Raw genomic sequence first — 72,089 nt, forward strand, 5'->3', positions numbered from 1 at the left:
CGAATTCTCACTGATATATGTCTCAAGTATCTAATACAGACCTTGGCACAAACAAAACAAAACAAAAAACAACGAGGAATCAATTTTATGAAACTACAAGGTCAACAGTTCATTTAAATATTTTGTATTCAAATATTTAACTTCAAGATATTTTCCCACCATAATAGGCAATGTTTTATAATCTCAAAAGTTACCGAAGAGACTCACAGGGTAGTTAAAAGTTTAAATCTCTAATTAGGCAATTTGAAGTTTATCTTAAATTTGGATTTATGTGCATGGATAAAGCCTCCCAGAATTAAAAATACTCATTTTGCCAGTCTGCATAGACACTGTCAACATTGTCTGGGACCAATTTAAAATACTTTTGAGTATTAATAGGTACATTGTTACATCAGAAGACATAGACACAACTCCAAAGTTGGATAAAGGTGTGAGATGGGCTAAAGCTTTCCTAATTTTGGAGACATTCTTTTTTTAAAGATTAGAGAGAGAGAGAACAAGTAAGCAGGGGAGAGGGGCAGGGGCAGAGGGAGAGTTAGTTCCAAGCAGACTTCCAGCTAAACATGGAGCCCGACACAGGGCTCGATCTCATGACCCTGAGATCATGACCTGAGCTGAAACCAAGAGTCAGCCACTTAACTGAGCCAACCAGACGCCCTAAAGACATTTTTTAAGGAAAAGAATTAGGTATAAGTCTAGAAGGGGGGTGATGCAAGCGAGGAGCCCTGAAATTTGAACATTTCTTTTTTTTTTGAGATTTTATTATTAAGTCCTCGCCACATCCAACATAGGGCTCGAACTCACAACCCCGAGATCAAGAATTGCATGCTCCACCGACCAAGCCAGTCAGGCACCTTGCAGATTGGACTCTTGAAGGAGTTTCAAATGCAAGTGCTTCGGCACAGAGCAGGCAAACACAACTTAAGATATTCCCAAAGAACTTTGCATCCAGCTTGCTCCTCTCCATATTAGGTCCTCAGCTAATCTCTGTTAGAGACTGCTGACTGGCCTCTGACCCATCTCGCCCCAGAAAAGAAGTTCTAATGACAAGTCTAAACAAGAATGACACACAATCCCAATAAGGTCTTATCATTTTAATTGACTTTAATGATTATTGCTCATCAGCAAGGATTAATATTGCATTCATTAAAAATCATTCAATACAAAATAAACTTGTTCCTCCCGAGTTGCTCTCCACACGCTCCCTCTGATGCCAGAGATTTTCCCACAGTGTCCTTTGTTACATGGCTTGACAGAGATGGAGCCCTTACCTATTATTCCTATGGACACAATAAAAGATTGGGAGCAGGGGGCAGGCCACAGGGCAGCAGGACCTAGGCCCCTTGCCTCCAGCAGAGCTGATGCGATGGATACCACTATTGGCCAGGTTACTGCCCCTAAAGGATGGGGTGTTCTGATTGGCTGGTTCAATGCCCTGGGAAAAAGGGCTTGGGCCGTTAACATCTACAGAGAAGAAAGCATGGTCACACTGAAAAGGAGTGGGAAGGGCCTGGGTAGTGGAGAACCAGGAGAGGAAAAGGAAAAACGTTTTGGCAAAACTCTGCTAGAAGGCTGCAGAGTGAAAGCTTTCCTTTCTTATATGACTGTTTTTAATGTCTGTCTCTGATCAATGGCAACAGAGAAATGAACATTGCTCGTACCTAGCACTAATGCCTGACCCAACTTGGAAGGATCATTAGCTAGAACAAGTTGAAGGTTTCGAATCCTGGATAATTATATAAAGCTCATGAGCATAAAGCTCATCGGACCATGCAGAGATGCTGGTAAGCCGGGTGCATGGCATGGGAATACACCTCTCCAATCTCTGAGGGCCTCTCGAGGGATTCTTTCTGAGCATGAGCCAGGACACACTGATTACCCTCTCTGTGCACAAACTGCTCTTTAAGATCTTGGTTCATAAACCTTTTGTGACATGCGTCGATCACCACTTCTGCAACACTAACGTTATGCAGGGGCCTCAAGTCCCAGACCAGTTACACGGAACTACGTTTCCCTCACCCTGGCCCAATTTATCCTTCTCCCATCCACATCTACCTCCTTTTAAATATTTTAGGTTGCAGAAGCACAGCTGACCAGAAATTTACTCTTAAAGTATAAATCCTAAAGATAGAGCTCAGCGTTTCAGGCTGAGCGATGGCTCAAGAAATTCGCCTTCAGCACAAGCTGTATGGGGCCCCAGTTCACTGATGCTCTAAGACTACGGGCTAGAGACAGAGGGACTTCGCAGAGGTGGAGGCCAGCATTCTGCAGACTCAACTCTGCACGCTCAGCTCCGAAGGTTCAAAGGAGAAACTGGTGAACAACTAATCACCCAAGCAGTTCCTCAGTGTTAACGCTAAACATTTTTCTTACTTTTTTTTTCTTTTTTTTGTACGATGGAGATTGATGCTAGGGGACAAAATTCAACTTAATAGACTGCAGTCTGGTTAAAGACCTGAAAAACGAGGAGGTCTGGTGGGGGTGGAGGAAGGGCTGTACTAAATCCAAGTGGACCAACTGGATCTGAACAGTACTCATCTCTGAACCAGACACACCACCTTCATACAGGAAACAGGCCTTGGAACACCTGGGGAAATGAATGTGCCTCACCTAACATCTAACCTACCTGGCTGGTAGGTACCATCCCTGCTCCTCTGATGAAGTGAAAGAGCACTGATTTCAGCAGCTAAGAAATGGGCTCTTTTAAGGCAATTTAGACATTGCAGATTGTTCAGCATAGAAGGTACCTTAGCATTTCCTCTTAATAAGGTACCCAATTAAGAATAAAGTCTCCAGAAATGGGAAAGAAAGAATCACCTTTCTGGGCCGGGAGAGTAAAATCCTTCTTTAGTGACTAGGGTGAGGAACCTTGAACCTCAGTTTCATCTAAAGAGCAATGAAGCAAGTTCCTGTGTGGTCTGCAGAACTTGGGACAATGAGATGAAAAAAACAAAAATGAAATTATTATAGAAAAAAAATCAACAGGAAAGGAATAAGAAGAAAATAAAAGTTATCTTAAAAAAGATTTAAGAGTCGTGTGGTTCATGTGGACTGGTCCTTGGTAATATGGTCCATTAGTATCTGTAAAGAAAGAGACTGGTTGGTTAGCACTTGGTTCATGAGAGAGCCAAGGGAAAAATCAGAAAGAGAGGACACTCCCCAGGGACCCTCCCTGGTCCCGGCTAGGGATCCCTACAGCCATTCCCCATGGATTCTTCTTCCCTGTGCTTCTACAGGACTTCTGACAATGCCATCTCTGGTTTCATTTCCTGCTTCCTGATAATACAAGCCAGTGGCTTTCAACCCTGACTATACATTAATCTAGGGAGCTTTTAAAAAAATAACACCAGGCCCCATGCTAGACCAACTGTTTTACAATCTCTGGAGGTGAGGCCCAAGCTTCAAAATTCTAGAAAACCCTTACTCCTCTAACATCTACTACAACTTCTCTGCCTACCTTGTTAGTCTGGAGCAGAGTTCTCATACTCTTCAAAATCAGCCACAGCACTTATGAAAGCTGGCTAGCATGCTTGGTTTAATATCAGGTAAAAGAGCTTCTCACTTGTTTTCCCCAAGTTACCTGTAATAATTGGGTTTGAATGGCCCATTTTTGTTGAGTCCCAGATACTTTGCTTGGTCATCTGTCAGCTCTGTCAGGTGGGCATCAAATGATGGCAGGTGCAAGCTGGCAACATACTCATCTAGGAAGAACACAGTGGCAGGGGAGCAGACTCTTACTTTAATCTACCTCCCAGGGCATAACCTCCTCCTGTTTTCATCCGAAGCTCTTTGAAGAGGACAGGAATAGAGTAACTCTGAAAGTATCTGTAGCTCAAAGTATTTGCTTAAAGAACCCTCAAAGTTGCCTTTCTGGCAGGAACTTTTCTCTGTACATCCAGAATGCATTTAAGAAAGCCATTTGTCAGCGTGACAAAATGGGGTGGACTCTTACCTCCTCATCCTTCTCTGGCAAAGTTTTTGGCTTTACCCAAGGCACCTTCCTGCAACAACTTCCTTAACTGAATTACAATCAAACTATGAAACAAAATAGATACCAGCAGTTCAAAAGACCTCTGTGTCAAATTAAGATTTATTTAGAATAACATCCATAAAGGCCTCAAATCTTAGGATCATGGATTTCTAAGGCAGCTGGTGCAAATTTATTACTCTTCCATAGATAAACTTCCCAGGCTTTACTTTTATAAATATGAATTAAAGGAAAAAAAAATATGAGGAAAGCCACGGGAAGAGATGAGAGGGAGAAGTCTTTCAGCTAATTAATTAAGGGGTCGGGGCTGACCAATCATAGATGGGAGGTGGGTGCCACTATTAGAAGGGAAAGAATCAGAGATGATGTATTATGCCACATGAACACAACACAGCTGTCTCCCGGAGTATCAGAAGGTTGCATATTTACAGAGGATGGATGATAAAACCAAGATTGTTTCTGTTTCTTTCATCTTGGTTGCAGGCTGTAGTCACTGGTGGTGGGAAGTTTGCTGAACTCCATGAGGCTACTTAGAATAAGAGCACCTACCCTAAACCATTGTGCTAAGCACTTTTACTCATTAGCTGTAATTCTTACTATTATTTTGCAGTGTATATAAATATCATTCTTACTTTATTGATAAAGAAACTGAAGCTCGTGGAGATTAGAGCTTGTCCTGAGGTTCAGAAACCATGAAATGCTAGGATGTGGATTAGATCTCTGACTCTAAATCCAATAATTTCAATGATAATCATTTTACTAAACCATGCAAAAGTCTGGGGAATCAATACAGGTTCCTACTGTTTCTCACTCACCCATTTTCTTAGGAAGCAGGTATACATCTTGTTTGTATCGTCCCTCAGGTGCATTATAGAGTTCTATCAGTGCCAAAGCCTAGATTGGGAAAAAGAGGGTCAGAAGACACAAAAACACTTCTTAGGGACATGAAAATAAAACTAGATATAACAGGGTCTTGGGGTAAGTACTACAGTGATATACCATGGTAGCACTACCCAGGACTTGCCCTGCAATAAACACCACCATGCATCGTAAGAGGATCTGCTGTTTTTGTTTGGTTCCTAATAAAACAGACTAAATACAACTAAACTGCAACACTACATTCTCAACTAACATAGCCATCTCAAAAAGACACAAACACTGCCTGCCTGCCTAATGACTCTTCTATACTCGAGAAAGCCCATTGTGGGGCACATGGGTGGCTTAATGGTGGAGTGTCTTCCTTCGGCTCAGGGCATGATCCCGGGGTCCTGGGATTGAGTCCCGCATCTGGCTCCCCACAGGGAGCCTGCTTCTCCCTCTGCCAATGTTTCTGCCTCTCTGTCTCTCGTGAATAAATAAATAAAACTTAAAAAAAAAAAAAAAAAAGCAAGCCTATCTTGACCACCTGTGACCTGAAACAGGTTGAAAAGAACATAGAAGGGCACACACACTCATTGAATTGTGACCCAGGCCCAGTTCCCTTAATCTCAGGGTGGGAGAAGAAGGCATTGGGTCACGTACCTGTGTTGTAGCTGTGATGGACAGGACAAAGGTGGGAACTGTGGAGCAGCTCAGATTGAGCAGACGACCCTGAAAAGGTAAGAGAGGCCTGGGATGAGTTGTGTTCCGCTCTCAGATTCCAGTGTCATACAAGTTAAGCAAATGCAGGACAGCAGTCAGTTGGTAGAGAAAGAATTACAGTTCCAGATTGGGACTCTAAGTTTTATCTTATTTTTCTGTAAGTCCATCTGAGTATGAAAAGCTGAAGAATCCGCTGTGGTCAGGAAACAGTATGTTACATGGTAAAAGGTAGTTTTTTTTTTTTTTTCGAGTGGTTCTATTTTAAGGACCAAAAAATTTAAGAAATATCACTATCCAAAGACAGAGTTGAGGGAGACAGGGGCCTAATACTTTTTTCCCCATCTCCCTGACTCTGCCATGGATCTAATTATACTGCTGGTGCTGCACTGCCAAAGCCCTCCTGCGTGTGTACCTCTGCCAGGAGGACGACGCGTTTGCCATCTGGCCAGATGACGTGGTCCACTTGAGAACGTACTCGCTCCCATGTCAGCTCTGGAGTGCGCAGGCTGGTCTGAAAGGAAGACAGCACAGTTGACTTGTGGTCATAATGGAAGAGAGGGAGAAGAGCCCTTGCAGTAAATGAATGAGAGAAACCTTACCACATCAATTTCCGTGTTGGAGTGGCCCATATTGCATACGATACAACTGTTTTTCATGCGGTCCAAATGCTCCCGTGTCACTACATTCTTATTTCCTAAGAGTAAAGGAGAGTAGCCAAAGAAAGATGCTGGGTAACAAAGGTACCAACTGGCTTCCAGTGAGAGCACGGGAAAGAAGTCTGCTGCATTCAAGGGCATGTATCCTTTGTAAGAAAGTGTACACTGTGTGACAGCTCTGTAGACTCAGTAATTTGGTTTGAGGATTAAACAGTATAAATAGCCATCAGGGAAAAAGGCTCTTAGGTCTGGAAAACATGTTAAGGTTCTGAAAGCTTATTCTGGTTCTGAGACTTTTACACTGAGCCCAGGTCTCACCTACTTTATGTGAAAGGGAGACCACATTCAAGATTTGGCCTCAGAGTGGCCAGTCCTCCATATACACTAAAGCACTGATACTTACCCGTGCAAGTTATTACGACATCAACTTGCCGGATGACTTCATTTAGCTTTACCACCCTGAACCCATCCATGCTGGAAGAAAAGGAAGGAACACGATGAGCAAAGCAAGGAGGCAGTGGGATAGAAGCTGGTCACAAAATGAGACTGCTAAATTCCCTTCTGAAGTCAGGTCCAGTGCACCTCACAAGGCTAAGTGACAAGCTGTGCTAAACTTCACACTGGCCTCTTCATATTCCCTGAGATTCTGTTCAGGAAGGGAAAATGCCAGGAAGCTCTAGGAGTGCCCTGGGGTTAAAATGGAGGGAACAGAGCCATCCTCCTAGTTTTCTCTTCCTTTGAGAGATTTCTGCAAGGAATGGTTAATATAATCAATAACTCTCAGAAACAACAAAGTACCAGGGATGAATCTAATGGTATTACCACTCTGTTCTTACCAAGCCTGCAGAGCACAGATTGGGTCGATTTCTGTGATGTAGACAATTGCTCCAAGGGCCTTGAGAGCAGCACAGCAGCCCTTTCCTACCTGCATGGCATAAGAAAGAAGTAGGGGTGTCAGGTCCATTAAGGCATGGGTACTGGGGCAGGTAGGCCCTTTGGGAGGTGGGAATTAACCTCCCCGAAATCACCAATCATCTAGTGAGCCCTGGCAGGGATGCTCCAATCCAAGCAGAGCATAAACAGATCCAGGTTATGCTGTGACCCTTAGAAAGGGGACTTAGTGGACATTCATATTTTATATCAAGTGCGGGGCCTGGGATAGTAAAAGGAATCTGGAGATAAAATAAGTGTTACCATTAGGAAAGCAAGACCAAGGAAGAGCAATTGTAACCTCTCATAGCTTATTCCAGAAAAACCTGATTAATTCTCCTTTGAGATGCATCTAACTCAGGATAGCCCAGTAGCTCAAGAGACTCCATGGGTCATGGATGACAATAAAATCTCCTTTACCTACTCTAGTTTAGACAGAATCATCTATATACCACTTTCGCATCCCACCCTTCACTCCAATACCAGGTCACTTGTGCAGCTAAAATGCTACATATTCACTTAAAGTAAGTCTCATAAAAGGTAACTTATCATGGGGGGAGGGGCGGATGATGCCAACATGCCAATCCATAAAACAGTGTGGTGAGATCTGAAAATTCAGTTGATCTATATGTCTGTATTGATAAGTCTGAATAAAGCACTTTTGCTACTGCAATAACTATCTCAAAGTATGTTTTAACCCCATATCAGTGACCGCACTGATGGCACAAATCTCCTTCACTCAACATTTCTAGTAAGTCTATGAAAAGACACACTGAGGCCCAACTATTTACCTCACCATAGCCACACACCACCACTTGTTTCCCACCAAACATCACATCTGTGGTCCTCTTCAGGCTGTGGAAAACAGATAAGGGCTCAACTTAAACATTATTAGCCCAAACACAGTCCCTTTGCACAAAAGTAAAAGTGTGAGGCAATGCCCCAGGCATAGAATGAAATGGACCCCTCTAACAAACCTTTAATGCCAAAGGAAGACCACGGGACAAGACTGGAGTGGTATCAGACTAACACTGCAACCCAACCCAAACCTGTCCCCTCTAAGTTTGAATATCTCTACATTTCAACCTACCCATCCAAAATGGACTCTCGGCAGCAGTACAAGTTATCAAACTTCTGTTTGGTAACAGAGTCATTAACATTCATGGCCGGAACACAGAGCTTCCCAGCTTTGGAGAGCTGATACAGCCTAAAGGGAGAAGAAGCCACAAAAACAAACAAACCAAAGTTAGCTGGTAAAACATAATACATGACAAAATCTGCCTAATTCTCTTCGAGTGCCATGCTGCCCTCCCAAGCTGTATTTACTGCCCAAGGATATTAGTAAAGAAGAGCATTTCCTTGTCATCCCTCACCTCTTTTCATTTTCTCTCCCATTTTGCCCCCGCCCTTTTTCTTGGAAGGGAAAAAAAAAAACCAAAAACCCTTTCAACTGAAGAAATTCACTTCTCTTCCATAAAAGGGGAAGTATTTCCTTAGACCAGCATTTTCTCAATTAAACAAAAACATCCCTACTTCTGATAAACAAAGATTATCAGTGACTCTGCTTTGGTTCCCTATGTGTGCGTGTGCAAGCATGTGCAATGTGCCCCCAACTGAGAAACACTTTTTCGGAGAGATATCTTTGAGGTTTTCCAACAAGCCAAGAATATTTTGCCAAATTTTACTTTTTGTAGTGGGTATAAGTATAGTTTTATAATAGGATTTTTTTTTCTTATTTCAAATATAAAATTATAATACATATTGAATACAGTTTTTCCAGATATATCCATTCCCTACACCTCCCAACACTGGTTGAGACTCACAGTGGAATAAGTGGGAAAGAAAAATGTGTGAACTAGAGCCTGAGGTCACTTCCTTTTAGGATCTCCTGGATTCTTCAGAAGTAAAAATGGAGTTTTATCTAATGAAGATCCTCCCATTTAGTTATAAGTCTGAAACACAGCCCTCGGGCCTAATGGAGACCAGGAGAGTTTGCTGAGGCAAGGACCCAAGGGCAGCTACTCCAGAATCTGTTACCTGTGAACACCAGTCACGCTCTCTTCCACAATGCCTCGGATCTTCTTAAACACGTTTGGATACTTCTTATAAACCCAGTGGGTTAAGTCTCCCCCATCATCCAGGATCTATAGAACAGCCAGAAGACTTCTATGGGCATTCAGGCTGCTAGAGCTGGGGGGAACTTTGAACCCACTTTCTGTACTAATAAGAGAGCCCTGTATGTTTTGGAAGAGCACTCCTCAGATCTCCTTAGAGCAGGTTTAGACAATGGAAACACAGTCAAATTTGTTGGTGTAGAATGGTTAAAAGGATTCCTAAGTTTGTTCTTGGCTATAGTGAAGAGTATTAGGCTAATCACAGACTCGTTTTAGTCTAGAGTCTTGTAATCTATGGCTCTGTGGAATGCAAAAGGAGAGCTGGGGCAGGAAGGAAAGAAACCAGAATTCCACTGCAAAGAGGTACCACATTACTTCTATTTCACTCTGCTGTGTTTGAGCCAACCTGTTCACTTTCGTCTTACCCTTCCCCCACCTTTCCATTCAGTATTCAGACCCATTCTGAATAGGTATCAAGTTCAACACTTTGGCAACAAAGTTAAGTGTATTAGAACACAACCAAAACATATTTAGGGAACCATGCTTTGAGGGAAAAAAGGAAACAAATCTATGGTCAAATTGTAGGATGAATATACATCATTACCATGTTAGCTTGCCAACCATCCATGTTCACACAGCGGTCAATACACCACCAGAAGTCATCTTCAGACTCGCCCTTCCAAGCAAACACTGCAACTCCTGTAGGGATGGAAACAAATCAGCTGATTTCTCCAATCAGTAACAAATTTAAGACATTTTTGGAACCTTAAAATGTGATTCTCTTTGGCCAATTTTATTTTTTTTAAAGATTTTATTTATTTATTCATATGAGAGAGAGAGAGAGAGAGAGAGAGGCGGGGACACAGGCAGAGGGAGAAGCAGGCCGCATGCAGGGAGCCCGATGTGGGACTTGATCCTGGGTCTCCAGGATCAGCCCTGGACTGAAGGCGGCGCTAAACCACTGAGCCACCCGGGCTGCCCTCTTTGGCCAATTTTATACTTGGAACTCAAACCTAAGGAGATAAAAGGAAATGGGAATTAAAATAAAGTTGCTCATTAGAACATTATTTATATTAGTAAGAATCTTGAAACCTAAATGTTCAACATGAGTAAAACGGTGAAGTAAAATCACGTGGCCATAAGCATTATTATAAATGATGCTTTCAAGAAGTTTTCAGTGAAATGGAAAACTACTTCTGAAAATGTTATAAAAGTATACAGAGATTTATCTCATCTCTGTAAAAGATGAATAGAACAAAGGAAAAATGCATCAAATATTATCCCTGTGGGGATCCCTGGGTGGCTCAGTGGTTAAGTGTCTGCCTTCAGCTCAGGTCGTGATCCCGGGGTCCAGGATCAAGTCCCGCATCCGACTCCCTGTGAGGAGCCTGCTTCTCCCTCTGCCTGGGTCCCTGCCTCTCTCTCTGTGTCTTTCATAAGTAAATAAATAAATAAAATCTTAAAAAAAAATATTATTCCTGTGTAGGATTATTATTATTTTGAAAACCCCTACATTTTCTGCAATGAGCACCAGAAAAGAACAAGAAAAATAAGTTACACAGTTGCTCTCTGAGGATCCCAGGGAGATGATAAGTCCTTCAAGAAACTTCACGGTGATTTTCTTCTGAACATTTTTACAATAAAAATTGTAAGCTAAACTGAACTTACAAGTGGTCCATATATTTTCAGTGCAGTATTGACCACCACCTTATCTAACCAAACTGCTAATACAGAAGGCACTTCTTACTTGTGGTCCCTCAAAAGTGATGAGCCTTCGGTGAAAAAAAAGACCAGCTGAACTCATGTGCCTCATATAGTCTGATATTCTTCCTTGTTCACTTAACCATTATAATTAGCATCTCCCACGTAATTAAGATTCTTTTCAAAGGTCATTCTTAATGGCTGTATATTTCATCAGGGATATGGACCTTCAGTTTATTACCCATTTTCTTCCTGGTGATATTCTTATTACCCTCTAGGTTTTATAGCCCCTAGACGTACATATAACCATGAAGACAATTTTTTTTTTAGAAATTTTTATTTATTCATTCATGAGAGACACAGAGAGAGGCAGAGACATAGGCAGAGGGAGAATCAGGCCCCATGAAGGGAGCCCGACGTGGGACTCGATCCCAGGACTCCAGGATCACACTCTGGACTGAAGGCAGACGCTCAACCGCTGAGCCACCCAGGGATCCCCAAAGACAGTTTTGGTATGTATATAATCTACTTAGGGGATCCCTGGGTGGCTCAGTGATTTAGTGCCTGCCTTCAGCCCAGAGCATGATCTTGGAGTCCCAGGATCGAGTCCCGCATCAGGCTCCCTGCGTGGAGCCTGCTTCTCCCTCTGCCTGTGTCTCTGCCTCTCTCTCTCTCTCTGTCTCTCATGAATAAATAAATAAAATATTTAAAAAAATCTACTTAGATAATTATTCTGAGGCAGAGTTGGTGAAAACAAGCTAAACTTACCAGCCTCAGCCAGTGCCGCAGCCACTTCATTCTGAGTAGAGTAGATGTTGCAAGCAGACCAGCGGCACTGAGCCCCCAGGGCACAGAGTGTCTCAATCAACACCTATGTAGATAACAGAGGAAGACAGGGTAAGAAAGAGGAGGGCCAGACAGAAGCGCACGGCATGTAAGAGGACAAGACCCAGCAACTCTGTAGCAACCAGTGGTGTGCCGGAAGTCACAATGTGGGGCCAGTGAAATAGAATACTGGTATCTAACTTTACCCAACAGATGTGTCCTAAAGTCTGAACATTTTCATGATAGTCAATCACATTTTTGCAGATCTAGATTTCCCTAAGTCAAGTTTGTTAAACATAGGTTATACCTGTGCACACAGAGTAGAAAACCCCATTACTGGGTAACAGGGGGTCCCACATAATAGTCTTAAGCATTTGGAAATTGGATAGCTAGGGAAGGAAAAGCAAGTAAAAAAAAAGTTTCTTTCTTCCCTCTCATCAGAAGTCCCTCTTTTTCCTCCCCACAAACTCACCGCTGTCTGGGCTGTGATGTGTGTACAGCCCACTATTTTAGCACCAGCCAAGGGCTTCTCCCCCTGAGCACGTTTCCTGAGTGAAATCAGAGCAGACATGTCTGTGAAAGAACAGAGGATTTGAGCTAGGTCTGCGCTAGCAATATTATCAGTTCCTGCCCCAGCAACATCTAGGGGTGGTCTGCATCTGTAGAGATATCACAGGATTCGGATGAAAAACTCTAAGCAAATTTCCATGATGACTGGCAGCTTCAATAGCAGACAGACAGTTGGGGAGTTGCCATCCAACCGCTTGGAAATTTCTTGCTTCCTCCACCGTTTTAGCTTTCTACACAGAGGACTGAATGGAGAATGAAGTAAATTCTCAAATCTCCTCAAAATGGAGGGAAAGTCTCATCATTCACTTGGGAGGAGAGGGAAGTGGTTATGGCATTGGCTAATGGTCTCCTATATATAATCATCAAACCAGGAAGGAAGACTTCACCCTCAGCAGAAGAGCACTTGCTGCCTAACCCCATTGTGCTGGTTTGTTTGGTTTCTGTAGTACAGAGCATGCCTTCAGTGTGAAAGCCACAAGAGTAAAGAGACCTTGTTTGGAGTAGAGAGGGTGGGGAAACCAGATTTAACTGCCAGTCACTTTTACTCTTGCTCCAGCAGAGGGTGCTTGGGACCAAAGACCAGCGAGACCCTAGGTCACCACATCCTTAGCTGAAAACCCTCCCACATTTTCTGCTTCTGGGAAATGTGGGTCCCTGAGGTTGGCAGCTATGGTAGGATCCTGCAGAACTAACCACCACATAGTGGTCCAGAACTCGCTAACTCTATAAGGAGCTCTCCGAATATGGTGTCACGGGGGAGGAAAACAGTAACTATTTTGTGTAATCACTACGTGCAGAGAACAGGAAGCAAGGAGACCAAGAACAAGTACCCTGAGGCTCGAGCTGCATGCACACACAGAGATCTGCTCATACAAGAGTCTAGAATACTGAATTGTCCAAGGTGACTTTCAAGTTAGCTTTCAAGTGTGAAGTTGTCTGTGGATCCTGATGACTAGCAAGTGGGTTGATTCTGGCCCCCACCCTCTCCCTTTCTTTACCTTGCTCTGCAATCTCAATCTCCCGGCGTCCAAATTCTGCCTGCTTGATGTTCTTCACACAGAAATTGCTGCTGCCCTTGGAGTTGGTTTGCTGTTTCTCTCGGGGGGAAACCTCATCATCAGAGCTATCTGTGTATGATGCAGCTAGAGCCAGGAGAGAAAGAAACAAGGATAGAAAAACCTCAATGGCCCCAACTCCACAAACCGCCCTCCCCCAAAGGACTCTCATTTAAGTTAAGCAAACTCAGAATTGGAGCTGCCTTTTACATCACGCTCAGCTCTACTACTTCAGAGTCTAACAGATGAATGAAATTGTTGTGGATCTTTCAGTGTTGGGGCCCCTTCATCCACCCTGTTGATGCTGTGCCATCAGTGCCTGTAATGGGAAGCTACTGATCCCACTCCTGCACTGCCTCGAGGGATCCCAGGTAACAAGGGAGCTTGGTCCCAACCTGGACTGGAACCAGACATGGCAAAAATGGAAGAATACTTTAGGGCATGGAAGGAACACCATTTCTGGAGAATACCTGTTCTCAAACTTAAGCATTTAAAGCATTCATCAGAATCATGTGGAAGGTCTGTTAAAATGCAAATGGCCAGGCCCCACCGCCAGAGCGTCCCACTCAGTAGGTCTCAGGTGGGACCCCAAAATTAGCATTTCTAACAAGTCTCCAGGTGCTGTTGATGCTGCTGTTCTGAAGACCACACACTCTGAGAACCACTAATATGGACGACAGTGCTAAGAGAATCTTGCAAGGGATTTTACACAAGGTTGTGCTGAAGGAATAGAGATGGAAAGAAACGAATCGAAAGGTGGGTGAGTAGCTCTGGCTCTACCAGTCCTGAGATCACTCAATATGTTCAACTGTAAAAAAAAAGCAGCTTCACATAAAGGCTGAAAATGTCCTTTTAGACATATGCAGGAGGACGTATAATCATCAGTCCCTGAGACTCTCAAATCACTTCCTTCCTCTCTGAATCGACAAGTATTTCTTGATCGGTCTCTGCCCGTGCATCAGGTCTCCCTGGCTGTCTTCCTCACACTAAGAGCCAACACAAATACTCTCCAAGGTTTCTTTCCCATGGGGACAATTTAACTAGATCACAAAGCTTTTTTAAAAAAGCTCTGATAGGCTCCTGTTAATACACAGACATCAAAATCTTTGAGGACTTCACTAAAGCTTTCTTCCCTCACTCCTTCCTTCTTCCTCTTATAACAGCTTTTCACAATTCACTTTTAGCTATAGTCAGCCTGCTTATCACCCCCACTCTGGTATCTGTCACTCCATGACACATTTATGACAGCCAATATACTTGGGAACCTTTTCTTGCACACATGCCCACAGGGAGTCTGGATATTCATTTATTTCAATACTTAACCCTGTAGACCACCATTTACTCTTATTTGCCTATCTTATCTACCCTGGGTTATCAGTGGCACAGAGCAAAGGACACTTTTTTAAAAAATGCATTTACTTGTTGTTTTTACATTCCTTTCACCTCAAGCCCAGTCCTTAATGTTAATAACACTGTACAAACAGTATTCTGGCAAAGCCACTTACTGAGACAGCAAATCTCTGCTAAAACTAACAGCAATCTAGGACCTTGGGCAAGCCTCTTAATCTCTTAACAATGTTTCCTCACTTGAACAATGAGGGGGAGGTTAGATCAGTGGCCCCTGTGGATCTTCCAGTGTCTATTCCTCTAGTACTCAAATCCTAAATTCTACATCCTTTTTTCCTCATTAACTTTCTAGTAGTACTCACTTTGAAGTTGAGAAGGGCAAAATTAAAAAAAAAAAAAAAAAAAAAGGATGTCTGGGTGGCTCAGCGGTTGAACGTCTGCCTTCAGCCCAGGGCCTGATCCCGGAGTCCCGGGATCAAGTCCCACATCGGGCTCCCTGCATGGAGCCTGCTTCTCCCTCTGTCTTTCTCTGTGTCTCTCATGAATAAATAAATAAAATCTTAAAAAAAAAAAAAAAAAGCCTATGTTAATATAGGAGAGGAGAGCTAAAAAGAAACCAAGCTGGAGTCACATTATAGTAGTTGAACCTTTCCTACTCCAGAGGTGAACAGAAGAGGACACTTCAACATAAAGGATAACCTAGTGAATAAAAGGAGCCAAAATATTCCTTCTTATTGTCACCACTTAAACAGTCTTGGAGCCAAGAAAGAAAAGGATAGGTGGTGGTGTACATCTTAAACAACAAAGTGAGAAATTATGCTTCCAAAGTACACCTCTTTTTCAAGGCCAGTTCTGTCAGCCAAGATAGAATTGATTTTCTCCATTTGTGATGTGGGCGGAGAAACGTGGGAATGGGAACTGGCCCAATACTACCAAACAGGTATTGCCCACAGACCACACACAGAGACAGCCAGGGGAAGAGAGTCCTCAGATGACAAAAGCCTCCTCAGCTACAAGCCTGGTTGGGGACATGTCCAATTGCCCAACTGCTAATTATCAGCGTTCAGCAGAAAGATGGGAAGTCCTGATAGGAGGAACTTTCAGATTCTAGATAAGTAAAGAGCAGTGGGTAGAGAACTAGCTTAAGGCTTTGGATGGAACTGGGAAGAGAGATCAGAGTGGACTCGAAGTTTGTACCTACCTGAACTGTAGCTGTCAGTGGAGGACTGGGAGATGGAGCGAGACAAAGATCTCCGGCCTGTCTTGGTGGGGAATTTGGTGAACTCCTGCATGTCATCAGCAAATTGGATTTGCTGTAAGAAGAAGACAAACAGTTGAAAACTTACAACAAGAATTCTATGAAATGTTCCATTTTTGAATTTTTTTTTTAATTTTAATTTTTATTTATTTATGATAGTCACAGAGAGAGAGAGAGAGGCAGAGACACAGGCAGAGGGAGAAGCAGGCTCCATGCACCGGGAGCCCGACGTGGGATTCGATCCTGGGTCTCCAGGATCGCGCCCTGGGCCAAAGGCAGGCGCCAAACCACTGCGCCACCCAGGGATCCCGAAATGTTCCATCTTTGAAGGCCATACATTTCTTTCCCTAAAACCCAGTATTATTGTATGGCTCCTATTAACCTAGCAACTTCCCTACCAGAATGAGGGTGGGCAGAGGCTCCTGGCTGACTCCTCCCCAAATGCCAATTACTGTCTCTTTCTGATGAAGAATTTGTATGTGTGTGTGTATTTGTTGGGCGTGGTGCTTAAGACTCAATTTCTTTCAGCATCTGTCCAAATCTCACAAATATTTCTTCTCACATTCCATAAAGTTTTCTTTCCTCTTACAACCTTGACACATTAAACTCTTCGCCCTTCCTCCCAACACTACCAAAAAACAGGCATTTTAAACACTCATAGAGCTTTTGCTTTTTTCTTTTTTTCAGAATATTATCTGCAGCGCATTCTTATCCTGAAATTAGCAACTGTCTTGTTGTTTGAAAAACCATGGAGCTGTCTTGAGATGGTGATGGGCACTTGATGGTGATGCCAAGTCAAGAGCCCAATCATACCTATATTTCACAAAGCCAGTACAGTATGCCCAGAACTTTCTACATTCAGTAAAATACTGGAATACAGTAAAGAAAGCAAAATTTTAAAAAGTGTATGCACTCCACAGTAAAATCCAACTAATTAGGATTAATTTGAAGGAAGGAGAAAATAAATGACTTGGTAAACTCTGCATTACAAACTTCTTTCAATGAAACACACCAGAACTAGGTAACTGTTTGAAGGATACTTGGAAAATTGGCTTTAATAAATGGTAAATACCTTACAAATAATATAATTTAAAAAATTTTTTTAAAGATTTTATTTATTCATTCATAGACACAGAGAGAGAGGGGCAGAGACACAGACAGAGGGAGAAGCAGGCTCCATGCAGGGAGCCCGATGTGGGACTCGATCCTGGGTCTCCAGGATCACACCCCCAGGCTGCAGGCGGCGCCAAACCGCTGCGTCACTGGGGCTGCCCACAAATAATATAATTTATAGTCAAGTCAAATTAAGGGATGCTTCTAAAGTGTATGAAAACACTTTCTTCCATTAAATGGTTTAAATCTTCCTCTTGAACTCTTTAAACTCTGAAAAACCCTTTCTTTAAAATACACTTCAGCCTCCTGAAAAACAGAACAGTTTGAGACTATGAATGGAGATTCTCCTCCATTCTAAATCTGAAAAGGTTCCCATGAAGAATCCATTAAGCTAAGTCTTTAGCAGATATCTCTGGGAAGTGTAAAAGCTATTACAGATTAAAATCTTCTCCCCATAATGCTAGCAACATGGTTATAGCCACTCTGAAGTCAGGAACAGTAAACTACCCATTTGTCATAGCTGCAGAACAGCACCCACCTCTGTCATTTGTACCCTCCAGCTAGGGTAGCATCTGCCAGCCATGTAAGAATCAGGCTTAAATGTGAAACACAGAAAAATAATCAAGTAAAAGGGACTCAGTCTAAACATACATGACACCATAACTTGATTAACAAGTATCTTTATATCTTCTAAGCAATTTTTAAAGTTTAGGTGCTAAAACTTAAATAGTTGAAATGCCAAAAGCACAGTGACTTTCAGAAAAACAAACAAACAAACCCCACACTTGAGGGGTGCCTAGGTGGCTCAGTCAGTTAGGCACCGGACTCTTGGTTTTGGCTCAGGTCCTGATCTCAGGGTTATGAGATCGAGCCCTGTGTCAGGCTCTGAGCTCAGCAAGGAGCTTCTTTAAGTTTCTCTCTCCCTCTGCCTCTTTCCCCAAGTACTCTCAAATAATCTAAAACAAACAAACAAGAAACAAAATAAAACACCCCACTCCTAAAGTGGCTCCATGTCAGCATCTGCCCTTCTGGACAGGATTTCCCACTGCATGTTCACATGACTTCTACAGTCAGCAAAGCTAGTTTTACTGAAGAGATTAATCTAGGACCAAGGTAATGACTTTCAACCCAATATGTAGTTCTTTTGGTGCCAGAAAAAATAGTCAAGAGACCATCCATGCCTTTTACCACTCTCTAGAGGCAGCCCTTCCTCCATCAGCCTCCTTGTTCCTGGCATGGGCAGTCTAGTCGGAAGCTAGTCTTCTCTCTTGACTGTGATGATTCCCTCCCCTGTTCATCTTTTTTCAAAAGGCTCTGGGCATATTCCCAGACACCACCTACCTGGTGGTGGCAGGGGTGGGGAAGGGAAATGCAGTAACATTTGCAGTTTCTTAAATAAAAGGAGAGAGAGAGAGAGATAGCTGTGGCAAGACAGAAATGTTTCTTCAGCCACCTAAGAACTGATTTAATAGTCATAATCCCGCCTTGTATTAATGCAGCTCACCAGTAGCCTAAAGCTTAGCAAAATCTTTCCCATCTAAAAATATTAGACTGTGTTGCAAGCAGCTTACTAATCAGTGCAGTGCCCCATCTCTCAAATAATGAATTTGGTCCATATTTGAAGTGGGCAGAATGTTAACTCAAGCCATGACATGGATGGGTATCTGTCTGTTCTCACAGCTCTTGGATATTTTCACTGCTTATAAATATAAATAGGGTGGTCCAACTATACAAAGATTCATGATGACCTTGTCTTTTCTCCCAACCTGCATGCTGAAGAGAACATATATAAATATATAGGTTAAAATATATATATATATTAAAGATTTATTTATTTATGATAGACATAGAGAGAGAGAGAGGCAGAGACACAGGAGGGAGAAGCAGGCTCCATGCTGGGAGCCCGACGCGGGACTCGATCCCAGGACTCCAGGATCACGCCCTGGGCCAAAGGCAGGCGCTAAACCGCTGAGCCACCCAGGGATCCCCTGAAGAGAACCTATATTACAACTGGTGGGGTGGAATGCAGCTGCTCTGCCCGTTTCCACTAGGCCTGCTTACTCCATGCCTGCATGTTTCATTTTTAAAAATTTTATTTATTTGAGAGAGACAGAGAACACACAAGCAGGGAGGAGGGACAGAGGATGAGGGCAAGGCAGATGCCCCACTGAGCAGGGAACCTGATTCGAGTTTGATCCCAGGACCCTGGGACCCTGACTTGAGCCAAATGCAGATGCTTAACTGACTGAGCCACCCTGGCGCCCCTCCATGACTGTCTTTACAGCCAGCAGATCTGCCTTCCTTTTTAAAGTACCTCCTGAAGTGCTGTTCACCTGCATGTTATAAACAAAGACACCGTTGCCAAAAGCAATTATCACAAGATTTCCCTCAGTGACACCAGATCTCAGTAACAGCCCTCTAAATTGGGATGGATTCACTGCATTTATGCAAATATGATCATTTAGGTAAAAACAAAACCCAAAGATGGCTGCAAAGCTGTTCTGTTTACATTACTTCCTGTGGTCATTTCTTCCAATCATAATTAAATCTCAATTGGTGTACTTCAGTGTTTCTTCAAAGCTCTATCTGTAAGGAAGGCTAGTTCTAAATATGATGTAGGATGGGAAAAAGGGGGAGAGAAAAAGAGATAAGATAGTTGGATGTTCAAAAAGTCCTATGTTAAAGAACTATTTTGTGTTTGAATACTCACCCCCCCCCCCATAAACCAGCCTTACCCACAACAAGGCATGCCAGTGTTTTTCATTCTTGAACTAGTATTACATCTGAGAAAGGTTAGAAGGTCAGATTGACCCATTCTCCAAATAGCACATCCAAATACAGAAGCCTACTTGCTGTGTCTTAAAAACTCAATTAAATATCAGGCCAATTTAATATGCTATTTTAGAGCACCTCTTCAAAGGGCTCAGTGGGTATAATGGTTGACTGTCTTCCATGTGACACTGAAAATGATAAAGAGAAGCTTTGCCAAAGAAACAATGTGGGATACGGTGCACCCACCACCTCATTGTTAAGTCTGGTGACAAAGTGAGCTGAAAGAATTTCTGTAGATAATTTATCCAGAAAAAGGGATCACAGGCAATCCAAAAGAGTTATGAACCTCCAGGGAAGGAAAACTGTTATATGTTACCGGTTCAATTTATCCCAACTGACATTTTTTACCATTAGAAGCTGAAAGGTTTACTTCCACAAACACATATTCTATCTACCCAGATGTTAAGTAGCTTAGCCACACTTCCTTCCCAGGTCTCACCCAATTTTGCTGTCTAGCCCCAGAATCCAAGAGAGTCGAAAGCCATCAGAATGCCATTATGACACTATGGCCAAGGGATGGTGATCAGGATAATATTCATGGACTATTATACTCTTTTAGTCAACACATTTGGGAGGCACCACCTAAGCACCCAGCACTATCCCAGGAAAGAACTATGAAAGGAAACATGGACCCTTACAATCTGTAGATTTAGACTGATGACAGGGTAATAATAACACAAATGGTTGCCAAAGAATTTTACTGCTTTTTAAGGAAGATATAGATGTTAAGATATAGATCTTAACAGTCTTATCTGGATACTGTTTAGCTTAGGCCTCCAAAAATCAGAGGTTGGGCTAGACAATTTACAGACCTGTGATTTCACATACCTATCTAGCAGCTTTTAATTTCTTCAGAAAGGTTTCCTCCTAAGGGTGAAGGACTAGACTCAAAGGTAAACAGCAATTATTAGGAAAACAAATCATTAAGAAAGCATAGCTTAGAAATGAATAGAGGGATTGGTCTGTCTTAACTGCTGAGGAGTATCTAAAGGGCCAGTATCCCCTCTTCTGGTACACGACTGATTTTCTGAGATATTCCTAAATTTATATAATCTGTCCCATTGTCTCCTCTAGCATACTGTGTGTGCAGATTTTTCTGTTTTGAAATGGTCGGCGTATTTCTTGGCTTAATACTTAGCAACTGAGCACAAGATGACTATCAGAGATTTTTAACAAGGTCAATTACTAAGCAATATGTTACAACACCTTCCAGGATTCCTACATCTTTTCTAATCCCTCTTTCACATCTTCTGGCTAATATATTCCTTTTTCGACAGATTCGACTCTCCTCTGCTCTCTTCTCAGAGGAAAGGAAGAGGGTATGGCTGTTACCCTAAACTAAATCGGCCCAAGACCTTTCCTTGATACTTACCACTTACCAGTCTGATTTCATTTCAGATGAATCCAAAAAAATAGTGATCAACGAACACCAACTTTTTGGTACAAGAACTATGTAAGTCTGCACATCTTTCAGACCTTCAGTTAGATAAAAGAAATTTCCCAAAGAAGGATATCCTCTTCCCAACACGTTGCTCAGGTACACCACCAGAAAATAATTTATCTCAAGGGAATCAACCTCAGGCCACAGAGTCGAATCCACAGTCTCCTTCAGTCACTGCTTCCATTCCCTAGTGCACAAACTAGTCTTCTGAGACTCAGCAGGTCTTGGCTGCTCCCTGTCCTTCTTCTCTGTCTCAAGTTTCTTAAATTCTCAGTTTCCCCAGATGGGGCCTGAGCTTCTGGGGGGGGGGGGGGAGACGGCTGACTAATCACAGCATACATCTCCCTCCTCCACTCCACCCATCTCTGTGTCTCAAGGGTAACAGGATGACATGTGCGTGTGCATGCACACACACACACTGCTAGAATCCACTTCCAGAAGAAACGCTCCTTTCAAAAATGGGACTTAACTTGATCTTTCATCAATGCTGGTGGGAGGAAGGGGTGAGGCAACATCAGGGCTAACACTTAACTGGTGAGGAAGGAACATAAAGCTTGAAAACCTCTGCCAAAGAGCGGTTTCACTCCTATCAGATACTCCCCCAGCCCCCACTCTTCATATGAGACAATATACCTCACTGGCTATTAGCTCCTGAGTGCTCTGGCCCTCCAACTGCCAACTAGAGGTAAAATCAAGAGGTTAAAAAGTGGCAACAAGTAGAACAGGGAGGGGCTTCCTAATCTTTTGAAAACTGTAATTTTAACAGACACACAATCCCAGTTATATTTCAAAGTCTATTTAGCTATCTGCCTGTCCAACTGCGTGGCCTGTCCATACTTCTCTCTTCTTCAGTCTGTCACCAATAATACATGAAAATACGCTGGTCATTCTTTTTCTCCTATCATTCAATTATCATCAATCCTAGGTTATTTAATTAATTGATTAATTTTTGTACAGGTGCCTGAAGAAATCAAGATTCCTGGAACATACCCATGACTTCAATGACAAACCAAAGTTCCCTTCCAACTTACTCTGTCCCCCACTGTCCCATTTCCCCAACTTTACTTTCATTTTCTACATGTAAACACCTTAAAAGAATAGTATAATGAACACCTGTATACCCTCCCAACTACACTGAATCCTTCCATTTTCCACATTAGGTTTCTTCCTCTGTATATATATACATATGTACATATGCGTATTTTCAAGTGGTCCTGCCAAAAAAGAAAAAACATTGCCAACATGAAAACTCACCAATAAATTCTTCAGAATGAATCATCTAAGAATAAGGATATTCTGTTACAGAACCACAATAATCTTCTCATACTTCTAAGAATATTAATAACCCTGTATCATTTGAGTTGTATTCAAACTTCTCCAAGTACCTCCAGAATACCTTTCATTAAGATGTGGTATGTGCAGGATGGATTATGTGGCCATAACAAAGAATGAAATCTTGCCATCTGCAGCAACCAGAGGGTATTATGCTAAGTGAAATAAGTCAGAGAAAGACAAATACCATATAATTTCATTTGCATGTGGAATTATAAAAACAAACAAAAAAAGAGACACACAAAAGGTACACTTTTCAGTACAGAGAACAAACTGGTAGCTGCCAGAGGAGAGATGGTGGTTGGAGAGGATGGGGAAAAAAAGGAGATTAAGCATTCATCAAGCACTGAGTAATGTGCAGAATAGTTGAATCATTACATTGTACACATGAAACATAACACCATGTTAATCATACTTGTGCAATTTAAAAAAAGAATGTCTTGCATAGTTATAGACCCAAATGACTCCCCAACTCTTCCAACCCAGGATGGAATCAAGGTTCACTAAATGCATTTGGTTGGTAGGTTCCTTCAGTGTCTGGTAATCTAGAACAGTTCTCCCTCCCTTATTCCCACCCCCCCCCCCCACCCCCCTCCCCCAGCCCCGTGATACTGACTTTTCCTGGAAGAGTCCAGGTGAGTTGCCTCGCAGAATCTCCCATATTCTTGATATTTTAGATTAGTTCTTTCCCGTAAATTGGAAGTTCAGTTTTGAGACTTGATCAGAAAGATTAAAATTTTGGCAAGAATATTGCATAGATAACATTGTATACTTTGCATCGTATTAGGTGGCATGTAATATCTGGTTGTTCCGTGATTAGTGACACTAGGCTGAGCCTTGGGTTACAGTGAGACTCTATTTTCTCCTTTGCAAGTAAAGGTTAAATTGCAGGGTGATATTTGTCAGCCTGTGAATATCCTGTTCCCTAGTGACTTTACCATCTGTTCATAATCCTTGCCTGAACCAATTATATTGGGGGGAAAGTGTTACAGAACCATGTTTTTTTTTTTTTTTTACCCTATCATTCTTTCTACATATATTAGCTAGCATTACTTTTGTAAAGAAAAGCTTTTCTTTTCCCTCTCACTCTTTTCTTTACTCGTCATTCATATTTTTATTTATTCAATCTGTTACACTCAATTACACAATGGGTACACTGAATGCTCCAATTGTCCCAAACTGGGCCAGCAGGAGTCTCCTTCAAGCTGACTCTTCTGTTTTAGCATTCCCTTCCTTTCTGGCATAAGAAGATACACCGGGCTCACCTAATTTTTTCTCTGCTTCAGACCTAGAATCAGCCATTTCTCCAAGGAGCTCTGATTTCTTTTAGTGGGGAATGTTATTTAGAAAATAACATCTGAAAAAAAAAAAAAAAAAAGAAAATAACATCTGAGTACAAAATGTGCTAATTGTTATTAGAGGTGTCAGTGCTATTAAGTTCTTTCAGGGAATAGAGAAATCTTTTTGTTTACTCAGTTTATTTTGATATTTCCATTTCAAATTTACCATTACTTTTTTTTAAACTTTTAATTTTCCTATTTGTATTTCTTTTCTCCTAAGTTGACAAATCTTGGTCTCTAACAGCAATGATACACTTGTTTTATTCTATAATACCGCTACAACAACTTCAAAATTTTAAGAGTAATACTAACAATACTCTACATAGTGAGGTGTCAATATTTCACTGAAGTTCTTTTTGAAAACTCTCTCACAAAGGATGTGTAGCTGAAGTATGGTTTTCTGGGTGATTAAATAATCAATTCCATATGTAGTTAGTTTAGGTTCCTATGTTTCTGATAACAAGCCATTTTAAGGTTTCCTCTTTTTCTCTTTAATTTTTTGACATATGAAACACACATCTCAGAAGTTTTAAAGGTATATTCAGAGAGGTCTCACTGCCATTTCTAACCCCCTGCTCTCCCTATTATTGTCGGTGTCTGGTTTATATTTATTTCTGAAGGTCGGAAAAAAGCAAGTATATACTTGCTTTGTGTTTTTTTCTTTATACTCTTATTTCCCTTTTCTTACTCAAAAGGTAGAATGCTAAAATAATCTGCACACCCCACCCCACCCCGCCTTAGGAATCACTTTGTATTGGTTCAGAGTATAAGAATCAGTAATTCTTAAATTCTGGGAAAGACTGAGCCAGGTTACTACTGTTCACCTTATTATGCTTTTAATAAAAAGTCATTAGCCTTAATTCGCAGCCTCTCTAAGCCAATCTTGACTTTAAATAAAGCTCACAAGAAATCAAACCAGCTAACCTCACTACAAGGTAGGCTGGGATGTTCTTTAAGATGAAAATCTATCAAATGCTTATAAACAGGTAAACCTATATTCATCAAATGAATTTCTAAGGAAAAAAAAAACAGTGAAAACAAGCAATGGATCAATGGACAGGTCTAGAAGGAAGATGGGAGTTTCTGACATTTTGGAAGGTGGCCACACAGATTGAGTAAATGCCATCTGTATCATTTCTTAGCCTGCCAAGAAGGAACAAGATTGGAGATGTATAAAAACAATTCTCGCTGTGATCTGGAAGTTTAGCTTAAAAATGAAGTTGAAAGCCAATTTACATTTTACAAATTCAAACCCTCTATGCAAGTATTTGCTTGAGTGAATCCCACTTGTTAGAGCAGCATTTGGGAAGCCTATATCCAATTGGGAGGTCAAAGACATGAAAATCCTTGCCAAATAGTTTATGGCAAAAGAACTACATGCAGCTCTGAGTTTAGCTAGGTGTGCTTTCTAAACCCTAGGCTAACACCCAACAAAGTTTACTAAGACAGAAACCGTATATGTTTTTTTAGTTACCATCCACTGCTTCCCATAAAGTATGGGCTCCAGGGAGGAAAATGACATCAAAACTCAGTATTAAATTTTTAAAAATTGACTTTAAAGACCTAATACTAAACAGTAACTATGTAGTAACAGGTATTGTAACCAAATGTAGGTAGGTCAATGGGATCTTTCAGAATCCACTCTGTAGATAGGTGGAATAGTTTCAATTTAAAAAAAAACAAGGTAAAATCACTTTAAAGATCAGCTGCAAGAAAAAAAAAAAAAGATCAGCTGCAGGTAGCTTTAGTTTCCATAGCTTTTAACAAAACCCAAAATATTAAACTTCTAGGAGACTAGAGACATAATACAAGGACAAGAATCTGACAATCACATAAAAAAACATAACTGTATTTTTCATTCTAGAGAGGTAGTATTTGCCATCTCTTCCTGACTTTCTAACTTGAGATGTTTATGTTCAATTTTAGATGAGTCTCAGTATGAAATCATGACCTTAGATAGCCTGTAAAAGAAAGAAGCTGGTTGAAAGGAATTATTGGCTGCAATGCCTTTGGGGCTATTTAAAAATAAAAACTACCTGGGTGCCTGGGTGGTTCAGTTGGTTAAGTGTCCAACTCTTGATTTTGGCTCTGGTCATGATCTCAGGGTCTTGAGATCAAGCTTTGCATTCATTCTGTGCTAAGCATGGAGCCTGCTTAAGATTCTCTCACTTCCTCCCCTCACCCCTTCCTTTCTCACACTCAAAACAAAAAACCAAAATACCCAAACTACCTATTGCTCCAGAGGGAATACAGTACAATCCCCTCACTCTATTTCCCAGACAAGAATACAAAAATGCGGTTTTCCTGACCTATAACTTTCCGAACATTTTCTAACAAGTAAAGTGGATAGATGCACAAGGATAAAGATCTCTTGCTTTTACGTTGTACTGAAAACCAAAAATCAAAATCAAATTTGGTATAGGAAGAGTTATTCAGCAATTTTATCAATAAATAACAATGCCAGACATCACTGATCTCAGTATTTTTCAAACTATTTTTAAGTTCTGGTGTACAAACAAGGGAAAACACCTGCCAGCATTACATCAGGACTTTTACTTAAAGCTGATTATAAATTTGAAATCTACACTTACTGGTACTGTAAAAACCAAGGTTCTGAATGCCTAGATTTCTATGATATTCTAGTTTAAGCAATCTGCTTCAACATAAGTGGCCTGAAGATATGATTTCCTTACTGAGGATATGTATTTTCAAAAAATTTTATAATCTTTTGAGTGCAGGATTTACTCTGCTCCGAGGAAAGAAACAGAAGTGAGGATTAAGTGACTTGCTGAAGGCAAAATTTGCTAGCAATACGGAGTTTTGTTTTTTTTAAAGGAAAATACAAGGGAGAAAAATAATCCCTACAAGTCTAGTACTATTACCCTTCTTTTGGAATAGGCTAGAGGAAAGAGTAGCTCTCCCCTTTATTTTCAAGAAGACAGTTACAGAATACCCTCCAATTGCACTGAAGCTTTCTCCGCTTCCAGATGAACACTTGGTGAGGCTCTATGGAAGAAAACTAATTTTTTCCAAAATCTACTTTGATTTTAGAAGTGAAATGATGAAAAGAAATGTAATATTTTAAAGTTGCCAATTTATTATCTTTGAAGGGTAGGGTTCTTTGGACTTAGAAAGGGTGAGGACAAAGTATAAGAGCCCAAACATTGTGGAAGCAAAAAGCTCCAATCTGGCATATATGTCTACTGTCTTCTGGAGACAGACTGGAGAGAAGAACACACAGGCAATCTAACCCTGACCACTAGGGTGAGGGAAATGACCTCAGAATGTCTTGTAGATATCAAAAGTAATTTAGAAACTCCAACTATGTTTATTTATACAAGAAGGTATTCAATCTGGCACGGTTAAAACCAACCAATAACTTTTTTTTCATCATCTGGGAAACCTGCTGATTATTTTCATAAGAAATGACCATACTTTAAAACGTGCAACAGAGGGCGCTTGGATGGCTCAGTCAGTTAAGCTTCTGCCTTCCAGCTCAGGTCATGATCCCAGGGTCCACTACTGTGCATCTGGCTCCCTGGTCAGCGGGGAGTCCGCTTCTCCCTCTATCCTCCATTCCCCCACCCCCCACTTGTGATCTCTCACTCTCTCAAATAAATAAAATCTTTAAAAAAGATATGCAACAGAGAATATATATATATATATATATATTTTTTTTTTTTAAGACTCTATTTTTTTTTTTATTCATGAGAGATGCAGAGAGAGAGAGAGAGAGAGGCAGAGACACAGGCAGAGGGAGAAGCAGGCTCCATGCAGGGAGCCCGATGTGGGACTCGATCCTGGGTCTCCAGGGTCACACCCTGGGCTGAAGGCGGCACTAAACCGCTGAGCCACCGGGGCTGCCCTAGAGAATATATTTTAAATGTGCTTTTTAAGGCTATTTATGTAGTGCACAATGATAATGTAGGAACTTTTCTTTCACACACAGCACAGAGTACACACCCTTAAACGGAAAACTCCACTAAGTTCCTTTCTCCTCTATGGTGTGGTACTCAAACAGTATCTACTCCAAGTCACCTTACATCTTACAATATGTCTGAAAGATCTTACAAAGTCACATTTATCCAATACAAAACAAGTTCTCTGACTTTACTACAACAAAAAGTTCTTATAATGTTATCAATTTTATTGAAGTATTCTGGATTTAAACATATGCTGATTGAATTTTGATTCCATATCCACATTAGATATTTATTTAAACTACTCATTTAATGAAGAAAACATTCTAGTTATATGGTTTCTAGGAGAGTTTTTCCAAAAACCAAACAGCAAGTTTTAACTATGTAGTTTATAAGCTGAATAGAATCTTAAAGAGTCCCAGGAAGTGAGGTCTGAAAATCCCTTTGATCATTCAAAGGGCTTCTTTAAAAATAGAAAATAAATATAATTGGTGGTGTGATTATATTCCCCTAGATTAGGGAGCTTTGGTTTTAATGCATCACTGAGCAAACAATGAGATGTCCTTGTACTAACATAACAGCAGGTTGGAAGGTTTCACAGCAGAACAGTTTTTCCATATGCTGAACAACTGGAGCAGTTACAACTGGAATCATCTAGAGCCTCCAGGCTCCTCTGGGGAGGACTGTGGGCTCTGTCCTTTTTTTTTTTTTTTAATTTTTATTTATTTATGATAGTCACACACAGAGAGAGAGAGAGGCAGAGAGACAGGCAGAGGGAGAAGCAGGCTCCATGCACCGGGAGCCCGACGTGGGATTCGATCTCGGGTCTACAGGATCACGCCCTGGGCCAAAGGCAGGTGCTAAACCGCTGCGCCACCCAGGGATCCCTGGGTTCTGTTCTTTAATGGACTCTTAGTGTCTAACAGTTTGGCCTAGAAGGCCTGGACTTTTCCAGCAATCCCTCTGTGTGGGTCTGGACCCTTAGATCTCAGGCAGAGAAACAAGAGTTCCTTGTAAAGAACACCCTTAAAGACGTCTTGATCTGTATTTACACTGAAGATCAGATTCCAGGGAGGTAAAGGGAGAAATGGCACAGGACTCTGTGTGCTCACTGTGCTCCAAATCTGACCATGTCACTTCTACATAATTCTGCCAGTGTCCCAAATGAAATTTCATTCATGCTTCTGCAATATATGTTATACATGGTACTAATCCTGAGGCAGGGTTTAGCCATTCAAGTCAAACACCAACTTTTCCAAGGATAGAGACATATTAATATTGGTATACATGAAGCAAAGCCTTATCTGCCCTCCCCTTTTTATCCTGAGTTCTGTTTGATAATAAAGCAATAGTGACAGACCCTTCAAGACTAAAAAGGAATCTTCCCCCTCCCCGCCCCCCCCACTGGTCTGGGTCTCAAATCCACTCCCTTTGGCTTAAGGCTATCTGGCTTGCCAGCTCATCAGCTGCCTGAGTTCTGTCCTGTTTCCTCTCCTCTCTCTCCAGTCTTCACTCCTTGTCTATTTTCTCAGTCCTTCATCAATTCCTTCTGGAAGGTTGTGTTTTGAAGCCAGAATTTTGCTAAAATGCCCTCTCATGATCTTTATAATTTTACTATCACTTTTAGTCCAGGAATTGATAATATAAATTATGTTAAGGCAATTCTCATCTTCTGACCTGATTTTTAATCTGCTGAATCCAAGAAGGCCAGCTAATCAGAAATCAGAGGCGGGAATGGCAACAAAATCAAAATCATTCAAAGAGAGTGCAGACTCAAGAAACGCTATTGGTGTAGTGGATGCCTAGCAATTCCTTGCGATTGCTTTATTTATTTATTTATTTATTTATTATTTATTTATTTATTTATTTACATCCTTAAGTTCTTTGCAAGTGGCCTCAGCTATATAGAAGAAACTATAATCCAGTGTGGCTAGGAGACAATAGTCCCAAACACCCTAATCATGGCCTGGCTTAATCCTAATCACCACATTCTCAATTCTAGGCAAGCATTCTAGGTTTTTAGACCGGGGTTCATGGATGGGCTTCAGGCTGCCAACTCCCCTTATAAGTAAATTGTCAAAAATACGTGTGCGTGCGTGTTTATTTTTCTGGAAAACGAACACGGGTCTGTAGGGCTCCAAAAACCAAATGGTTAAGAACCACTACACTAGACTTACATGACCCAAAAGTAATGACCTTACAATGTAAACTCCAGAGGATATGGATCTTTGTCTTGTTCACTGATGAATCCTAAGTGCCCAGCACAGGTCCTCAGATACAGTAGTAGAGCTCAACCCTGAGCTGACACAGAGCTGCATGATTTCATGATGGTCACAGTTTATTCTGAATACTCTGGAAAGAAGAGTAACCATAAGCTATTTCCAGTCCTCTCACATGGACACAAGATTCTTCCTCATACCCAAGATAAATAGGAGCTACATTACCATCCCAATATCAGATTTCATAACTATTTTGGCCAGTCTTGCTGATAATCTAAAAGAGTGGTTCCAGGGATCCCTGGGTGGCACAGTGGTTTGGCGCCTGCCTTTGGCCCAGGGCGCGATCCTGGAGACCCGGGATCGAATCCCACGTCGGGCTCCCGGTGCATGGAGCCTGCTTCTCCCTCTGCCTATGTCTCTGCCTCTCTGTCTCTCTCTGTGTGACTATCATAAATAAATAAAAATTAAAAAAAAAATAAAAAAGTGGTTCCAAATATGGGATCTTTCAAATTTAAGCTGTTTCAAAAAGCACATACTATCCTATTCCCCCTGTCCCTGTATACCTCAACCCTTCCCCATTCTGATTAAGTAGATCTAAGTTAGGGCCCTGAAATGAATGTTTTGAAAAAGGTCCCTAGGTGACTGATTCCTTCCATTCCTTCCACTCCATGAGAAGTACTCATTGGAGACAATCTAAGCAGAATCTGAAAAGCAAACATAAGCACACTGAGTTTACCAGGCTCCTGATAAAGCAACTGAAGGCAACACGGGGAACATATGGGTTAGACATGTCTTGTCAGAGATAAAACAAGGCAAAGAAAGTAGAAAATCTGCCCTTTTAATACCAACTCCATCTGTCAAGTACAGCCAATCCATCAAATGGATCTATAGGGTTTAGGAGAACATGACAAAGAGCTTGTCATACGAAGAGAGACTGTATTTTTATAATGGCTTGGTCCAAAAATCAGTAAAAATTGGCAAGGTGCTCTCATTCCAAACATGCCCAGTGTTCAGCTAATCCCCTCCCTGTGGAGTCAGAAAAGAATGTGCAGAATTCTGAACCCTCTATTCCTCAAATAGGAGGGGTTCCTTCTTCTGAATGCAAGGGTTGCAACTAATCTCAACTTTCCACTCCTAATTACCAACTAGGTAGAAGAATGAGATGCCTTCCAACGTGGGTGCTCTACGTCTAATCCTTATGAGTCATAAATATTCTATACCCCACCTCACAAAAGCTATACCTCTGCCAACCTCAGTTCATTTTCAACTGGCAAATAATGACAGAAACCACCCCCAGAATAATGTTTCCCTCTGGGAAATCCTAGGGAAGGGTGCAATGGGTCAGTGCCTCCAGTGTGCCTTTTCCCTGGACTTACAATACAGCTTATTACATTTAGAACATCATGTTCCCAACCAGCTTGGTCTCTTTTCTGTTATAAACCTGAAGTAAACAGATTCTACAGCAGCTACAAGTCTGTTACCAAGGCCACTGTATTGATCAGTATAATTAACATTCACAATTCATCTAGTCCAGCATGACAAGCCAGCTGGGCTACTCTCCATACAAACTGAACACTGGGAATCTTCATGTCTTGCTTCCTAAGAAGTCTGGTGCTCTGAAGCTGAGCACAAAAAACTCAAGTACTAAACTCGAAGTAGGATACTACCTGGCCACCCACAGGAAACTGAATTAGTTACTAGAACAATTGAACACATCTGCCATCTTTACAAAGTGCCTATTTTCTACTTCCAAAACTACAGAATTCTGGGGGTCTCCCTTTCCCCTGAATCCTGCTCACGTCACATACTTAAGGGAAACAACACACACAGAATCCTCAATGCCAACTAGAGCCTGATTCCTGGTTAGGACAAGCATTGGCCCACTTCCCAGAGGACTGTAACTCTAAAAGAGGTGTATTTCAAAGACAAGGGCATATGAAGCTTTTGAACATGGAGCTCAGCCGTTGGTTCAGAAGTGGCAGCTAGGGCTGCAGAATGAGAAGAATCAGAAGTCTGCCTGGCATTGCAGGGCAGTGCTGTTGTTTATTACTTTTAGGATTCCAACACAAATTCCAAAATGAAACTGTTCAACTCACTGCTGGCCCTCAAATCTCGAATACCGTAAGAGTAAGCCTCTGTTCCTTAAATCAAAAGCATGTGTAAACCAGAGTACCACTTTCAACTTAGGACAGTGTCCCTAATGCTAAGGGTTTAAAACTTGGTGGGACATCAGATTACCTTCCCACTACATGTAAGGATACCCCTAACCTGCTAGCCTACTGCCCTGTGGTTCTTGGCTACTGGGCTGAGAAGCTGGAGGCCTTGTGTCTCAACAGTCTTCTTCCTTATCTTCGATTTCTGGCATTATATAGGGATCTATAAAGCTGCTGGAAATTCTTCTCAATTTCTCACCTGCAGTTCTTGGTATTTCCATTATTACCCCCACATGAGAGGGATCTGAATCAGAAAAACCACTTTCGCCGACCGAAGAGGACAACGGGCCAAAGTAACCAAGTGAGTCCAACCCACTTTCTCCTGGCGATAACCATCTCCCAATATTTTTACTCAATAAACAATTATTGACAGTACTTATACACCAAGCACTGTATACTATCCATATGTGTGAGATGTGGTCCTTGCCCTCAATATGCCTGCCTGATCTACAGAAATCAAGTGAAAATTAAGATTCAGATATCAAGTCAGTCCTGAAAATAGTTTTGAGAGGTACTACACTGAAATCAAATCTATTTTTGAGAGATACAAGGGAACAAGTTATTTTGTTTAGTTTTGATAGTGTAGCCCGTGAATTCCCTAAACACTCCTGGGAATCAGCTCTGAAGCTTTAGAGGCACCCACAGTTCATTTGAAGGGCAGAGGGCATGAAATAGTACAAGAAACCCCAGAAGCGGCTGAAATGCTGGTTTCAGTATGCCTAAGTTCCTGAGTTGAACCCTCACGGCATTGATAATGAGTCTCTTGGGAAGGTGAGGAGCATCTCACAGAGGGGGATGACAGAGGACACCAACAACCTCAGCTTTGTTTCAAGGACAAACAGCAAGCTGGAAACAATCTCAGCAGTTTCTGGATCTGTAAAGGGAAGAGATACTATGGCATAAAGACCTCCTCTTCTTTTTTTAAAAAAATATTTTATTTATTTATTCATAGAGATGCAGAGAGAGAGAGAGGCAGAGGGAGAAGCAGGCTCCACGCAGAAAGCCCGACATGGGACTCGATCCCGGGGCTTCAGGATCACGCCCCGGGCTGCAGGCGGCGCTAAACCACTGCGCCACGGGGGCTGCCCAAGACCTCCTCTTCTAAATCAGAGTTTTTCACCCAGGATCCACGGGTGAGTTTCAGTAAGTACCACAAGTCCTCTGAAAAGTATATGAAAGTTTTTGTGTTCCTGGATTTTCCCAAAGAACTATAATTTTCATATGATTTTTAAAGGGATCTGTGACTCAAAAGATTAAGAACCAGCGAGTATCTCAGGAGCCTCCCTCTAACTGGCAAAAGAGAAACCTATTTCAGTTTTCTACCTTCCACACACTTGTCTACTTACTCCTCTCTTCTAAAATTAGAAACAGAGAGGAGGGTGTGCACTTTGAAAATTCAAGGTGGAGAGCTCTTTTCTACATCTCCAAAATAAAGCTAATCATCACGAGAACTCAAATAAATCTTTCTTAAGACCTTTGAGGAAAGAGGTGGTCAAAAAGGGCAGAGCAGAACCACTGTCCTAGTTATTTTTCTGATAGGTCTCTTTTCTGATTTTAGGATCCTAAGATCATAATGAAAACAAGTCACAGTCCAAAAATTTTAACTTGAGGTCAAGCCAAGTAGTACTGGCTAGCCCTGGAGAAAGGGAATAAAGTAATTCCCATTATGCCCATGGAAACTTGTGCACCAAAGGTTCACCTTAATAAGTACCATAAGAGTTGGAAACACTTATTAAAAACAGAACTTCCAAAATCCTGACATTACTCAAACAGTGATAATGGACAGTTTCATTTGGGAGACAGAAATGAAACATGGTTTACACTCATCTCCTCCAGGCCTTTAACCCTCACTCCGTCAGTCATCAATTCACCATCTAGCTCACAGAGCTGTGCACCACTGCAGATCAGCACATTAGCATTTTCCGTTACCATTTTCTATTCCAATAGCATTTTCCGTGGCACTTCGAGCACACAGCATGCTCAGTGGGATTCCACTGATGTTACTGTACACACACTCTTCAAGAAAGAAGAGAAAAACATACAACAGGGCTTACTCTAGCTGGGCAGTTCTTCAGATTGTAAAGAACTAAGTAAGCCTGAGGCAGGTCCAAGATGAGAAGCATGGAACAGTAAGCAGTGCCAAGCCCCTCCTGTTTAAGCCTCAATCGAGCACACAACGGAGTACGAGGTGTCCATTTTAGCAGTGAATTGGTTTGGGCTGGTCAAGGAGAACATTTTCAGCCCATTAAGCTCTACAGGTTAATCACAGAGGCATGTCAGCTGAGGCCCTGGGACTTCCGTGGCAAGAAAGCAGGAGCATGCTGGGCCAGTCCCACATTTGTGTTTCTTCAAAGTCTTTTCCTCGTCTCCACCACGGGATTCCGAGTACTACCTTTTACTAGTAGTTCATTATACTTTGTGGCCTGTTTGGGTAGTAAATGATTAAGTCCCACTGTACATTACTAAGTAGCACCAATCATTATACTCAGTCTGAGATTAAGGCACCGGGCTGAATCCTTTAGAGAAACTGAACAGAGATAGGAAAAAAATGAAACCAGTCAGAGTATAAACAAAAGCATAGGTGTTCCACCCTAGTTCTGCAATTGCTTCGGAGCAAAGGCCACACATTTCTGCAGCAGAAAATCAGTTAAATGTAATTAGGAGCAGGCTGTTTAGAACAAAGAGAAACAGTACCTGAGGGAGGGAGTTGGGAGTACACAGGGATGTGATCTGAAGGTGATTATGTAAGAAGATAAAGTCACACTTCCAAAGGGTCTTTGGACTTGTTTCATGTTTCAAGGATTCTAGTTTGGGAAGCCTCCCAGATGACTGCAGTTTGAGGAAACAAACTCCTGGATTCAGCCTGCCCAGTGTCTGTAAGGAGCCCACCTTTTACAGGTGCCCTGTGTGATGTGGGGGATGGGGGAGGAGGGGTCACGTGGTATACCACATCCCATTTCCATCACAAGCTCTAAGTTCTCCTGTTGTCTGTGTACCTCTTAGAAATCAAATAATTCAGTGTTCAGTAGGTGCAAGCCCTATGTAAAATAACATTTTTCTCAAGGAAAATTTTTTCCCTGTTGAAAAAGCATTCCAATAGAATCATCTTTGTTTTGGCTCTTTAAGATTATTTCAAAACTCCATATGAACCAGGGTACTATTCAGAGTTTACAGAAGCAGTCACTGAATAGCATGCTGGGATAACAGGTCTAAAGCAGAACTGTACCAGGCAAATGAGAAATATGGTCACTCTGGTTATAAAGGAACCAAAGCGTTAAGCAAATTTAGTAAGTTTACTAAATGCTAATCCCCTCAACAATCCTGTAGTACTACCATTATTCCTCATTTTATAGACAAGAAAATGGACGCTGCAGGGGTTAAGTCACTTGTCCAGAGAGTCACACAGTTATGAGATGGTAGGGACTGAAGGTAAACCTGATTCCCAAAATCAAGCGCTTAACGTACATTGTACTTCTCCCTCGGTTTTAGGAACAAAAAGGGGTAAGTTAAAGAGACCTTACGTAACAGCCACGCAACAGTGGGAACTACCTGAATGAGTAACAGAAAAGGTGAACATAACGCTATGTGAAGTTTTAACTGCTTGTCATATGCAGGACACTGACACCGTTGACAAAGGTCAGAAGGAAAGTTTGTGAATCTGTTTTCACTTTGGATTCTTAGATTTCAGGCTGAATAAACTCTGGTCCATGCAAATGTGTTGTTCTTCGTATCTGATGAGGATGCTCTGACCCACCTCAACACAATGTGTTTGGAATTATTCTACTCAGTATAATAAAGGTAGCCCTTCTTTATAAAATTTTAATGTTCAAATTCCCAAACTTGAGAAACTGGTAAGTAGAAATGATTCTCCTTTACAGGCCAGTTCCTTTATTTATTTATTTATTTTATTTTTTTTATGATAGTCACACACACACACAGAGAGAGAGAGAGGCAGAGACATAGGCAGAGGGAGAAGCAGGCTCCATGCACCAGAAGCCCGACGTGGGACTCGATCCCGGGTCTCCAGGATCACTCCCTGGGCCAAAGGCAGGCGCTAAACCGCTGCGCCACCCAGGGATCCCCAGGCCAGTTCCTTTAAATAAAGGCCCCAAGAAGGCATTAAAGTGCTTGTTTACAGATCATAAGTACTTGAGGCTGCGGAGTATATTTATGAAGAGTCACAGGCAACTAGAAAGCTACACGATTCTATGTATCAAAATATCCTTCATAAATAACTTTACAGGAATACACCAGGTAACACACACTGGATCCAAATGGATACCCTCCTGATAAAAGATACATAAGTGTAATCTTGCCAGCAAGGGATCTAGAAAACCAACAGATTCCTCTCTGTTAAAAGAAAATCATCTAAAGTAAGTTAGAACAAAGTAATATGGACACTAATGTCTGATTAAACAAAATAAATAAGAAAAAGAGATAATCACTATCTGTGGAGAAATCCAAACAAGACCTTCTTATGCCTCTGACTTGTTTGAAGACTGATACTAAAATAGTAGTTGCTCTAAAGAGAATCAAGAGATGCTAATGATGTAGAGAAGATAGCAAATATCCACCTATCAAACCTTTTCTCGGTGTATCTAAGAAGTACTGGTGCAAATTCTGTAAAACTGCACCAAGAATCAGCCATAACATAGCCCTGATGAGAAGAGGAGCATCCTGCATTTCTTTCACCCAACAGGTTAGCAGCTAAAGAGTACTCACTAGGGCTCTACTTGGTGTCCTAAGTCATAGCGGATGTTTTTGATATGCCTTATTCAAATAAAGAATATCTTACAAGCAAAAGTAGTTGTTTTGTGTCTTCCCTTTTCCTCTACCTTGCTGGTGGTAAAAGTCTACAGAGATCTTAGTGGTTCAATGCCTAACGTATCATTCTGGAAAGTCCGTCCAGTCCCAGTCTCCCCGCAATAAATGTTCAGAAGTACAGACAATAGCAAATGCTCTGATAGGCCTACCAGAGAAATAAGTCTATCTTAGGGAAGTTTCATCAACAAGCTGAAGATATGGGTTTACGCTTAGGAAAAAAACAAAAACAAAACCTTGATACAATGTCAATTTCCAAAGACCCAAAGACAGCTATCATCCTTGCAACACAAAGTAGCAGAAAGAAGGATAAATACCCAGTGATTATGGGGAACTAGCAGACTTATTTGGGTTAACTGGTAGCTGCCAACATCAAACAAAGATCCTCCTTAGTTGTGGCACAATGTACACTCCCTTACAACTAAGGGACGCCTTTCCTCACCCAAATTTTCCTGGCAATACAATCTGAAATCAACAGTAACAGTTGTGAACAAGCTTCACCATGGGACTCATACTATAGCTGTTAATACTGTCCCATGAAAATTTCCTTTAGAACTTTGTGACAGCCAAGGCTGTCTTCCCAAGGAAATGGTATGTATTATCTCCTATGTCTGCTAATGTGATGATTCCCTTTATCCTCTGGCTCCTAGTAAGCTTGGAGCTGCACGTGATGATCAGCCTCATCAACTGTTTTAGTCCTCAGGGTTAATAATATTTTTTCCTTTCCTTCTATAGTTTTGACTTTCTACCTATATGTGTCTTGTGTTATAAGCCATCTCAAATACTCACTAAAAAGAGAGAGTTAAAGTATACTAATAGACTTCCTCAAAACCACTTTTGCAATCTTAGCTCCTCACAAGCGCATATCTCCACCTGTCCCAAATAAAAAGCACTTATTTGGTAGATGAGGAAACTGAACCTCACTTGCTTAAGGTGGTACCCATTTAGTTGAGTTCTTGACACACAGATCAAGCCTTGAATCAAACCAACAAGTCCTGTTAACTTCACGGTACTGTGGTAGACCCTGGGGCATACAAAACTAAGTTATGATTATGGCTGAAGAACCTTAACCTATGCTTTTAATTGATGGACATGAACTCTTCCCCGAAGTGAATAAAATTTCACCAGTTACACTGGAATCTGATCTAAAGACTATCAAGGTCACCCTAGAGTAACCTATAGCCTGACTGGCACCTCACTTCCTGAGGGGCCTCAGGGCTTGGAATGATCTAAGGATTACTTGGTCTAGAGCCAGGCTGGAATCCTCGTAGGTTAAGGACGGCACCTTTTGAAGAGACCTTTTACACCATTCAGTAAAGCCAAGCTACATTTTTTTTCTTTTCTCATGCTTTCTCACATTATCCACACATGGCAGAGGTACATAAGTGATTTAAGTCGTAATGTCCAATTCAGTTGTTCTGAAAAAACGGATCACCTAGGACTGGCTATGTGACCTTGACTAGTCCTCAGTCAACTCATTAAATAAATGCCTTTTACCATCACTGGGGAAAAAAGTAATTAGTCATCATAAATCACTTTAATACAAAGTGCTATGTAAATACTACACAACAGAGCTAAGAGCAAGATTAGAGAGAAACAAGGGGGTACACTGACCAACAAATGGAAACTTATGACAGAGTCTTCCCACAATCCTGGCAGAAGATGCTCATTTCAGCTAACGGAATGAGTCTTTAAAATCATCTTTATTTGGTTTGACAATAATACACATAACAATATTCCTCCTGGGAAGAATAGGGGAAAAGGAATATTTATTCCTGGTAGGTTGTCCTATGGACATCTCAATTACTAGTTAGCCAGGTGGGCAATTAATATTTAAATAGCTACTAGTTCCTAGATATAGAGCTAGGCACGATACATACACTGGTGAACAAGAATACCTGCCTTTATTCAGTTTACAATCTACAATACAAACTGTCTTGGCAATTGCAATAACATGGGCTTGCTAAAATTAAGGCAAATAAGAATAAAGGCGCTTAATACCTGAAGCAACTAGACAAAGAGGACAGTCTAATGGGGAGAGGAAGAGTTCAGGGAATTAGGATACCAGGGCTTTTCCCTAACTCCTCATAGGTTATTATCCTTAAGCATTCTTAGAAAAGCTGTGTCTCCAAATAGTGCAGATTACAGGTACTGTCCCAACAAAGCAGCCAGCTGAACTGAGAGCACTCAAATCACACACCACAGAATCAGAAGATCTACTACCTTTTTAATGCATTCTATTGATAAGTTTCTTAATTTTGTGGGAAAGCGGAGCTACAGCACACAACAGCGACCTGTCTTTTCAATCCTTCATTTGATTTCTGGAGTGGTAGATTATCCTCCTTTAAAAACAAAGTCATCGCTCCCAGTATGACAGCTTAACGAATTCAGGTCTCAGGAACCTCAAGGACCGTAACTCTTCCTGCAAACCTTGCTTTTACTTAGCTTACACAAGCGCTGCATCCCATCAAACACTGCAGGCAGAGACAGCCTCGAAACACTGTCTTTACAGGAGGGAAATATTTATCCAGCTCCTCACTGGTTCACAAAGGTCACCTCTTTGCAAAGGTTCTCTGGTCCACTGTTCCCTGGGTGCCAGGTATGTGGAAAGTCAAGATGTGGTTGGCAGCCAATGCTCACAAAGCACTTGGGACCCCAAATTCCACCAGAGAGCTAGTTAAGACTAAAGGATCGTTACTTAATCTTTCACAAGAGAATCAGAAGGGTGTCCTTTGAGCTCAACTCGCAGCACAATAGCCTAAAGTTGTTCTGCCTCAGTTAAGTGCAGTAAAGAATGAGCAATCGTTCCTTGCCACCCACCCTCCAACCCACCCGGGTCCTTTCTCAAGGGATGCCTAAGGGATCTATTCACATGACTACAATCAACCTGTATTCATGGCGGTGCCTGCTGTCACCAACCTCCAAACGTTAGTATCTCACATATGCCGAAGCAACTGGATGACCCTGGAAGGTGAAAATCATACTTTCAAGTCCACACTGCCCTCGCTGCTTTCGCCTGCGTGAAACAGCTGGCTTCACGTCTTTTCCCTCTTGCCTCCAAGCTGAGCACGCAGCTGCCGGGTAAGCCGGCTCGGCTCCCAAACATCTGCCCACTGCAGCCCCGCCAGCCTTACCCGCTCACCTGGGGGTCTGCACCGGGGGGTCTTCCCGGGGGCAGGTCACGAGGTCCGCCGAGTCGGCCCCCCGCCCCCGCCTGGCCCTTCATCCGGGAAAAGTCAGCCGCAGATTGAAGGCCCGGCCCTTTCGGGTTTCATAAAGATCCCGGAGGAGCAGGGCCGAGGGACAAAGGAAAGTGGGGCCAGCGGCGGCCTCTGCGGCTCGGGGCGGCCCGGGGCACTGCCCCCCGCACCCCCGCCCCCCGGCCCGAGGCCCCGCGCCGTCTGCAGCCCGGCCCGCGCCCGCTCGCCCCCCGCGCGAGGCCCCGGCCCAGGCCCCCGCCGCCACCGGGGCCCCCGCACCTTCTTGGGCGCCTTGGTGACGGTGGCCATGAAAGAGTACTTCTCGGCGTCCTCAATCTCCTTGGCCTGCTTCAGCTCCTCCCCGACCCCGGGCAGCGGCATCGCGTCAGGCATCGACATCCCCCGGCCGGCCCGGCCCGCGCGGCCCCGCCGCCCCCGCCTCGTCCCCGCGCGGCGCCCGCCCGCCCGCCTCGTCCCCGCGCGGCGCCCTCCGACGCGCGCCCGCCCCCTCCCGCCGGCCCGCGCCCAGCCGCGGCCGAGCCTACGCTGCGGCGGCCGGGGTCTCGCCCGCTCGGCAGTCGGCACCGGCGGCTCAGCGACCGCGGCGGCAGAAGCGCCCGGGGCTGCAGCGCCGAGCTCCGGCCGGCCCGCGCCGCCACCTCCGCCGCACGCCGACACGCACGCAAAGTAAGGGTAGAGGGCGGTGACGCCACGTCAAGTACTGGCAGCCCGAGCGGGGCGGGGCCGCGCGTCCCGTCCTGACGTCACCACGCCGGACCGGCGGCAGAAGCCCCGCCTTCTTCCTCTTGCCCCGCAGGTTCCCAGAGTGAAGCGGGACGTTTCCGCCGCCAGGTGGCGGCATCCGCCCTGTGAGCGGCGCGTGGTTCCGGGCCAGGAGGCCTGGGGACACGAGCGGGGGCAGTTGGGGCTGCGGGTCCCCGCTCGGCCGGAGAGGTTCGAGGGCGGGCTGCTGGGGAGCCCGGAGCCCCCCGCGACACGTTCTGCAGCCGCGCCAGGGAGTGCGGGGGCCGAGCCGCCGAGCCGCCGAGCCACCGAGTCGCCGAGTCGCCGAGCCGCAGCCCCTCCCCCCGCGCCCCGCGGGGGCCCGCCGCAGCCCTCGGCCTTCCCACGACCTTGCGGGAGCCGCCAGCCGCCTGCCGGGGAAGGCCCGCCCGGGGACGTCGTCGGGCCGGCGGGGGCCCCGAGGGTCCGGCCCGCCAGGGCGCCGTTGCGTGGCTCCTCTGCGAGGCGGTGGCCGCAGCTCATCCCAGGGCCGGGCGACCCCATCTGGAGCCTGCTGTCAGCCCGGGTAGCAAGTCCTTTGAGGCGTAAGTGGCCTTGGCTGAGTGCCCACGTCCTGTGGAAAGTCCAGGGCCCTCCCCAAGAGTTCTGTGACTTACGGGGGGACCTAGATCTCCGTGGTCGCCCCTGGCTCTAGTTTTCTGCCTCATCTGAGGTCTTATTCACCATCCCGCTGGTGTGGCCATTTTTCAGTTCCTGCTGTCAATTGAGATATGGAACACAGCCCTGTCTCCTTTCAGCTCCCACCCCTATTCCAAAACAACTGCAAAAATAATGCTGTAACATGTAGCAGAACTTTTAATGAAGGTTTGTGGGCCACAGGGGAGAGATTACATCACACGGCAAACAATTTAAAGTCACATTTCTGAAATGTTCTGAGAAGTGATTTTGGCTATCCTGTCACCTGGGGTTTCTCCCTGGCCACACCACCGCACAAAGCTCCGCGAGCCCACTGCTGTCTAATGTGGCTTCCTCCTGTTACTCCCTTTTTAGATTTAATTTTATCTTAATTCAGTTAATTAACATATAGTGTATTATTAGGTTCAGAGGCAGTGTTCAGTGATTCATCAGTTGTACATAACACCCAGTGCTCATTCCATCACGTATCCTCCTTGATACCCATCACTCAGTTACCCCAACCGTTACTCCCTTCCCATCCTTCCACCTCCCTCTCTCCTCCTTGACTGACTCTGGGAAGCCAGATTCCTCTCTACTGTGATGAGTAATTCAGGTCCTCCCAGTGCCCTTTTCTCAAGGGCTCCACCAAGCCCACCTCTTTATATCCAGAAGCCCACCAGGTCTCTGACAGGCTCAGCTCTTTGAAGAAAAGAGCTGTGCCTTGAAATGACATCTTTTTTCACTGGTTTGTGTTCAAGATTGGGGAGGGTGTGAAATACATGCCTCTTGGGGCCCCGGAAATCTTAGTCAGAGAAGCCCATGTTCCAACAGCCCCACCCCATGGGGTCATGTGTTTGAATTGGGCTTTGGAAATGGCCAATGGGGTGCATGCTTCTGCAGATCCTCATCTTCACTGTTGGGATTCTCTCAAAGGTCCCCAACTTCCCTCTCAGGGGTATTCCTGTATCAGAAGGGACAGAGAGCAGGGGGACCAGAATACCAGATTCATTCACATGGGTGCCACACTGGTACCTTCCTCTTTATCTCTCAGCTGGGGCCAGGAACCATACTTGCCCACCCAGGAGTCTTTGGACCTACAGCCTAAAGTAGCTTGCAGCCCATGAGTTTGCCCAAACTGTTGTCAGTGTCCAAGGATCAGAGGTGCTTGCTCAGAGAACAGAGGCAGAGCCAGTTGGAACAGAAGTAAAAACTTCATATCCCTAGAATAGGAAAGCATGTGACTTAGGCTAGCTTATTAAAAAAAGAAAAAACAACAAAAAACAAAAAGCACACAAAAAAGTAGATGTCTCTGTCCTCTGGATTTGATTTTTAAAACTCCCATTGTCTGAGGGCTTTGTCTCTCTGAGCCCAAATTTTGCCATGGGTCCTAGCAATCAGACTGTGAGACTCCGTGAGAGGGAGGTTTACCACTCTGACTCCTCCTGAATCAAAGAGGTTTTCCCTAACACCTCACTCATGGAATTGGCCGTTGCTGCTGCTGAGGATGCTCAGGGCAGACTCGGTCTGAGATGAAACAATACCCTTGCAGTTTGAACCAGGAAGGAGACCAGCAGGTCTGACTCCATTTACCTGAGTGCCTGGCCCAAGGGGAGGCAGGGGAGGCTGAGCTAGGGGAACTGGGTGCTTAGAATGGAAGGCAGGAGTGATAGCACTCCCTGCCTGGAAAAAGCAGCAGACCTATGTGGTTCATGTCGGGCCAGGGCCCAGGGCCCAGGGCCTTCCTGGAAATCAGCCTGCTGCAGAGGACATGGTTGGCTGCTATTGCTCCCACCATGTGTGGACCAGGACCTGAAGAACTCACCCAGCCAGAGAGTATGATAACATAACATGGGTGAGAACTGTTGCATGCTGCCCCTCTCCCTCCTAGATGGTCCCACTTGGCCCAGGTAGGGGGGTTGCCTCTCATGGACATCAAGAAATGACCTGTCCTCAACCTGCCTACCCACCTATCTGACTCAGCACCTCTGAGCTAAGTCAGGTAGGTGAGTCAGGGCTCTTTCTCCTGAACGGCACCATCCATACACAGATAAGAACAATGACCAGGAGCCAACCTTTGAGAAGAATACAGCCCCAAGGCCAGGTACACCTGCTGTGTGTGCAGAGGGAAGGTGTCAAAGAGCCTAGGGACCAGAAGGGACCCTATTCTAGAAAAGAGTAGCCTGAGGGTAGAAATGAATTAGGAGATGCTGTCACCAGAAATGTGGTGGCACTGGGGTATCACCCATGGGCTTGGTCTTGTTAATGAAATCCACTCTTCTGTCTTCCCAAAAATTTACTCTCCACATTCATTCATTCATTTTTTAAAAAATATTTTATTTATTTATTTGACAGAGAGAGAGAACACAAGCAGGGGGAGCAGCAGGCAGAGGGAGGAGAAGAAGCAGGCTCCCCATAGAGCAGGGAGCCCAACACGAGACTTGGGTCCTCGGATTCTGGGATCATGACCTGAGCCAAAGGCAGATGCTTAGCTGACTGAGCCATACAGGCGCCCCTCATTCATCTTTTTAAATTAACAAAATATACGTCAAATGTTGAAGATGTGCCAGGAGCAGCACTAGATATTGGGGTTACAGAGACAAAAGATGTACTGATCTCTACCAGGGGACAGATGGTGGGGATATGGGGGAGTGACGGTGGGGATGAGCAGGAAAAGCTTTGTAAAGGCAGCTGCTCCTTGGGCTGACTCTTGACGTTAGATAAACAGCTGGACAAGGTAGAGAAAGGATAGCATGAGAAGAGGCAGGGCAATGAAATGACTTGGTATATTACGGGCACTGTAGGTGTTTCGGTGCAGGTGGGGCACACAGGGCAAAGTGGAACAGAGCGAGAGCTGAAGGTGGAGCCAGATCCTGCACTGCCTGGCAAGCTGTGGGTAGATGGTGCTGACATCCACCAGGATGAGGAACCTGGGAGGAGAAGCAAGGCTGGGCAGAGGGGCTGCTGAGATAAGGAGTCAGCTTCAGGCATGTTGAGCTTGATTTGTCTGTGGAGTGAACTGTCCCGGAGTCCCAGGGGAGCCTGGGTTGGCACCTTTCACACCTGCTTGCTCCCTGCCAGGTTGGCTCCCAGCCAGGGTGAGCTTCCTCCTGGAGGCCTTTCACCTTCTGTAGGCTAGCCTCTCCTCTCTTTAGACCACCGAAATGAAAGGTGCAGAAAAATTGCAGGAGATCTTGGATGACAACAGAAGCAAGGAAGCAAGGCTCAGTCAGTGGCTCTGCATTGGGTGGATTGCCTCCCATCTTCTTTCTGTCCCGGGCCCTCCATGTTGCACAACTCTGGGAGGCACCATTGACATTGTAATTGATAGGAAGGGGGCCTCTGGAGCAGTACTCCAGATTGCCCTCCTGGCCCCAAAGGGCTCCCCAAGGCAAGGCTCCTAGCTCCACCTCTGCATCTCGGGCACTGGCTCCGCAAGCATGCCTGGCTCCTGCCTCCCACTCAGCTCCTTCAGTCCCCATGTCCTCTCCCCGCCTTGTAACTCTAGCCCTTTGTGGAAGATGGAAGTCCCCTGGGGGCCTTCTCCTTCTCTGCTTCTTATGATCATGTTTATTATTTATTATAGTTTTGAGTATTATAGGAAAGGAAAACCTGTGAAGATAAAAATCTCTTTTCCTCAAAGTTCACTTCTCTTTCTTGGCCATTTGCAGAAGAAGCTTGCTTTTACATACCTGTGATCAGTAGGTGCATGTCACCTTGTGTTCTGCTTTGATCAGATTACAATATTTTGAAAACACATATTACCACATACAGAGATTGCTTACATGCTTGTTCTTGCCAGCATTTCCCAAGTGCTCCATCATCTTGCCATGAAAGTTGGCTTCATCGCGCTCCCAGCGCTGGCCCCTGGTTTCCAACTTAGTGCAATCTGAATAAAGAGCGGGTCAGAGTAGGAGTCAGAGTGGGATAGGCTTTCAAGCAAAACAGACAAGGTTGGGTCACGGCACCTGGGTCCTGCCGGAGAGAAGGAGCAAAAATGTAAATAGTGGGGCCAATGGTCCAGGCTGTAAATAGGAACTGGGGGAAGTCACCTTTCCACCACAGGGTATGTGAGGCCCCATGCTTGGAACTCTTGCCGGCTGACTCACAGCGGGGAGCTGTGTGGTGTGGAGGGAAGCCCGGCAGAAGGACATGTGGCCCCGTAGGTTTTAACTCTTACCATTTTGGCTGCTGAAATCCTGGGCCTTTCTGGGCCTCTGTTTCTTCAGGCAAAACAGGAGGATAGCTCTCCCTCTGGGGCTTGTGATGATCCAATCTAATAAAATAATAAATACAAAAGAGCTTTGAACAAGTATTGTGCAAATGGAAGTTACCAAAAGGTGACTCCAGCTAAAAATCTGGAGGGAAAGGTGTAATTGTCGAGAATTTGGAATTTTCACTGTGCACCGCTTCTCAGAAAGAGGAGGAGCAGCAGCAACCTTCTCATTTTGGGGGAGTTGTCCGTGCTGGTGCTGAGTACTTGTTTTATGGTGGGATCCTACCTCCTTGAGAAGTGTTGAAGTGTCATTGTCCCAGCCATGAGCAACTGCCACTGCCCTGGCCCAGCCTGGGGTCTGGCTACTGTGTATCCAGCAGCCCCTCCAGACTTCCTCCAGTGCTACCTTCTGTGTTGGGCCACAGAGCCTGATGTATCTTTCTTCAATTTGTATTTTCCAAAACTGCAGCCCATAAAAGTTAAGGCTGAGCAAGCATCCAGTAATTGTAAACAATGTTCAATGTTCAAGGAATCTGTTTTGTTTTGCTGGTTCTTTGTGCTACTTTGTGTACTTTCCTGTAAGAGAGAGAGAGAGAGTGGTAAGGAGTTTACCAAAAAAGCAGACTCCAGAAATTGTGAAACTGGCCTTGGTCATCCGCCTGCACCCAGGTCTTTGCCAGTTATTTATTAAGCTTACACTTTGTGTCAGGGTATGTGCCAGATGCCAGGGAGCCTGCAGTCAACCAGACATTGTTCCTGTCCTCATGGGGCTTAGAGTCAATGGTGGGACTTTGTCACAAAATCTGGGACCCCTCCACCCATACCTTTCCATGGAGGGGCCCCCCTCCTCGCTCGCTCCATGTGTCCCACCTTGCAAAGTCCTTCTGAGAAGTGAACTGCATTTACCATGCCAGACCCCAGGGCAGGGAGGAGGACGGCAATCCAACTCCAGAGTTCACGTTGACTTAGCCACCCTTGGCTTTGTCCTGAGTCTTTTAGAAGTTTCTGGAATACTTCTCCCTGGCATATATCCTGTCCTAAGACGATGGAGAGTGGGCTGGTGAGGCGGAAGTGCCAGTTTGCTGGGACCAGAGACTGCACTGCCTGTCTGCTCTGCCTCTCACTTGGCACTGGCTCCCCACCTGCCACCAGCCACCTGCCACCAGCCACCTGCCCCTAGCACTGGAAGTGGTCTCAGATTTGGAAGAGACAAGAGGTTTGCCAGGTTGATGAGATCTGCTGTTGGGGGCTCAGAGAGGGATTTGCCTTGGCCGGAAGGGCACTGGGGCTGGATGCAGTGGGAGAGCCAGATGCTGCAGCTCCCTAAGTCTCTGGTGGCCTGGATCCTGCCCCTTTTGCCCCAAAGGCCCTGCCCCATCGCCGTTGGCTTGTTGGAGCGGGAGCAGTGTGGTCAGCCGTCTGTTTGGAGGCTGCTGCTGGGTGGGAGCCCGCCTTCCTCACCCTCTCTGATGTGCAGGGCGGGCCCCATTGCATCACCCTTGGAGCCTCTGCTCCTGGCTTTGCAGCCAGCTGGGCCCCTGGAGGAGGGACTCTCCCTGTTTTTCAACAAACCCTTAACCATTTCAGCCTCCCAGGCCTTCCTAGAGCCGACCTAGATTCCCAGCGCTGCCCCTCACAGCCTTCTGTGTGATCTAGCCAGCCTCTCTTCTGCTCTGTGATGCCCAGAAGCTCTGTTCAGGCGGCCTTCTGAGGGCCGAGGGCTCCACCTTAGGCTTTGTGAGCCTGGACTCTTCCCCAGGAAAAGAGTTAACCTCCCTCATCCCCACCCTCAGCATTTGTCCCATTCTGCAGCAGTGAGGAAAGGCTCCTCGGCCTCTCACATGAGCTCATGCCACTTCCACACTCCAAACAGAGCCCGGACAAAGGGTCAACACCACGTTTTAGACCAAGAGCAACAGTGAGGCCCAAGTGGAGACCAGGAGCTTGGACAGTAACCTGTCTCCACAGCCCTTCCAACCATTTTCTGCAGACCTGCTTGGACCTTTGCCCCCCCTCCCCCCTCCCCCCCACCCCAGGGACCCAGGAAAGGGGTTGGTGGGGCTAGGGTTCTAAGGGACCCACGGGGCCCTGATGGAAGAGTCCCTAGTACACAGTGTTTCCCTGTTCCCGCTTGGGTGGTGGGGAGAGGAGGGAGGCAGAGAGGCCCTTCCAGGCAGTGAAGCCCAGGCCACATTCCCGCTCAGCCCTTCTATCTCACTGCCCCAGCACTCCTTTCATTGCCCCACCCATTCCAGGGCCTGAAATAGTCTGAAACTTGAGCCAAGCCTAGGCGCAGGTCCCAATTTTAGTTCCACAACATTTGGCTGTACCTAACTCGAAGCATCCTGGGCTGGGGCCTGTGGGGGACACAGAGAGGAGTGAGGCCCAGCCCCTGCCCTCAGGGAGCTTGTAAATGTACCCTGATGACTGTAGTCACAGGCAGAAGAGGCCAGAGGAAGAGGAAAGAAAGAGACTTTCTTTGGGGGCGGCCTCCTGGAGAGTCCTTCTTGTTGAATTTAAAAGGGCCCCTCGGATTTCCTTTCCACAGGCAGGAGGGATGGCCACTCATTCTAGAGGAACAGCAAGAGCAAAACTCTGGAGGGATAAAACTCAGAGTATGTTCTGGAACACAGCCCATAATCTAGTTTGACTGGAGCACATGGGAGAACACTGAGCTGCTTATGGTTTCCATGGATAGGTCATTTAGTTTACTGGTGAGTTGTCTTGACTTCTACAGGCTGAGGACTCCAAGAGGCAAGGACTTATAGGTCCACAGAACTTTACAGACTGGAAAATGGAGGCACAGGGAGGTAAAAGAACTTGCTCAGAGTTAGAAAGCACAGTATGACAGAGAGAGGCCTGGAACCAGGGTCCCCTACTCCTGTCCAGTTCTGGTCTCTTAATCCAAAGAGCTTAATCCATGGAGCTGACCGGCCAAGCAGACTTTGCCACTGCTTACCAGGCCAAGAGATGTTGGAAATGAACAGCCAGTGATCAAGGATGAACGAAGATTTAGCCACACAAATGTCTCTCATATTGTGGTGCATAAGTGAGGAATGAATAGGTCTGTGACACTTGATGGGGAAGAAATGCCAATATTTTTTATTTTGCCAGGTTTATTTCAATCTTATCCCAGGGCCCATCCACAGTTGGTGAGAAGTTTAAAATCATTATTAGGTCCTCATCCCCTGGCCCATTGGATTAAAAACAAAACCAAAAAACCCCCAAACAAAAATCCCCAAACAAGCAAACGAAAGTTTTGATCTTGTAAAACAGGGCAGCTGGTCCTTATTCAGTGGAAATAGCGACAGTTACATCTGCTTCTTGTATACATGCTGAATGCTGGTCCTTCCTGTCTGTGAGTACTGCTTCTTCCTCATAGCCATCCCGCACCAGGTTTTACCACCTGAAGGGTGCGGGGTCAGGGACTATGTGTTCCAGCTGGACAACTTCTACTTGTGGACACCTGTGATCTCGCACCTTCTTCTCAGGTACTGGAAGTCACTGTCCCACAGGTAAGGCTTCTGCTCCCCCATTGGAAAACCAGCTCCATTCCCCTTGACCTTCAGGACTGGAAGCTCTGGCCACCCTTCTGGGAGGATGTGGGGAAAATACTTCACATACTTTCCTGAAGAGTCTATGGCCGAGAAAACCACATATAGCTTATTTCTCAATCACATTATCCTATCACATTAAATGTTCAATTAATCACCCCTTCCCACTTCCAACAGCAAAAGAAAAGTACAGCAGCAGGGTACCAAAAATATGGTCAAGGCCATACCATGCAAGAATGCTTAATGACTTGGAAAGATGCTCATGATAAAATTGCTAGCTGAAAATGGCAGCTTTTAAAACAATGTTACAGTGTTGTAGGTGGAGAGAGACTCAGTTTTCCACCCATGAATGGTGAAAACCCAGCTCCTGCCCACTGTGTGTCTCTCCTGAGTGTCTTCTCTACTTTTACACAGAATATTTTGTTTCTGGTCACCAAATGTGTAGAGGTTTTTCACCACAATAAATGATTCCTTGCCACACCAGCCGGGTTCCCACAGTTCAACCCAATCTCACCACCATCTACCAGGAGACAGCATCAAATCCCACATGTTAAGGGCTCAGTCCCACAACACTGAAACCCCCACCGCCCCCAGCCCCACTTCAGATGCCAGCTGCATGCTTAGGTTGTCACTTGTGCTTCTGACTAGGCAGCTGTGGACCAGAGATTCCAATGACCCCTCCTTGGATTTGAGCTGTTCACAGAACTCAGAGAAACACTGACTTATATTTGCCAGTTTCTTATAAAAGGAACACCCAGATGGAAGAGATGCCCAGGGCGAGTTATGTGGGAAGGCACATGGAACTCTTCCATGCTTTCTCCGAGGGCTGTTCTCCCTGCCATCTTCATGTGTTCATCAACCTGAAAGCTTTCTGAGTCCGTACTTGTGGGAATTGATGGACTTTTTACCACAGGAGTATGATCGATCATTAGCTCTACTTTCAGCCATACTTTCTCAAAGAGCTTGAAAATTCTGAGTTTCCAATCATGGCTTGCTCTTTCTAGGCACCCGCCCCTACCCAGGAGGAGGAGCTCACCAGTAGTCACTTTACTAGAATGACAGTGGCTCCTAGGGCTCTCATCATATGGGAAATTACAAGGGTTTTAGGAGCCAGGGCTGGGGGCTGGGGGCTGGGGGCAGTGGCCGATATATATTTTCTATCATCTCTCAAGTGCGAACCAATGTTTGGATAAATGTCAAACCGTGTATTTATACAAAGAAAAAAATAACTGAAAAGATAAACACCAAAATGCTATTTCCTCTCCGAGGCAAGATTATAGGTCATTCCTGTTTTCTCATTCCTATGTGATCTCATTTTCTAAAAACTTGACAATAAGTGCAATAAATGAGCAATTTGAATAAAAATATAATTTTGTTTTTTAAAAGATTTTATTTATTTGAGAGAGAGAGAGAGAGAGCATGAGCAGAGTGAGGGGCAGAGAGAGAAGCAGACTCCCTGCTGAGTAGGGAGCCAGATGTGGGGCTGGGATCATGACCTGAGCGGAAGGCAGCCACTTAACCAGCTTAACCATCCAGGCACCCTTAAACATGTAAGTTTATTTATTTATTTATTTTTAAACATGTAAGTTTAAATGATAAAAGTAATGTATACTCGTAAAAAGAAATCTAAGCAAACAGATGAATGTGCAACAAAAATGAAAATCTTCTTTCCCTATGCATGCATGCACTCCAGGCTTTGTATTTGTTGTATTTTCATAGGTGGGCTTTTTTATTGCATAAAAAAGCTATTCATATTATTCTATAACCCCTCTTGTGACAGCTACCTAGTAAAGTTGAGATTATAATGATACCTACCTTGTTGGTGGTTTTGTCACAACTAAATGAGCTCATATATGTAAAAGGGTTAGAGCCAAGAGCCATGCCTGGTATAGAAAAAGCACTACCTGGTGGCACCCGGGTGACTCAGTCGGTTGGGTGTCTGCCTTCAGCTCAGGTCAGGATTCCAGGGTCCTGGGATCAAGCCCTGCATTGGGCTCCTTGCTCAGAGAGGAGCCTGCTTCTCCCTCTCCCTCTGCTTGCTGCTCCCTCAGCTTGTGCTCACTCTCTCTCTGTCAAATAAATAAATAAATCTTTTTAAAAAAGCACTGCCTGAATCTCAACTATTTTATTATGTTTTTTTATTTGATTTTCCACACTATTTCATAGATATCCATCCACATTAAGACTATCAACTTAATAGGAAAAAATTAAGAATTGTGGTTTAAAAAAAAAATTAAACAAAACAAATGAATAGCTAACTTCTCATCTATTCCTTTCATCACTTGGAGAGGGGCTGCATAGTGGAAAGTTGCCCCTTTACCTACTTTCATGTTGATGACCTGGCCGGTCTTCACCTCAGTGATCATGAGCCCTTAGATGGGCAATATATTCAGCTAAATGCATGCTACCTACAGGCCTGGGGTTATCCGAACTATTGTATCTTTCTGGAGAGAAGGAAGCAGAAACTCCCTAAGCCCTCAGGAAATCAATGTATAGATCATCTTCCACTAATGATGGGGTCGTGTCTCAATAAACCCAGAATAAGTCAAAAATACCTAAGTTGAAAATGCATTTAATACACCTAAACCACTGAATGTCATAGCTTAGGCAAGCCTACCTTAAACATGCTTGGAACACTTACATTACTTAGAGTTGGACACAATCATCTAACATAAGCCTATTTTATAGCAAAGTGTCAAATATCTCTTGTAATGTAGTGAATAACGTACTGAAAGTGAGAAAAAGAATAGCTGTATGGGCACAGAATGGTTTTAAGTGTAAGGCTTGTTTACCCTTCATGATCACGTGGCTGACCAGGAGCTGTGGCTGGCTGCTAGTGCCCAGCACCATGAGAGAAGATTGTAAGGTCTCTAGCTAGCCCTAGAAAAGATAAAAATTCAAAGTACAGTTTCTACTGAATATTGCTTTTGCACCACCGTAAAGTTGAAAGGTTGTAAGTCAGTCAAATCATAGAGTCAGGGACTGTCTGTGGTTATAAATTGTACAGAGCTTACCTGAGCTTACCTGGGCTTACCTGGCTAGTAGATTTTGTATAGTTCCAGGTCTGACTGCAAAAGAGAAGGGAAAAAGAGATCAGGTTGGTAGTGCAGCTGTAAGAAGATATAAACATCTGTTACATCAATCACTAAAAATGTGTCAGCAGGGAAAACTAGCTTTAATAATTGGCAATGAGATATTAAGATTACAGAAGTCACTTATCCCTGAAGACAATATGACTACTATCTGTATTTTGAATTCAGGAGCAAAACATAAAAGAAATTATATCCAATTCACACAGCACAGCAAATGGTACTGATTCAGAATCCAGTAATTGTCTTCTCTGGAATATTTGCAGAATCCTTTCATTTCTTAGGTTTTATCCTTTTTAAAATAAAGGATTGGTCCATTATTAGAATAGCATTATACCCAAACCAGAAAAAAAACATCGCAAGAAAAGAAAATAAAAAACAAATTCACATGAACATAGACTCAAATCCTCATCAGAATGTTAGAAATCAAATCCAACAATATAGTAAAAAAAATATACCATGCCCAAATGGGATTTATCCAAGGAATGCAGGGATTGTTCATTATTTGAAAACCAATCAATATAATTCCCACATTTACCATTTCATGAAAAAAAAAAACCCACATGATTATTATAGCAATTGATGCATAAAAAGCACCTGACAAAATTCACATCTATTTATGGTTTTAGAATAAAGAAATAAAAGTCAGGGATCCCTGGGTGGCACAGTGGTTTAGCGCCTGCCTTTGGCCCAGGGTGCGATCCTGGAGACCCGGGATCGAATCCCACATAGGGCTCCAGGTGCATGGAGCCTGCTTCTCCCTCTGCCTGTGTCTCTGCCTGTCTCTCTCTCTCTCTGTGTGACTATCATAAATAAATAAAAATTAAAAAAAAAAGTCATATGGATTGGAAGGAAGAATTAAAAATGTCTCTGTTCAGAAATACCCCCAAAGAATTCATGTATACCTGCAAAACATCATCTAGCACTGAGTTTAGCAAGATTGCAAAATTTAAGATCAACACATTAAAAATCAATCCTATATCTATATACTAGCAATAAAAATTGGAAACCAAAATGTAAAAAAACCGATATCGACTTGCAATAGCTAAGAAAATCAAATACTTAGATACAAATCTCCTAAAACACATACAGGATCTATATGCTTAAAAGTATGAAAGACTGATGAGAGAAATCAAAGAAGATCTAAAAAATAGAAAGTCATGCCATGTTTAAATACATTTGATTCTCTCTAACTTGATAAATAAATTTAACTCAATTCCTATCAAAACCTCAGCAGCTTTCTGGTGGATATACACATGCTGATTCTAAAATTTATACAGAGGAGCGCCTGGGTGGCTCAGTTGGTTAAGCATCTGCCTTAGACTCAGATCATGATCCCACATCCTGGGATCAGCCTGAGTCCTGCTCCCTGCTCAGCAGGGAGTCTGTTCCTCCCTCTCCCTCTGCAGCTCCCCCTCCCTGTGCTCCCTCATTATCTCTCTCTCTCTCTCTCTGTCAAATAAATAAAATCTTTAAAAAATAAAATAAGATTTATACAGAAAGGCAAAGGAACTAGAAGAGCTAAAATAATTTTGCAAAAGAACAAAGCTGGGAGAATCACGCTACCTGATTTGAAACTTACTACAAAGCTAGTAACCAAAACAGTGTACTAGCAACAGGAGAGACACATACATCAGTGAAACAGGATAGAGAATCTGGAAAAAGACACACTAATATTGCTAACTGATATCTCACTAAGGTGCAAAGACAATCCAAAGGAGAAAAGGACAATTTTTATCAACAAATTGTGCTGAAACAGTTGGACATCCCTAAGAAGAAAAACAAACTTCACACACACCATGTACAAAAATGAATTCAAGATGGATGCTTAGGGGCACCTGGGTGGCTTATCTGGTTGAGTGTCTGCTTTTGGCGAGGGTCATGACCCCAGGGTCCTGGGATTAAACCTCTAGTCAGGCTCTCTGCTCAGTAGGGAGTCTGCTTCTCCTTCTCCCTCTGTTCCTCTCCCCACTTATGGGCTCACTCTCTCTCTCTCTCTCAAATAAATAAATAAAATCTGTAAAAAAATTAAAAACTTTGGTAATAAAGGAAACAAGAAGAATGAAATGACAAGCCACAGACTGGGAGAAAATATCTATATATCATTATGTCCAACAAAGGATTTGTAGCAAAAATATGCAAAGAACTCTAAAAACTTGATAGTGAGAATGCAAACAATTTAATCAAGAATGAGTAAAAGACTTAAATATTTTACTAAAGAAGATAAAACAAGTAAGTACATGAAAGGATGTCCAACATCATTAGCCATTAGGAAAATAGTTATTAAAACTTCAATGAGATAACACAACACCGGGATGCCTGCATGGCTCAGCAGTTGTGCATCTGCCTTTGGCTCAGGGTGTGATCCTGGGGTCCTAGGATCGAGTCCCATAGCAGGCTCCCTGTGGAGCCTCTGTCTATGTCTCTGCCTCTCTCTGTGTCTCTCATGAATAAATAAATAAAATCTTTTAAAAAAAATGGGAGAGCATAACATATGTTGGAATGGCTAAAATAAAACCCCTGACAATACCAAGTACTTATGAGAATGCTGTCATACATTGGTAACATAGTTCCAATTCATTGCTGGTCAGAATGTAAAGGGTACAATCACACTACAAGCAAATGGATAAATTATTATAAAATGAAACACAAATTACCATATGACCCACCACTTGTGCTCATGGGTGGTTACTCTAGAGAAATGAAAATTTATGTTTTCACAAAAACCTGTACAGGAATATTGGTAGCAGCACTATTCATGATTGCCAAAACCCGAAATAATCCAAATATATTAATGGAATAAATGGATTTTAAAAACGGTGGTTCATCTATACAATGGACTAAAAAGGAATAAACTATTGATACGTATATCAACTTTGATGACCGTCCAAAGGTATTATGCTGAGTGAAAGAAGCTACTCTCACTCTCTTTTGGTGTATTGGCATGGTATATCTTTCTCCATCCCTTTGCTTTTAATCATATTTATTTGTATACATTATCTACATGATGTTTAAAATGGGTTTCTTATAGATAGCATTTTATTGGGTCTTGTATTTTGATCCATTCTGAAATGTCTTTCAATTGGTATGATAGATTATGGACATTTAAAGTGATTATGGCTATAGTTGTTTTAGTGTCTACCATATTTGTTGCCATTCTCCATTCATTACCCTTGGTCTTTGTTCCAATTTTTGTCTTCCACTCTTTTTCTGGCTTTCAAAGTTTTAATCGAGTATTTTATATGATTCCATTTTCTTAGCCTGTCAATTATATTTCCTTTTTTTTTTTTTAAGATTTTATTTATTTATTTATTCATGAGACACAGAGAGAGAGAGAGAGGCAGAGACACAGGCAGAGGGAGAAGCAGGCTCCAGGCAGGGAGGCCGACGTGGGACTCGATCCCGGGACTCCAGGATTACGCCCTGGGCTGAAGGCAGGCGCTAAACCGCTGAGCCACCCAGGGATCCCAGCTTCAAATATTTCTTCTGTTCTTTCTCTTTTTCATCCTGTGGTAGTCCCATTATACAAATGTTACCCCTTCTGTAGTTTTTTCAGTCTTTTTTCCCTTTGATTTTTAGCTTTGGAAATTTCTATTGACATATCCTCAAGCTCAGAGATTCTTCCCTCAGCTGTCTCCAGTCTACTAATGAGCCCATCAAAGGCATTCTTTATTTCTGTTACTGTGTTGTTGTGGGTTTTTTTTTTTATCTCTAGCATTTCTTTTTGATTTTTTTTAAGATCTTCCATCTCTCTGTTTACATTACCCATCTGTTCTTGCACGTTGTCTACTTTTTCCATTGGAGCCATTAGCATATTAATTGTAGTTGTTTTAAATTCCCAAGCTGAGAATACAACACCCTTGCCATATCTGAATCTGGTTCTGATGCTTGCTTTGCCTCTTCAAACTGTGATTTTTCTTTACCTTTTAGCGTGCCTTGCAAAGTTTTTTTGGTTGTTGAAAGTCTGACATGATGTACTGAGTAAAAAGAACTCTGGAAAATAGGCCTTTAATGGTGTGGTGGTCAGGTGTGGGGGGAGAAGAAGCGCTCTGTAGCCTGATGCTTTGAGTGAGGCTGTACTCCTGTGTCTTTCAGTGAAACTTTCTCCAGGGCTGTGAACTTCACATAGGCTTCTCGATTCTTTCTCCCTTTAGGTGGAATAGGGGGCTGGAGTTGGGTACTTCTTTTCCTCCAGTTAAGGATTAACCTCTGGGAAAGCCCCAATAGGTTAGGCTCTGGTAAAAGAGTTTCTCTTGGGAGCAGGCCTTTGTTAAGAAGAATGGAATGCTCTGGCATAATTCAAAATGGTCACTTTTCCCCTTCTGCCAGAAGGAGACACAAGGGAATTTTTCTCTGCTATTCTCAGCAAAAACCTGATGAGGTTATGGCTGGTATGGCTTCTAGAGCTAAAACTCCTCAAAGCATGGGCATCCCCCAAGATTACCCCCCTGGAGTTTTTTAAACTCTCAGACTTGTCCACACTCAGCCTCCAGCAACTTGTCAGCTACAGCTTAGGGTTTCCTCCCCCTGGACTGAGTCCCACGGAGGTTTCTGCTCTACAAAGTAGTGATTCTTTGTGTCTACCTGTCTGTCTCTCCATTCTGGAGGGCGGCAGTTTGCTCTGTGACCTCACTTTTCTGATGGATCTAAAAAGAGCTGATTTTTCACTTTGTTCAGCTTTTTACTTGGTTGGATGGAGTGATGACTTCCAAGCTCCTCCTATACTGGAGTGGAAGCCCAAAGCCAACTTACATTAACTTAAAAAACAAGACTCTGAACATGGTTCAAAGTAACTTTTATGTTAGGTATATTTTATCACCATACTTTTTTTTTATTTTTTAGAAAATAACAGTTAAAAAAGAAATGAATGAGACATTTAAGAATGAGACATTATAAATGAGGAACGAGGTGTAAGGGATAAGGTGAGTTTTCCAAATGCTTGCAAAAAAATCTCTATGTGATATTGCCATCAATACATCAAACTCAGCATAGTTTGAATTTCTTTAACTTACTTTACCTTCTCTGTTCTTCACTTTCATTATAGTGCTACCTTTCCCTTGGTCACCCGTGCTCCAAACCTTGGGCCATCTTTGGCCACTCTGTCACTCAATTGCTATGTCGTGTCTGTTATGTATCTGGAATTCAGTTGTACATCTGTTTCTCTTTTCCTTCCCTCCTGCCCCTCTTCTAGTTCATTGCCACTTGTCAGGATTTTTCAATTACTTCCTAACATCTCCCTCCCTTAAGAGTCCACTTTAGACCAACCTGAGTTTAAACCCTGGCTCTGCCATTTAACACTTTTTTTTTTTAAGGTTTATTTATTTACTTGAGAGAGAGAAAGAGAGAGCATGTGCATGAGAGAGGCACAATGGAGAGGGGCAGAGGAAGAGGGAGAGAAGAGAATCTCAAGCCGACTTGGTGCAGAGCCCGGATGTGGGGCTCCATCTCATGGCCCTGAAATCATGACCTAAGCTGAAACCAACTTACTCAACTGACTCAACTGACTGCACCACCGAGGCACCACTGCCACTTAACACTTCGATCTTGAACATCATATACTTAACCTCTTTGCACCTCAGGCATTCTGTGTAAAATTGAGGTAATAATAATATTCGACTCACAGGGTGATTGTGGAGATTGGAAAACTAGAACCCAGGCACTAAGTCTTAAATGCATTATCTGTTCCTTTAATGAATGAGACAATGTGTATAAAGGGCTTGGCATGGTGCTGGGCGCATAGTAAGTACTCAGTCACTACTGGCTGCTCTGTATGATTATTCTTCATAAAATTAATTTTCCTAATGAACAGTTTTGATTACATTCACCTTGCTCAGAATCCTTCTTTGACTCCCTCCTGCCTGTTGAAATAAGCCCAAACTCCTGTGCCAAACATTAAAGGCTCTTGATCTGTTCCTTCCTACCTTTCAAATGTTCCCTTCTGAATTTCAGTACTCACTGGACCCCATGCTTGGTTTCCCCTCTCTTTAGCTTTGTTCAAGCTGTTCTCTCTCCCTGGAATGTCCTTCCTCCTCCCATCTTGCTCAGTAAATATTTGCTGAGTAAATAGATAGCGTCCTTTGGAAAAGCTCCCCCAGAGAAGACAGTTCTAATCTGTGCTGTATGCCCCTCCTGTGGTAGAGACACACAGGGCAGGCTATGTTTATTTTCAGCAGGACTCTGTGGGAGAGACATATATACAAACAAAGAGGTTTTAAACAAGTCAACCCTGCTCTGTGTCTCCTAAACCCCTCCTGAATACTGATGCCACATAAAAGTAATGCCAAGAGGTGGTATATTGCTCGCTCTTGCTCAGCTAACCTCTCCATTTGGGGCATATTTATTGAATACCTGTGAGGTGCAACTTATTGGAGATGGTGGCGGGGGTGGGGTGGGGAAGTCAGAACACAGTTAAGACCATCTGGTTGACAGAAGGCTGGCACAACAATGGCCAACAGGGCCTAGGAATTCAGAATCAGGTTCTACACTCTGTGATGCCCAAGAGAACTCTCTACAGGATGAGCCTGTGCACTAGAGAAGGGCTTACAGAGGCTACGGCCAGAGGAAGCTTCATGACAGCTGCGCCTAGGGAGAGTCTTCACGTCTCCTGTGCTTGGAGAATGTACGGTATGCTAAGGCAAACATCTGGTGTGTGCTGGGGAAATGCAAACCAATGACATTTTCTATTAGGTGAAGAGCCAGGCCCAGGGCAGTTTCCAAAAAGGTGGCTGTCCTCAAACCACGTGACTTGCTGCTGCTGGAGAGATAGGTGCAAGGGGAGTTTTTTCCCCCCCAAAGTCCACTTCCCCACACCCAGTGCAGTCCATGTGGTCCAGGCGAACTCAGTTGTTTAAATACTAAGACATCATTAATGACAGTAGGAATGATAAGCATGAGTTCATGAAAAAAATGAGTGTATCTGTTCTTGTAATTTTACATAAATTAACTCAATATCCAGGTTCTTGACAGGTTTCTTACCTAGGTTTTACTCCCAGAATATTCTTAGCTCCTGGGTTACTCAGGATAGGGTAGGAGCTCAAACCTAAAGCAAAGCTTTCTTTTTTTTTTTTTTTTTTAAGATTTTATTTATTTATTCATAGACACAGAGAGAGAGAGGCAGAGACACAGGCAGAGGGAGAAGCAGGCTCCACACAGGGAGCCCCATGCGGGACCCAATCCCAGGTCTCCAGGATCACACCCCAGGCTGCAGGCGGCGCCAAACCGCTGCACCACTGGGGCTGCCCTTAAAACAAAGCTTTCAAGATGGATTTGCATTGAACTCGGCTTAATCACCTACTACCTCTGTGATTTTGAACTTTAGAGAAGCCTTTGTGACTTCTCATTTGACAAGAGGGGTGATACCAGTGATACCACCAGTGTTAAGGGGTTTATTGTGAGGATTTAAGGAAAGGATGCGTGTGGAATGCCTGACAGAGTCAGTGCTTGGTATCTGCTGGGTATGATCACCACAGCAATTATCGGAGGTCTCCCCACTCTCTGTCCCACCCCCAAACTCTCCTCCAAAGCTACCTAAACTATATATGTAACAGCTTCCTCCATGCTTCCCTCACAACTCTAAATAACCATAGTAGTAAATAATAAATAATAACAGCAGCAGCAACATGGCTATTAGAGAGGGCCTAAGACACACCATGCCCTGGGGGGGGGGAGGGGGGGACTTGGCAAATCTCATCTCCAATCCTTTTACATCTACTCTACAGTGCAAGACACCGAAGCTCAGAAAAGGGAAGTGACTTCTTCAAAGAAAGTGGCAGAGTTGGAATCAGAACTCAGCTGTGTTCTCTGTCCAAAGCCTATGCTCTTTCTGCATTTTTCTCTTCCAGAAAAAAAATCTCCTTTCTAGAAATGAAGACCAGAGACGCCAGCTAACCCTTAGTAACGTTCAGAACTTTTCTAACAGTCTTCCTACAGACCATGTGTTCATTCACTCACTCCTTCACTCCGCAAATGTTTATTCAATGTTTACTAGGTGCTAGGGATATAAAATTGATTAAGATAGTTCATGTGTCTAAAGAGTTCACACTGTCATGGAAAAGAGGGATGCATAAAAGGATAAATGGGGAAGCCAGCAGTTAAATAAAAGAGCATGGTGGGCCGCCAGTCTAGGTAGGGTTGTAGGGAGCAGTGATGGTGTCAGGAAAAGCATCACAGGAGGTGATCTGAGTTGATTCATTATTCTGCTCTTTATTTCATTCATCCCAGAAACACATTTTAAGTGACAACTATGTTTCAGGCTTTAGGCTAAATCCTGGCATTAAGTATAGCCAGGGCTTGGTTCAGTCTATGCCCCTAAGAAATTTATGTCTAGCCAGGAGGGATGGATCGTAAATCAATCAATGTCACTAAAATTGCATTGAGGGGCACAGGGTCATGGTTAATGCTCTAGGCCAAGGGTGGCCTCAGAGGCCTGGTTTCTTTTAAAAGAACTGGTTTTTTTTCCCCCTTTTTCCTGTCTTATTGGTGTTTAGGCACTTTAAACACCTTTGAGGATATCCCACAGATATGCCAACTAAAAATAGCATCTCCAAAACTAAATTTATATTGTATGACATTCTCCAGGGAAGGAAGCCATAATTCAAAGTTCCATCTCCTTCATTTCACCAAGATGTTGTTATAGAGATATCACCCCATCTTGACGTATTGTAGTTCAAATCTTTACACAAAATGCAGTATTATGTTAAAAAATAACACAATAAAAAAATAACTGCCCACAATTGCCCTCTCTGGAGTGAACCACAGTACCGGACGAAGTGGAGCTCTGTTAACTGCGTGACTCTCCTCTCGTAAATCATCCCTTCCACTGAGTGAGTCAGGTTCAACAAAAAGTTTTCAAAAGTGAGGAAACTTAATATATGATAAAGGTGTCCTTGCTCAACTGTGTGGTCATTTGGAACAAAAATAAAGTTGGATCCAGACTATATGCCTTTATACCAAAAAACAAAACAAAACAAAACAAAACAAAACAAGACAAATATGAGATATTTAAACTTTGAAAAATGAAATCTAGAAGCACCAGAAGGAAACATAGGAAGGTATTTTTCCTCTTCATAATCTCAGAGTAGGAAATGGTTAAAGCCATAAGAGAAAGTATTGATAAATTCAGTCACATAAAAATAAAATTTTTCAAAAAAAAAAATAAATAAATAAAATAAAATAAAATAAAATAAAATAAAATAAAAATTTTCTGCATAGCAAAAAAATCACCATAAGTAGTCAAAATCAAATAACAAACTGGGCAGAGGGGAGTATGTGAAATTTAGAATATAGCAAAAATGATAATATATAACATCATTGATATGTAATATATATAATATATATAATAAAATATGTCCTTATCCTATAGATAAATATTATATATCCTATATATATAATTACATTATATATATATAATTATCCTTTATCCTTTTTGGATATTGCAGGTATATCTAAGCAATTGTAGGGGAACTATATGTATAAGATTTATAATTTTACATAAAATGTATATATAAAATTTTCTTCAGAATTGCTTGGAGCTGCTTGGCTCTCCAAGACCTCAGTTGCTTGCTTGGTGGAGTCCCCTAGCCACTGCCTTCATTGCTTTGTCCCCAACACACTGCCTGGCTTGTCCTCCACCAGCATGAAGGCCGGGCAAAGGCCACAGTTGCACTGATGTCCAGATCTGGGAGATATGCCTCTGCCCTCTTCTGCACTCAGAGAAACACCAGGCCACAGGATGTGAGATCTGGCTTCCCCACCAGATGTGCTGGGCCAGCAGAGCAATTATCACCTGTGGGGCAAATATTGACACCAGAAAGAGACTGCAAAGTGGAGGGGGACTGACAGGGGATATCCTTTTCTCCTCATTCTCACCAGCTGTGGCCCCTGATATTCACATAACTGTGCAATGGTCTGTTTCCTCGTGAAGCTGTGACCAACTTGGTAATGTGCCACCTTGTATTTCCTTTCCTTCCTTCATTTTTGCTGTCCTGGGATTGCACTCCCCCAGGAAAGCGTTAGCATGTAAGCTTTGTCTCAGCCTGTTTCCTAGGGAATCTGAGCCAAGACCATGTATAAAGAACTATTAGAAGGCAATGAAAAAAATCCCAATGCTACAGAAAAATAAGCAGATATGAATAACTAGTACATAGAAAAGTAACTGCAAAGGCAACTATAAATAACTCTTTAAAAACATGGAAAGACCCTCAACTCTACTCATAATAAGAGAAACACAAAATAAAATGATAATGATCTATATTTTTTTATCTATCACACTGAACAGTCTGATAACATAGTATGCCAGCAAGACTGTGGAAACCATAGGCACTCTTGCTGCTGGTGGAAATAGATATTACCATGACCTCTATGGAGAGTAATTTAGTAATACCTTTAAAAATAAAAAAAAATTCACATGCTCTTTAACTTACCAATTTAAGCTCATGGTTGTTTTCTTTGTAAAAAGATTGGGAATAACCTAATGTCCATCACTTAGAAACCAGTTCAGTAAATTATGGTACAGCCATAATGGGACAATTATACAGCTATTAAAAGGAAGAAAGAGGAGAATTTTTTAAAAAGTGCACTGATATGTAAAGATCATCACTTTTTATTATGTAAAAATACCTCCAGAAAGGTACACAGGAAATTGGTAACAATGGCAACCAGTTTGCACCTTTTGTATCACATGAATCTATTTTTCCTTGCCTAATTTATTGAGCTTGTTGTACAGCCAAACCATATCCATTTAAAATGCACAATGCGATGAGTTTTGAAAATTGTATATGCTGTGACATCACCACCATAATCTGGATACAGAACATTTACCTCATCCCCCAAAGATGTCTCATGCCCTTTTGCTGATGTCCATCACTCTCTCCACCCTGGTCCCCTACAACCACTGACTTACTTCCTGTCATCAGAGGCCAGTTTGCGTTTTACATAAATGGAATCAAACAGTATCTCTTTTGTATCTGGCTCCTGTACACTGTGTAATAGCTTAGGGATTTACTCGTGTTATTTTGTGCATTCAATAGACTGTTCCTGAATAGTATTTTGTTGTATGATTTTTACCACATTTTGTTTATCCAGCCAACTGTTGATGAATATTTGGGTTGTTTACAGATTTGGGCTATGCAAATAAGGCTGCTATGAACCCTTGTGACTAAGTCCTTGGGTGGAAATATGTTTTCATTTCTTTTGAGTAAATACCTAGAAGTGGAAATGCTAAATTGTAGGTGTGTGTATGTTCACTTCTTAAGAAATGCCAGTTTTCCAAAGTGATTGGACGCTTCTCCATCTTACCAGCAGTGCATGAGAATTCCACATCCTTGCCAATACTTGATGTTGTTGGTCTCTTAAATTTTATAATGAATGTTTAATTTTTTTTTAAGTTAGAGAGATTGGGAGTGGTAGAGGGAGAGGAGAGAGAGAATCCCAAGCAGACTCCATGTGCAGTGCAGAGCATGATGCGGGGCTCGACCTCATGACATGGAAATCATGACCTGAGCCAAAATTAAGAGTCAGATATTTAACTGAGTGAGCCACCCAGGTGTCCCTTACCTATTTTAAAAGATATGGTTAAGATCAAAATGAATAAATAAATAATAACTGATAGCCTCTACCCTCGAGTCTGTAAATAATGTGATAAGAAAGGTAGGTGCTGAAATTTTGAGAAAGGAGGTGTATTATTTTTCTATTGCTGTGTAACCAATAACTGTAACGTAGCAGCTTAAAACAACCTGCATTTATTATTTCCAGTTTCTGTGGGTCAGGAGTCCAGGCCTGGCTTTGCTGGGTCTTCTGCTCAGGGTCACACAAGGCTACAATCAAGGTTTTGGCCAGGGCTACATTCTTTTATGGAGCCCGGAGTCCTCTTCCAGCTGACATGGCTGTTGGCAGAATTCAGTTCCTTGGTTGTATGACAGAGCTCCCTGTTTTCTCGCTGCTGTCATCTGGGGCCTGCTTTGAGCATCCAGAAGCCACTCACATTTTCTGGCATGTGGCCCTTTCATAGGCTTCCACGACATGGTGGCTTACTTTGAAGGCCAGTGGAAGACTCTCTCTCCAGTCCTCTAAGAACTTGGGCCATGGTTCCCAGATTTGGGTGTGCTTGAGAACCACCTGAGGGGACCCATTCAATTAAGATGAAGTTAAGATTCCTGGGATATATTGCCAGAGTTTCTGACTCAGTAAGTCTGAGCTGGGGCTTAGAAATTTGTTTTCTTAGTGAGCAGTTCCTGTCTCAGATGTGTCTGAAGCAGGTGGCCCCAGGCCACATCTATAGAAACACTGTCATGGAGGTTACTTCATGGCTTTGGAGAGGGGCACTCTTGGCTCTGAGCTTCCTCTTTGCCAATTAGCAAGTGAGATTGACCGGTTCCATCTTTTCTTCTTGAAGACCAAAGGAGAGGCTGGGTACAATTTACCAGCAGAACCCTACAGAGGCAAAGACCACAACCACAGACAAAGGAGAACATGAAGCAGAGAAATCCTGAGGACAAGGTAATCTAGTAGGCCATCGCTGAAAGACAAAGACAAGGCTAATGAATCAAAGTAAAGTCAACTGGTAATATAGTAAAGTTGGTTACTATGGTTCTATCACTTATTAGATGTAAAACGTTGACGAGTCACTTAACCTCCCGGAGTCTCAACATCTGCAGTATGAGGATAATAATACCTGCTTCCTAGATCTGTTACCACATATCAGTGAGATACTGTTGGGGGAGAAAGAAAAAAGGCTGCATTCAAATATCTGCCAAATCTTACCTGAAAAACTAGAAACTCAAATGGATTCCAGACTATCAAAATATTATCACAAAGGTTGGTGCTTCCATTTCTCCACAGAGACAAAGTAAAGAAAATAGTAAAGTCAAAATAAAAAGCAATAAAGATAAATGTAAAGGTCAAGGAAAGATTATACAAGTATATCATTTATATTACATGTCAAGGAGATAAGCCTCTCTATGAGAAGAAAATAAATTTTAAAGTCTATGTTACAAAATAAATACAACTACTCAGTACCTATAAAAGAACTAATTAAAACCAAAAGACTTTTTAAAAAAGTGGGCTAAAATGATGGCATATTCTAAGTTCTGCTATGAGTGCATAAAAAACTAGGTGTCAAATAAAGTAGATTTACAGGCACAAATATTAAGGATAATAACATACATCCAACAATGAGTGCCTAACGGTTCTCAAGTTTTAGGTCCTAAATGATGCAATAATAAACACAAGCCCAAAGCTGGTAAAAATTAAAGAGAAAGAAAGAAAAATATGATTGCATTTGAATCCCTTAGCACTTCATTAACTAGTTAATTTCCATTTTAGCAAGAGAGAAAATTGAGCAAATTAAATCAGGAGTGAAAAAGAAAAGCAATTTTTGTGTACTCGTTTATTAAACAATTTTTGAAAAGACAGTAAGTGAAGGCTAATATTTATTCCTCATTAGGGCTTTGAAATAAGATATGGAGATTTTTATTCTTCAATGAGAAAAACAATGTACTTCTGAAGAGCCAATGTCACTCTTACTGGAGATTGCGGACAGTTCCTTCCTTTGAAAGCAGGAGCAGAAGTTTCACCCAGCACTACTCTTTCAACATGGTATTGGAAATGCTGGTAATAGCTATTTGGGCAGGACATAAAAATATAAGGATAAAAAAGTACTACTTTTTGTAGTTGACATGTCAACTACAAGTTCCAAGAAAAGCAACCCCTAAATTACTAGAAATAATAAATGAATCCAGCAAAGATGTAGCCAAAAGAAACCCACATAGAACAATTGCATTTCTAGCTTAATGAAATACAGCCGCATATTAATAAAAATATAAAATAAAAAACAGAAAAAGATTCCATTTATAACCACAAACTAAAAATAAACTTGGTTGAGGATTTTCTTTGAGCCACAGTATTTATTCCAAGATGATTATTAAACTATAACAGGAAAAGGAAAGGAGGATGTGAACAAATGGAGAGATATAATGGATCATTACTGAAAAACAAAGTCTAGTAAACCTAACAGTTTTCAAAGTTGATAGATTTAATGCAATATTAGCTTAAGGCCTTATAAAATACTTATAGAAGCTTAATAATCAATATCAATCTTAGAGAACAGTGGGAAAAAATAAGGACTCTCTCAGAGGATTGAAAATGCATTATAAAAAGCACATTTATCAAAACAATAGGTCCCCAGGAGAGAAAAAAAAACCAAACAAACCCAGAAGAACATCTCCACTTGGTATGTAGCATCTTAAGCTTAAAATAGAACCAATTTCTTTTCTCTTTTCTTCCTTTTTCTTTCTTTCTTTCTTTCTTTCTTTCTTTCTTTCTTTCTTTCTTTCTTCTTTCTTTCTTTTTCTTTCAAGATTTTATTTATTTATTCATGACAGACTCAGAGAGAGGTAGAGACACAGGCAGAGGGAGAAGCAGGCTTCCTGAGGAGAGCGGTATGCAGGACTCAATCCCAGGACCCGGGATCAAGCCCTGAGCCAAAGGCAGATGCTCAACCACTGAGCCACCCAGGCGTCCCCAAACAGAACCAGTTTCAAATTCCAACTTTTCCTCCTTCAGTCTGTTTCATCACAGTAAATGCAAAACCACCCTTCCAATGGTCTGGCCAAACTATGTGGAGTCATCTTTGACTTTATTTCAGGTGAAAACTAGATGGAGAACCAACCACTGCTGGGCCTCCCCTCCCCCCGGCCCAGGCCGTTGGGCCCCGGGTCTGTCCGGCAGTGGGAGCTCCTTTCTCGCCCCACAGCCGAGCTCTTTTTTTTTTTTTTTAATTTTATTTATTTATTTATTTATGATAGTCACAGAGAGAGAGAGAGAGAGAGAGAGAGAGAGAGAGAGGCAGAGACACAGGCAGAGGGAGAAGCAGGCTCCATGCACTGGGAGCCCGACGTGGGATTCGATTCCAGGTCTCCAGGATCGTGCCCTGGGCCAAAGGCAGGCGCCAAACCACTGCGCCACCCAGGGATCCCCGCAGCTGAGCTCTTAAGCATCTTCCTCCACGCTCTTCTCTTCTGGAACCTGCTTTCCCCCACATATTTGTGTGTTGTGTGTGCGTGTGTGTGTTTTAAAGATTTATTTATTTACTTGGGGGGGGGGGGGAGAAGGGGAGAGTGAGCCCGCGCCTGAATGGGGAAGGGGCAGAGAGGGTGAGAATCCCCAAGCACAGAGCCTGGCTCGGGGCTCCATCCCACCACCCTGAGATCAGGACCCCAGCAAAAACCAAGAGTCAGTTGCTCAACAGACTGAGCCCCCCAGGGCCACCCCCCCCCCATATTTCCATGCTTACTCTCTCCTTTTCTTCAGGTCTCTGCTCAAATATCATCTTCTCAGTGAGGTCCTTACGTTTGTCATTGAAAATTTAAACTTTTCTTTTTTTTTTTACTTTATTTATTTATTTATTTATTTATTTATTATTTATTTATGATAGGCACACAGTGAGAGAGAGAGACAGGGACATAGGCAGAGGGAGAAGCAGGCTCCATGCACCGGGAGCCCGATGTGGGATTCGATTCAGGCAATGGAATAATAGGATGATTTATTTATTATTTATTTATTTATTTAACTTTATTCATTTATCTGACAGAGAGGCACAAGCAGGGAGAGGAGTAAGTAGGGGGAGAGGGAGAAGCAGGCTCCCTGCTGAGCAGGGAGCCTGACCAGGAGCTTGATTCCAGGACCCTAAGATCATGACCTGAGTCTAAGGAAGACACTTCATCGATTCAACCACCCAGGCCCCCTGCCATGTATTACTTTAGAGTAATACATTATATCATATTCCATAATAAATTTCAGAGTAAAACATACACTAATGTTTTTAAAAATAGGAAAAAATCTTGTGTTTGAAGGAGTGATAAAGGTCTGACTACTGAAGAAATGACAAATATTGAGGACAAGATAAATACAAATATATAAACATTATTCTTTTAAGGATTTTATTTATTTATTCATGAGACACACACACACACACACACACACACACAGAGAGGCAGAGACACAAGCAGAAGGAGAAGCAGGCTTCATGCAGGGAGCCCGTTGTGGGACTCGATCCCAGGACCCTGGGACCTGACCTGAGCTGAAGGCAGATGCTCAACCTCTGAGCCACCCAGGTGTCCCTATAAACATCATTCTTAAGAAATAAAGATTATTTTAAAACTTATGGTAGACACAGGCTATAGAAAAAATATATGTGAAGAACAGAATTTTTTTTTAAATTTTTTTATTTGTTTATGATAGAGAGAGATAGAGAGAGGCAGAGACACAGGCAGAGGGAGAAGCAGGCTCCATGCACCGGGAGCCTGATGTGGGATTCGATCCCGGGTCCCTAGGATCGCGCCCTGGGCCAAAGGCAGGCGCCAAACAGCTGCGCCACCCAGGGATCCCGAAGAACAGAATTTTGGAAGCTTATTCCAAAATAGGAAAGAACTGCCATAATAGATAGTTGTGTCCGATTCCAGTCTGTAAATTGCCATAGGAGATGAGTAGTTTATTAACAAATAAAAAGGAAGAACAAATATCACATAGAAAAATATCACATAGAAAAATACACAGCCTTGAGAGCAATAAAGAAAAACATATTTAAACAACTTTAAGATACCACTCTGGAACTATTAAACTAGTAAAAATAAGTAAAAATGATAAATCTCATGTTAACAGAATTGTGGGGTAATATGTACTTTCATATTGCTGATGATGATATGTTTGTATAATTCTTTAAACAATCAAATGATATGCACCAAAAGCTATAACAATTTTCATATGGTTCAGTCATATCTTCTGGACTATTTATTCCATTGTAGGAAACTTACCCACAAGGAAGTAAATAAAACATTAAGACTCTTGTCATTATTATGCCCTTGGAGAGACCTGTCCACACAGCAAAGTGCCTACAAGCAGAGCTTGGAGTGTCAGGACGGGCTGGATCATGTCAGAGCACCAAGAATTTATAGCCAAGAGTTACTAAGCCAACTGAGATTTTACTCAGACACATTTTTTTGGTGTTGGACCTTAATTTGGAGGGAGGAAGAGGGAAGACCTTCAAGGTGTTTACACTGGGGATGCTGGACTGCCTTGGGGAGGTTGCATGTTCCAGGATCCTGGGACCAGACAGGCTGCCAAGCAGCTCAGCTCCCCTCACCTCTCAGAGTCAGCCTCAGGGCTCTGGCTGGAGGCAGTTCTTGAATTGCTTCCTGGGACAGAAGGCTGGTCCTAAATATGGTCCAAATGGAATCTCTGGGAACTAGACACAATGCCTTGCAGAACCTGCTGTGTGGCAGACAGATCCAGGAACACACCCAGAATTTAGGAAGTGGATAGTGCTTTTTTTCTTCTTCTCTTAGTGAGAGCCTGCCTATTGGTTGAGAATGGGTATTGTCAAAATTGAATCCTGATGCTCCCGGGAACAATGACAAATCTGGCTGCTTGGGGCAGTGGATGCGCAGAAGAAGGGAGAGACTGAGTGAAGGGATCCAGAGGGAAGGGAGGAATATCTCCTGGGCATTTTTAGGAAGCTTTGCAATGTACTGTGCTGTGTGACCTCCTCCTCTACGTCCCCAAGAGAATTTTGCTAAAGACTGACTCATCTTTTAAGGCTTTTTGAAGTCAGATTTAGATTTCTTTGGAATGTTGTACTATGATGATCCTAGGGCAGAAGCAATCCACAGATCTGGGATTATTTATTCACATAGTCATTTATGAAGCTTCTACTGTATGTGAAGCCACATGTATGTGGAGCAGAAAATATCGAGGTAAATAAGACACAGTCCTTGCTCTCAAATTGCTCACTGTGTTCTAGAAAGACAGACACACATAAAACGAAAAGGTAAACTGTCAGTATAATAAGGATAAATGTGGTAGGCTGTATAATGCTTCCTAAAAATATGTGAATCCTCCTCCCTGCGGATGTCCTCCAATCCAGGTGAACTTACATGGAATTGCAGGTGTCCTTACAAGAAAGAGGCAGGCGGAAATTTGACCCCAGAAGAGAAGAAGGCCATGTGAGGGAAGAAGCAGAGGCCCAGGGATACGCTGCGAATGCAGAGGCAGGGCCACAGGGCCAGGGATGTGGGTGGTGTCCCAGCGTTGAAAAGGGCCAGGAAAGAGATTGTCTTTTTGGAGTTAGTAAGGGGCACAGAATGGAATGGATGCTCTGTTGCCCTGTTGACACACAGCGCATAGGCGACTGAGGGGAACTCAGCGGGGCGCCTGGGCGGCTCAGTCAGTTAAGCATCTGTCTTTGGCTCAGGTCATGATCGCAGGTCCTGGGATAAGCCCTGCATTCAGCTCCCTGCTCAGTGGGGAGTCTGCTCCTCCCTCTTCCTCTGCCTCTCCCCCCTCTCCCCTACCCCCTACCCTCCCACTTGTGCTCACTCTCTTGCTCTTTCTCTCTCTCTCTCATAAATAAAATCTGAAAAAAATAAGGGAATTCGAGAAGAGAGGTGTTACCATTGACTCTTCTCCCAGCACCCTGAGGTGGGGAGTGATGAAAGCATGGTCCAAGCCCATACACATGCATTCTCCAGGCAAACATTATCTGCTCTGAGCTGGGTCCTCTCTTGAGTTCGATGGGGATCTGAAGATGAATAGACCAGAGTTCTTGTCCTCAAGGAGTTTCCGGTCCAGCAAGGGAGAGTCTGGCATTAAAAGCCCTGGGGTGTCCTTACGTTGAATCAGTTCCTTAACTTCTTTGGGTTCAGTTCTTTCTGTGTAAATCATAAAAAGAGCTGCTTCACCAAATGTTGTGAGGACCAAGCAATAAAATATGTGCAAAGCTGTTTTGTAACTTATGAATCATATTCTAGGGCTGAATACCAATCTTTCCATAAACACTTCTAAATCTGGAGATCTCCCTGCTTCCACCACCTTCACCTTAGGGAGGCTCCCAGGTCCTCCTGAGGGTGTCGGGAGTTGAACCCAGGCTGTGTGTCTGCAATCAGTGCTCACCTCACCATCAGCGCTGTCTCCACAGTAGGCACAGTTAGGGGTTGGGCTTCGTTCATCTTTTTTTTCCATTTCTTTAAAAAAATACGGCTTAGGTGAAAACTTTTTTTTTTTTTTTAAATGAGGAAGTTGCTTATTGTCAAATCATGTGAAGGATGAAGAGAATAGTTCCTGGGAAAGATGATCTGTTATTGTAAGCTAGAAAATCAAATGCTGTGTAAAGTATGCTCCCTTTGGCCCTCTGCTAATATTCCCTTATCAGATGACCTGGTGCTGAAAAAGTGATGGTGAATGTTTGCAGTGGAACAAAAGTCCCAGCTCAGAGTTTGGCTCCTGGTGAACAGTAAAGAGGAAAATCATTGGTTTACAAACTGTATTTGCCTGTCTTTCTGTTTTGTTCCTTTCGCCTCCACGGAGGT

At 43.0% G+C, this 72,089-nt stretch overlaps 1 protein-coding gene and 1 long non-coding RNA gene across 5 annotated transcripts; both read right to left on the reverse strand.

The window, feature by feature from the left end:
- Window positions 1–1,086: 1,086 nt before the first annotated feature.
- AHCYL1 (adenosylhomocysteinase like 1) lies at window positions 1,087–41,998 on the reverse strand. Of its 4 annotated transcripts, XM_041748179.1 has the most exons (18): window positions 40,736–40,870; window positions 24,009–24,100; window positions 15,969–16,080; window positions 13,364–13,507; window positions 12,268–12,368; window positions 11,739–11,841; window positions 9,874–9,968; window positions 9,193–9,299; window positions 8,246–8,362; window positions 7,947–8,010; window positions 7,062–7,150; window positions 6,629–6,699; window positions 6,169–6,263; window positions 5,982–6,080; window positions 5,510–5,578; window positions 4,804–4,882; window positions 3,581–3,701; window positions 1,087–3,081 (listed from the first exon to the last, which is right to left on the reverse strand). In XM_041748179.1, exons 3-18 carry the CDS (start codon window positions 16,057–16,059, stop codon window positions 3,075–3,077), a joined length of 1,452 nt encoding a protein of 483 aa, XP_041604113.1. In that variant the 5' UTR covers window positions 16,060–16,080; window positions 24,009–24,100; window positions 40,736–40,870; the 3' UTR covers window positions 1,087–3,074. The 4 variants fall into 4 exon arrangements, with proteins under 4 accessions (XP_041604113.1, XP_041604112.1, XP_041604109.1 ...); XM_041748178.1 differs by lacking the exons at window positions 24,009–24,100; window positions 40,736–40,870 and adding an exon at window positions 41,857–41,998; XM_041748175.1 differs by lacking the exon at window positions 24,009–24,100 and having other exon boundaries at window positions 40,736–40,966.
- Window positions 41,999–45,675: 3,677 nt separating this feature from the next.
- LOC121488333 lies at window positions 45,676–46,555 on the reverse strand. Its single transcript, XR_005987026.1, has 3 exons — window positions 46,375–46,555; window positions 46,053–46,148; window positions 45,676–45,761 (listed from the first exon to the last, which is right to left on the reverse strand). It is a non-coding gene; the product is annotated as an uncharacterized LOC121488333 (long non-coding RNA).
- Window positions 46,556–72,089: the final 25,534 nt, after the last annotated feature.

Source organism: Vulpes lagopus, chromosome 3, assembly GCF_018345385.1.
Source record: "Vulpes lagopus strain Blue_001 chromosome 3, ASM1834538v1, whole genome shotgun sequence".
In the NCBI taxonomy this organism is placed as follows: Eukaryota; Metazoa; Chordata; class Mammalia; order Carnivora; family Canidae; genus Vulpes; species Vulpes lagopus.

What these genes read in the sequence shown, in the direction of transcription:
- AHCYL1 (XM_041748175.1), bottom strand. Translation starts at nt 40,855, where the DNA reads ATGTCGATGCCTGACGCGATGCCGCTGCCCGGGGTCGGGGAGGAGCTG. An exon ending in ATGGTTGGCAAGCTAACATG is followed by an intron (nt 9,300 to 9,873) that starts GTAATGATGTAT and finishes GCTGTTCTATAG; the next exon opens with ATCCTGGATGATGGGGGAGA. An exon ending in CCAACACGGAAATTGATGTG is followed by an intron (nt 6,081 to 6,168) that starts GTAAGGTTTCTC and finishes TCTTCCTTTCAG; the next exon opens with ACCAGCCTGCGCACTCCAGA.